Here is a 64516-nt window from a genome sequence, read left to right as displayed (position 1 = left end):
TTGCTTATGCTTTATACGAACCTCAATTATACTAAATTACTTACTGCCAAATTTTGTATATTCTTAAATATATGCACTTTGATTGTTTCATCTCCAATACTTTAATTGTCATCTCCAATACTTTGATTGTATTCATTTTGTTACTATTAAAAACTTACTATTAAATTTAATCTTGTTGCTTGATAAATTGAGAAAAATAGAAAATCATTCATAACAATTTGGTGCCGAAACCCGGGAACTCCAGTCCAAGTGAAGAATGGCTAGTTTTGGGAAGGAGCTCCCCACCAATTGTTAAGGTGGTCCCAAGGCTAGACCAGGCTCTCTTGGAAAAGGAGTTCCAAATTAAAATAAAGCATAAGCAAAAGAAGCTCGCTACAAGGAGGCGCGCCAGAAGAAGAAGGCTCCCGTGGGAACGCCGGCAGAAAGGGAAAGGTGCCCGTAAAACGTCCTGTGCACAAGAACCCTGTGCGAAAATGGGCTGTGTGAGTACCATGGGGTTGGGTAAAGGGGGCGGCTGTGTGCTTGTGTGTGAGTGAGGAATGTCTGAAAGGGGAGAGCGAGTGAATACCCTGGGAGGGACTGGGAGGGAAAGTCCCAGCCCGAGAACTCACGAGAAAAGTCTTTGAGAAGGGAGCTGATGCTCGGAAGAAGTGATTTAAGAAGGGAGTGAATGAGTCAGGTTCAACTATCTGTTGGGAGGATAATAGATGGAAGTTTCAGTACGTGATTAAGAAAGGATTGTGGAAAATAGTCAGAAAGTGAGGTTGGGGAGAGAATAAAAGGAAAAGAAGGAATTAGGTAGGAAACAAGTGGTTGGCAAAAGAAGTGAGATTGGTATATTAAGCGAAGGAGTTGAACCGCAGAACGAATGAGAGAGAGCAAGGGAAATGTTGCCGCCAGAGATGGGTCAGAGGAAAAGTAAAATCTCTGACCCAGGGGTTGTGAATTATGAGAATAGTTCACGAGAACCCGGTGTGCCTGGGAACCGAGAGGGGGTTTCCCAGAAGGGGAGCGAGATTCCTCAGGACAGCCCTCTGAGGATAGTGTTACAATACTAAAGTACAAGGGAATCCCAAAGAGAAAAAGTAAGCAGAAAATTATACAGTACTGTATGTTTGAGTGGAGAAAAGAAAAGATTTGTGCAAATAATTTGTACTGGCCAGAGTTTAAATCATTTGAAGATTAGATTTGTCAGGTTTTAAATCTATATATGAGTTCAAAACAACGTTTTAATTAGGAAAAAAAGTGAATATGCTGCTTTGTGGCTTCCAAAAAGTGTGTGGGGGGTAAATTTATAGTTCAAAGGCAAGAAAAAGAAGGTTATTCGTTATACCCTTTGCAAACTAAAGGACGGGCAGCAAGAAGGGACTGGCTAAAGCCATGGGACTCGTTAAATCACCTCCCACCCCCATACAGACAGCCTGTCCAGCCTGTTCAGCCCTTGGTCCCCAATGCACCCCTTATTCAAGTCGAGCCAGTAGCACACAGAACTAGAGGCAAAAGGGAACAAGAGGAAGAAAGTGACAAAGAGAGTGAGGAAGCAGGAAGGGAAGATAGATTATACCCTCTTAGAGAGGTTCCAATGGCAAATCTGGCCCCAGGACAGGGACCTATTGGTTACATGAGTGTTCCCCTGAATACTAGGAACTTTAAGAAATTTAAGAAAGAGATGGGCAGGATGCCAGAAGATCATATTGAGGTAGCAAAGAAACTAGATCAGTTATTAGGACTGAATATTTACACCTGAGTGGAATTGCAGTCTATTTTAGAAATCTTGTTTACAGTGGAAGAGAGAAATGATTAGATAGTCAGGAATACAGGCTTAGAATAGAGATCATTAGAAGCCAAACCAAAGAGATCAGAAATGGCCTATGGCAGATCCAAATTGTAATAATCAGGAGGTAGAACATAGGCAAAATATGAGAGATTTCAGGTAAATGATTATCCAAGGTATTCAGGAAGCAATGCCCAGAGGACAAAATATAGGGAAATCTCTGAGTGAGCACCAAGAGAAAGATGAATGCCTGGCAGAATGGTTAAAGAGACTAAAAAGAAAAGGATTTGCAGTTATACTCAAGCATAGACCCCGATACACCAGCAGGGCAGGTCCTTTTGAAAACACAATTTGTAGCTAAGTCTTAGTGGGGGGACATCAGGAAAAAGTTAGAAAAATTGAAAAATTAGCAGGATAGGAGCTTCAGGAGTTGTTAAAGAAAGCACAATAAGCGTATGTTCGGAGAGATGAGGAAAAGAAAAATAAAGCCAGGATTCTAATAAAGCCAGCAATCCAAGAAATACAAACAGCCACAAACACGAAGAATTTATCAGGAAAAAAATATTAATTCAAGAAAACTAAGGGGGGGTCAGGAGCTCATTTATTTAATATGAACCAAAATACCAGAAGACCCCTTGATAAAGCTGAAAGTAGATTCTCAAAATGAAGAAATCATATTTTTAGTAGACACAAGGACTTTGTTTTAGTTTAAGGTAAATTTAGAAAGAAACTTTTGAATAGAATTTTTCTGACAAACAAATTTAAGCAATCTTTTTTTAATTAGTTAAAGAAAAAATATTTCCTCAGAGAGAAGTGGAAAAAATAACTATTTATTTAACAGGCAAAACACTTTTCAGTATAAAAATGAACAATATTAAACAACAAAACTTCTTATTGTTTCAAAAAGATGACAGATTCAAAAGAAGGTTTTTTTGTAAGTTGCAGCTTAACTTACTTAGTCTGGTATCAGTTCCTTCAGTACTGGGAAATGCCTTGGCCCAGGCCAGGCTTGGTGGGCTACGGTGTGAGCTTCTAGTGCTTTCTTGGGTTTTCAGTCCAGAGCAAATTTAAATAATTCAAGAAAAAAAAAGAAGAAAAACACACTCCAGGGAATTTTTTACTTTAATTGGTTAAGAAAAAAAAAAAAAAAAAACACCTAACCAAAAAGCAAAAGAGAGTTCTCTCCCGCTGTCCACTGCAGACAACTAGGTCTGTGAGCAGGAATGCGGGGGAGTCAGTGTAGTTTCTGATAACTAATTCTGCACTTTTTCTCTCCTCTTTCACTCCTGGAATCAGTCTTAAAGCTGCAGAATTCAATATTCAACACCAACTGAACAGACTATTTAAAGATACAAGCATCATAAAATAAAAAGAAACAATTTGGCTGATAATAAAGCAGGGGGGAGCCCTAGGAAAAAACAGCAGTGTGAGTGTGGCTTTTCGGGAAGCAAAAGCACAGGGTGGGGCAACATGCTTTTCCTTGGCAGAAGTGGAGGCTGTGAAAAAGCTGGGGGTAACCCTGAAAAAAGGATGAATTTTTCTGCCCAATAGTAAAAGAGCGGTGCCAGGACTTTTGGCCCAACAGATCCCAGACAGCTCACATGGGGGGATTCACTGGGGCACGAGAGCACTTTGTGACCATTTTTGTAAAATTTTATTAAAAAAAAAAAAACAAAACAAATTACTCAAAAAAAAAAAAAAATTGTAATAAATCAAATGAAACTAAGGAGAGTACTGGGTGCCAAAAGCTACAGTCCATATAGAGTTAGCATAGAACCACTGTACTTTGGGACCAAGGGAGAATGTGATTTTTGTATGTGCAGTGAAAAAAAATATTATTTTACTGCTGTTTGAAATACCAGTTTAAAGTTGTTTTAAAAGGTGCATTATCAAAGTCTGGACATCCTGAATTAACTGCCTGCTGCAACCTCATTGAACCTGAAGGCAGAACAGCGCTGATGAGAAAGAATCAGACACCTAGTTGATCAATGAAAACAGCCCAGGAGGATTGAAAAATTTCTCCAAAAGCCTCCAACAGTCAACATTAACTGATTTATTTGAAGAACTACCACTCAAGAGAAAGAGACTGGTAACACCTATTATTGAGGAGGCCCAAAAACAATTAGAACATTGGCAATGTCGTACTCATGGCTTAGAATGCCGCCCATGGATTTGTATTCTTTGCACTTGCTGTTTTTAATTCATGGTGGAGAGTAACTAGGGCAAAAGAAAAAGAGAGACAATTGCTTTGTTTCAGTTGTTCAGGGCGTATGCATGATCAGCTAACAACAGAAAGATTTTTTAGTGACTTCTATGGGAAACCATTAAGACATGAAAACGGGACCTTTTATGCCGCAATTCAACTAATAGAGAATCAGGACCAACTACTCCTTGCCATATTAACTTTTGTGCAGGCTAAAGAACAAGCAATCCAAAATATTATAAATCAGAGTATCATAACTGGCAATTGCTGTGGAGAAGAAGTCTATGTGCCACGTAGTAAATACGTCTCACCAGCAAATTGGCATCGCGAGTATATCTATTGGTGGAAAATAAGGTTTAGAAAACCAAAAAGAAGAATTATTTAATTGAAATAGTGTAATTTTGTTGTGGTTGGCATATCTCTGGAGCTTTACTAAATTGGAAAAAAAAAAAAATTATTAGCTAATCAATCTAGGGAAAGAGATAAGGCAGTGCTGCAGAACTATAAATATTTTGTGCCATCTTTGGAACAGAAAAAGTTAAAATAGATCGTGCGAACCTTATGAGGCCAAGGGTACCAAAGAAAAAGAAATCCCAGGATAAAAACTTTGCTACCGAGAAGATGGACATCTCGGCCCTTGGCTGCAACCCAAGGGGCCTTGAGACAGGTAGAAAGTTAAAATTCCTGAGGATTCTTTTCATGGTGCTTACAATAATACCCCTAGCAGCTGGCCAGAACCGTAAGACTGCATGGAATGGAAAAGAACAGGCCATGCAGGAACAAATTACAAGACGACAAACCACTCAAGAAGCAGAAATAAAGACACGAACCCTTCCTGATCCCTGTGACAAATGCAATCAATCCATGTGGGTCAAGAATAAGATGGAATCAGTATTTGTGGCACACCCATATATTAGTGCAGCTTGTTATGATCATAACAGCTTCTTAGAAATTTGTGTAAAAAGTTCAAAATTGTATTGGGTAAGAAAAAATTTGGGATTCAGGGGACGAGCTCCTTACCCTAATGATAATCAACTCGGTCCTAGATACGAACATTTTTTGTGTTTTGAAAAGGATGAAAAAGAAAAAGGGTCAAAGAAAAAACTAATTGGAAAACAAAAAGAAACAATGAAGGATAGGGAAATAATCAAAAAGAAAGAGTTAGAAGAACTGGATGAGCTGTATAAACAATTAAAACAGCACTATAGCGACTGGGATTTGCCAACTTCAAACAAAAATTTGTTTGTAGATCTGATGCAAGAAATTGCCACCGAATTAGGGTTATCTAAATGTTTTGTTTGTGGAGGACTTAGGATGGCTGAAAGATGGCCATGGAGAGGTAAGGGTTTGGCTCCAGAACAATTTTTAAAATGGAATCATACACAAATTTCTAAGACCCTAAGACGGCCTGAAGGCTGGGTCCTGAGTCATCAAGTCATTGGAACAGTTTGTATAACTCGGGAAGGGAGAAAATACACTGAAGTGGTAGGATATACTCCTTGCCTATCTACTTTAGTAGTAAATTCAGACAATAACACAAAGACCTGGCAACCCAAGAGTCCTACTGGATATTGGGGAATAGCAAAAGAAATGAATTGCGAGTGGAATAATCAAACTAATTTGTGCTGGCATAACAGTTCTGGAGCTAACCCCTACCAATCCATAAAAGACTTGAAATCTTATTGGGAACAACCAGAAAATACAAAAGAAAGATGGAAAGCCCCTGATGGAATATATTGGATTTGTGGGCAACGAGCATACAGTGAACTACCCCGAAAATGGGAGGGAACTTGTACCTTAGGATTATACGACCCTCCTTCTTTGTCAGACCAAGGTCTAAGGGCGATGTACTAGGAACACCACTTTATGAAACCTTAGAAAGAAAAAAAAAAAAGAGAATTAAATCTCGACTTTCCAATGGCGGGAGGAAACCAAAAATGGAAAGATGAAGAATGGCCTGCAGAAAGAATTATAGCATACTATGAACCTGCTACTTGGGCTCAGGATGGGTCTTGGGGGTATAGAACTCCAATTTACCTATTAAACCGGTTGATAAGGCTCCAGGCCGTAGTAGAAGTCGTCTCAAACCACACAGCAGACGCTTTAAAGTTGTTGGCCAAACAGCATTCACAAATGCGAGCATTTGTATATCAAAACAGAATTGCCCTAGACTATCTGTTGGCAGAAGAAAGAGAAGTTTGTAGGAGGTTTAATGAATCTGAGTGCTGTGTGGAAATGGATGACCACGGGGAAACCATCACCAAACTTGCTGGCGAAAAAGTGGCACATGTACCAATTCAAAAATGGAATTCTATCCTGAAAGCTGACTGGTGGAATAATCTTTTTGAGGGTGTGTGGTGGAAAAAATTAGGATTCATGCTATTGTGTTTTGTTTTAGGTCTATTGTTTCTGCCTTGCATGATACCATGTCTAATCAGACTAATACACTCAGTAATTCAAGGAATGCAACTTACAGCCATACCTATAGATCCAGAATTAACAACAAAAGGAAAAATAAACTCCTTGATGGTACTGAAAGCACAATCCACTTGCACTCGAAGAAGAAAAATCGAGAAAATAGTGACTGAATGCAAAGAGAATACCCTGGCATGAGAAATGTTAACCAAATTTGAGAAAAAGTGTGAAAAGCTGAATGCCACATGAAAAATGTTAGAAAAATTAGAAGCTAGTATAAAGAAACATAGACGATACCAAGTAGCAACTTTTTAGAGCACGAATCAATATAATCAAAAAGAGAAATGGGGGAATTGTGATAAATGTGATTCGTGCTAATTAAGTTGTAACTATATTAACAAAATTGTATTTAGATCAATAGAAGACAATTGTTACAGAGTGAGAAGGGGGAGATGGGTGAGACAGGATAAAAGACATCTTACAGATGTTGGGAGTCGAAGAAGGAGGTTGGAAGAAAGTCAGATAAGAATAGTCGAAGGACGAAGGTCTGATAAGCGGCATCTAGAAATACAGCTTCAACCTTGAAGCTGTCAAAAATGGAATGATCACAAGCATGGGACTCAATTAAAGTCTTGTTATGGAAAACATCTGCTCAGTCACACAGGGCGCCTGCGCTACCTGCAGGTCACACCTCGGTCACTGATGATGATGATGAGCCTTCACCGGAAATAAGACCCTTAAAAGGATAAGAGACCCCCAACCCATTAGTAGAGCATGCGCCGTGCAGTATAGTTACGTAGATCTTAGGAATAGAAACTAGGAGGAGCTTTCTAGAAACTTCTGTAGCCTACAGTATATAAGTGGGATTGTTAGCCTGGATGCTTTGATACGTGAGGAATGGCGAACCACTCCCCGTATCCCCGGTCGGAGGGGGGCCCCTCCCCGGTCGGTTTTGCTTATGCTTTATACGAACCTCAATTATACTAAATTACTTACTGCCAAATTTTGTATATTCTTAAATATATGCACTTTGATTGTTTCATCTCCAATACTTTAATTGTCATCTCCAATACTTTGATTGTATTCATTTTGTTACTATTAAAAACTTACTATTAAATTTAATCTTGTTGCTTGATAAATTGAGAAAAATAGAAAATCATTCATAACACAGGCAAGCAGGGGCCCCGGGAGCAAAGAGACAGGAGGGTGACAACCCCCACCAGGAAGGCAGGAGCCCACAGAGCACTTCCAGAGGCAGATGGAAACTTGCTGGTTTGTGTGGGCTCAGCAGCGCCGCTGCCGCCACTTGCTCCTGCTGTTCGTGGGCTCTGCTGCTGCCCTGCTCTGCCCAGCACCTCGCTCGGCACAGATTGCAAAGTTCACTTTGAAACAGTTTCTAATTGCAAATGGCTACAAGTGCAAAAGTTTCTACAAATGGCTACCAGTCAAAACCAAAGGTGCTGCGAACAGGAGAGGCCCTGCTCCCCTGCTTTCCTGTCCTGGAGCTGGCAGACGATTTTTACCAGCTTGCTGGGATCATCCAGAAAGTGCCTCCGAGCTGGCTTTTAGAAATGCCTGCAATCATACCCCCACACACAAGGTGTGCAGGATCTCAAAGATTCAGTAAAACTTTTGGGCACAGATAGATACAAAATACTGTAACAGTATGAATCACCCCAGAACAAACAGTTTGCAGGAAAACACCAAGTCCCGTTAGCCTGGGCTGGAAAATGCTGCATTACCATTATAAGCATGTTTCTCTTTGCAATAATGACATCAGAAGGGCAGCTTATCAAACGCTGTTTCTGATCCACATTAAGAGTTGGAAACGAAGACAGTGTCCAAGCTATTACCACCTCAGATTGCTCATTGGGAGCAAGCTGATGTGATAATTGATAAAAGATTCGTGTTAATCACAAAAGCATTGGGTTTTGCATAAACCAGAATACTGAGTTCTGAAGTGAAGCATGGACACTAGATAAAGGAAATTATATGATAAAATAATTCTTTTTGAAATCACCTTGTTATGTTATATTGTGTTGTATTATGTTACATTATATTATGTTATATTATGTTTTCCAAATAAGTTATATCGGCTACCAGGTTGCAAAATCAGACTTCCCAATAGCCCTTCCTGCCTTTGTCTGATCAATACAGCCTATCTCAAAAACCAGACTTCCAGAACTTCTCTGGTGCTTATCTCAAGGATGGCTATCTGTGACTGATTATCATCCAAAAGCTTTGTGAATTTGTGTATGGATATTTATTCAACAACCACTGCTTATGACAACAAAAACCCAAAAATTATTGATTACAACGAGAAACCACAGTATAAGAAGAGGCTGCAAACCAAGGTTCGGTGGAGCGTGGAGTGGGCAGTGACCCCTCACATTACCCAGCGCTGCTTGCTCTTTCTATATCAAATAAAACAATCTAAATTTTGCTGAATATTAAGACTTTTGTCTCTCATTTATAACACTGATGACCAGGGAAATAGCTACTCCCATACTATTCTCCATCGTCTATTCTAGGCTCCTTCCCTGTATTCGTTGGTTCAAAGTAACAAACAGGGGCCACCATTTCCAACGGCTCTCCTGGAATGTGGAACGTCACAGCCCATCTGAGGAGGAGGGACAGAGAGTCTCTGCCCTCAGTAGCCCCAAGGCCGAAGATGATTGCCAGAGCCCCAAAAGTACCAACACCGTGTTTGGGCTGGAGCCACCGTCGATGGAGCTGCAGCCAGGCGAGTCTGTGGACATGGTGCTGCGAGGCTTCTCCCGCATCACACAGGTGAGGTTCCCACCAAGGGCTGAGCCTGGGGAACCATCAGATCCCCTCCCCTGCGCTTGTTCCACAGTGCCTTGACATTTGCCTGGGAAAATGACATGGGGCCTTCCAGAAACTGGTTTAAGGTCACACGTTTCTGTGGCAGCACCAATTGCTTTCCTCGCTGGCCACCATCAGACCAGCTAAGGCTTTATTGTGATTCCACAGCTACCAAAACCCAGTGCAGTTCCCAAAGTAGGGGTGGAAGAAAATACTGCTCTTTTGGGGCAAACAGTGTTCCATGCTTAGGCAGCAAAGAAGGGCAGAGAAATGAGTTACACTCAGACTAGGAGCCCAAAAAGAAAATGAATTAAACAAGTGCCAAGTGATTTATCTGGGGTAAGCACGGAGTAAAACACAAGCCATGTGAAGGGAGGGAGTTTCTCACAAGTGCCTTTTGTGGTTATTGGGGTGCTGTGTTACAGACAACTGAGTGTAGAATAAATAAGCTGCATCACAGGAAGAAAAGGGGGCAGTGACTGTAACTCTGAGGCAAGAATAGGGCTTGTGGTGGGAGGTGGGTGCTGAGCCAATGCAGGGCATTTGCTGGATGCCCTGCCACCACCCACCGGTGACAAGTGGCTCTTGCATGCAGGAGATGCAGGATTATGTGATGTGTGAAGCTGCCATTGGATCAGCCAGCAGGAGAGAGAAGATAATAGAAACAACCATTGCCTGCAAGTTTGTTGATCCTTCTATAGAATTATCAGCCAGACAATTCTGTTTCCGGGTGGAGAAGGTAAGTCTCTGGATTGCATCCTGACATTTCACAGCATGGCTGAGGGTGGTGTGTGCTTGTGTTAAAGCCCCTCTTTAGCCTTCCTGAGGCACTTTGTGAAGTGAGTGAAGGTGCTTGTAGAGATGAGACTGGTATTTAACATTCCCAACATAAAATTGCAGTTACAGCTGCACTGCCAAGGGAGAGAGAGAAAGGCCAGTTTCTCTGCTCACTATAAAGGGAGGTTTATGAGGGTCCTCCAGGGCACGATGATGTCTGTACACCGATGCTGTAGGGAAGCTGGAAAAAATGGAGATTCCTGTGAATTCCTCAGGCTGACAAGGAAAAAAACCCATCATCTCCTGTGTCTCTTTGCCTTTCTTTGCTGTCGGCATAGGTGCTTTATGGTATAGCTATATGGTATAGATCTGTGCATTTCCTGAAGCCTCACCTGTTTCAAAGGACCCCCAGACATCCTGCAGCTGCAGTGATGATAACACTGAGGCAGAGCAGGTGCCCTTTGGCTGCCTCCTCTCAGGGGCCTGTTCCCTCATGTGTACATGGGAGTGTTTCTCTGTCCCCCTGAGCATCCTGTGGGTTTCTAAACATGAAAAGCATCTGGTATAAAGAAAAATATCCTGTAAGTGTAGAAACAAATAGAAAGGGTAAATAGTGATGTATGCACTTCTGGGGCTGAAAAATGTGAGATTCAGCAGAAGCAGAAGGAGGTCTGTGGCTAGTTGAGGTTGTTTTTCCTTGTCTCCTGTTCCCATAGAAACCCAGGGATGTCCTGGCTCTGCAGTACAAGCCTTTGGCTTTAAAAAACACCTGCTCCCTGCCACTCAACCTTGCACTGGACTTGAAGCAACCCTTTCTGGTCTGTGATGTGGACCAGCAGCCCCTCCCAGATGGCCAGGTGAGCAGCCCTGGACTCCTCCAGTGGGGTCTGAAGAGGAGCAATGTGGTGGAGCCTTTCTGTGGGAAGGTTCTTGAGTCAAGAAATTTATTCTGTAGCATCAGTAGTGGCCTGGCCTGAGCTGCAGCAGCAAAGCTGCTGAAGGAATCAAAATCTTATCTGAATTGAGAAGATCCATCCTGGCTTTAAGGCACAAGGAAAAGGAGCAGGCAACTAGGTCTGGGCCAGCCGTGCAGTAAAGGTGTCTCCCGGAAAGCATCCCAGCTCTCCAGCAGCCACCCCCTTTTATTGCTGCTGAGCACAGGAACAAGGGCCTGAGGGAATCCTGGACTAGACTGTGGTGCCTGCAGTCAGACCCTTGCTGTGGAGAAATGATTGATGAACCGAGGAGCCCATGCTGGGGTCACACTTCAAGCATTTACTGTTTCAAGCTGTCAGACCTTGGGACATCATCCCACAGGTGATTAATTACTGTTCATCTCCTTGCAGCCTGTGACACAGGATGTAGGGCAGACCTGTCATCTCTACATCACATTTGACCCAGCTAATGAACTGGATTTTAATAGCTGGAGGGACAAGAAGGTTCTGAAGATAAACATGGCCAACGGCCATCCTTATGTGGAGCATATCAGCCTTCAGGGAGAAGTCCACTTCCCCAATCTCCAAATCCATCCCAGCAGCCTGGAGTTTGGCTGCATCCTGGCTGGCACTGAAGAAGTGCGTTCTCTGCAGATGACCAACTGCAGCTCACTGCCTGTCCAGTACCACTGGTCATTCCCTTTGCACAGCCAGGTGAACAGGTTGAGGTATGTGCACCTTTGCCCTCTCCTTGAAACTCTCCTTCCTGTTGTCCTGTTTGTACTTTGCAAAGAACAAAGCTGATTGTGCACTGTACTGTAACAGTGGATAACAACTGGACATAGCCAGTAGGATAACTGGCTTTTCAAACTTATTCTTAGTATTCATTGAATTCTCATCCTTCTCTACAATGCAGCTCTGCTATAAACTTCTGATACATGTTTTCACAAGCTTCTAACAAGTTAGTCTGAATCTATAATTACTGAGACCAGATTGAGTCAAAATGCCAAGCGGGATGAGTCTTTCTCAAAGCCTGCAGTCACACAGAGTGAAGCAGTACATAAATCATCATGTGCATCCCCATACACATAACAGTCCAGTTACTGACAATACTACTTACAAAGGGAGATTCAACATGTGCAATAATTTTTTTACTTTTGCTACAATTTGCCTAAAAATAAGCTTCAAATAACATCTTGAACGTGTTTAAATTTAGGGATGGCATTACAACATCCTAAAAACTTCTAAGGGTACCCGGTTGTTTTAGTTTGAAAGACAGGTGTCTGCCAAGAAAGGTAGGAGCCTCTTTCTAAAATGGAGAATGTAAATCCCCTCCCTCCAAATCATTATAATTTTGAAATTGAGGGGCTATCAGGCAAAGATATGGGAATAACAGTTCTGTACTAGGAAACTTAAAATAGAAATACAGTATTACAAAGAACAAACCCAAAACCACTGACACAGGCAGAATACAACCTGACACCCCATCAGTCAGGTGTTGGTAGCAGTGCCATTAAATGGTGGCTGCAGTCCTCCTGCAGTGACAGATGTGGTTCAGTTGAAGCAGTGCTCCTGTAGAAGGGTGCAGTTTTCCTCCAAAGGTCCAGTGATGATGTGGAAAGGTCCGATTTTCCTCTGGAATCCAGTGGAAAAAGGCTGCCTTGATGTTTCAGATCTCAGTTTTTATCTAGGTAGGAAAGGCTTGGTTCCTCCCCCTGGCTGGAGCATCTTCCAATGAGATGATGTAATTTTATCAGTCATTAAGTGGGAGTCAATAGGATGATGTAATTTTATCAGTCATTCAGTGGGACTCAATGGCCCATTAACAGACGATATCGTCCTGGAGGAAGGATGGGTTGTGGAGAAGATAAGGATGACTGCCCCACCTGGTTTTAACAGATGGCCCATTAGCAGAGAATATCTCCCACAGAGCTAAGAATCACTGCCCCACCTGCTTTCAACAGATGGTGATAGAATACATACTTTTGGTCACTTCCTGTATTGCAACCCTAGACACTGGTGCTGGTGCAGTAGTACAAGAGAGCTGTAAGTGTGTATTACTAGTTGGTATTCATATTAGGTAAAAATGGCTCAACTCAGCTCTACAAAGCAGGAAACAAGTCCTGGAGAGTTGAAATGAAGGAGTTGGGACATTGTAACCAGTCTGCTTTTTTGTGAGAGATGCTCTTAAGTAGTAGTGGTAGTAATGTACTCATATCATGTAAACTTTGCTCCTTGTGATCTATTATCCACTTCTGCAATTTTTCCTGACCTTTTTTTCTTCTTCATTTCTTCAGTTGAGTGCCAAAAGGATACACGGAAGTTCAATGCTACTACCAAGGTAATATGTATTTTTTTCAAAGTCAAAAATACTCAGAGCTTTTATAAAACACAACAGAAGTGTTGGAATGGTGAAACAATAGAAGATATTGACCAATATTTTTACATTATACTACATCAGCCAAACAAATGGATAGTAGGGCTTGAGGAAAAAGGTGTAAATGACCTTTTGTTAAAAAGGCTTGTTTTGGTCTCTAAGTGATAACTGTCGTCATCATGATGTAAATACTTCACAATCTATTTCAATTTTCCTAAGTTGTAGTATTTCATGACCAGCTACGATTTATTTCATTTCTGTTGTACCCATCACTGAATTATCTGAGCACAATCTCCGGACAAGACAAGTGGTAAAGTAGCAAAGGGCTGTATAACTGAGCAGCCAACAGGATAAGTCATATTGGCATATATTGGCTTTGCAAAATCCTCTGTGAGCGCTTTCGTTTCTTCTCCTCTTTGGTGTAAAATGCAACACATTTTCATTTCTTCTGATGACTCACCTCTGGAAGAAAAAGGCAGTAGCTGTTTTCGGCAGGGTAAGTTGCATTTACAAATTGGCTGACGTCGTTGGCAGCAGAACTGCATTTTTTCTTATAAAAGCTGCTCATCAGCTTGAGTGGGGAGAAGGTGCAAAAAGGTGAGAGAGGCTGATGGAGCTCTGATGGTCTGAGGATCCAATGGTGCAAAGAGCTGGAAGGTGAAATACCATCTCTTGAGTTCAGGGTCATTAGGGAAAAGGAATGTGTGCCTGAGAGCTGGGGTCTGTCAGCCACATTCACCTAGTAAAAGGGTTTTCTCCTGCACCCGTGTGTGTGGCCAATGCCACGGGATGGCAGCTCTTCCTGCTGTGGGGACATTGCAGCCTCCAGCTGCAGAGTATGCAATCTGAGCTGTGTTGAAATGTGTTCCCCAGGGCTCCGTTTTGGGGCTGCTCCTGGTTAACGCCTTAATCGATGATGTGGATGTGGAGTTTGAGAGCAGCCTCAGTAAATTTGCAGACTCTCCAGTTGGGGGGGAGTGTGGATCTGCTGGAGGACGGGAAGGTTCTGCAGTGGGACTTGGACAGACTCGATCCATGGGCCAAGGACAGCGGTGTGAGGTTCCACAAGGCCAAGTGCCACAGCCTGCAGGTGAGCAGTCACCTCAGCGTGAGCCCAGGTGTGCCCAGGTGGGCAAGAGGCCAATGGCACCTGGGCTGTATCAGCAGCAGTGTGGGCAGCAGGAGCAGGGCAGTGCCTGCCCCTCTGTGCTGGGCACTGCTGAGGCCACACCTCGAGTGCTGTGTCCAGCTCTGGGCCCCTCATTTGAAAAAGGACATGGAGGGGCTGGAGTGTGTCCAGAGAAGGGCAACAAGGCTCATGAGGGTTGGGAAAATGTCCCGTAAGGAGTAGCTGAGGGAGCTGGGTTTGTTCATTCTGGAGCAGAGGCTCAGGAGGGGCCTCAGGGCTCTCTCCAGCTCCCTGACAGGAGTGTGCAGTGAGGTGGGGTCGGTCTCTTCTGCTGGGCCTGCCGTGAGAACCAGAGGAACTGGCCTCACGCTGAGAGAGGAAAGTCAGGTTAGATTTTAGAAAAAAATTGTCCCAGTTCAGGCCTAGGAACAGGTTGGCCAGGGAGGTGGTGGAGTTGCCATCCCTGGAGGTGTTAAAGAGGCCTCTGGATCTGACACTGGGAAATGGTTTCTTGGTTTAGGGTTTGCAGTGGCAGTGCTGGGCTGACGTTGAACTGGATGGTGTTAAAGATCGTTTCCAGCCCTGATGGTTCTACAGTTGCAAGCGCTTCCCGTCGGGCTGAGGGGAAGGCTCAGCGCTGTCCCGAGTCCGAGGGCGGCCGCGCCCTGAGGGGCCGGGCCGGGCGCCGCCCTCAGCTCCGCGGGGCCGCCGCTGCCCCTCATCGCGGCGTTCCCGTCCCTGTCAGCCCGGCCATCCCATCGCTGTCAACCCGGAGATCCCGTCCCCCTCAGCCCGGCCATCAGCAGTGCGGACCCGCCTCGCTTCGGGGTCTGCCCGGAGCCACCTGCACCTCCGGGTCAGCGGTACCTGAGCCGTGACCCATTTTCTCCCTCGGGAGTCGCCAGCCCTCCCACCGAAGAACGCAGCTGCTGTTTCATCTTTAGACTGTTGCCTTCCTCACACCCCTCCACCCCGCCTTTGCATTTTAAAATTTTGATATGTTCTTTCCTTTTTATATTTGGACTGATGTGGAGTGCTTGCTAAGACTTCAAAGCCGAGCTCTGATAATGAGCTGTAAATCACACACGGCTGATCTGGGGGAGGAGCTGAAATAGGCCAGGACACCCCCAAGTCCTCACGGCCTCAGCTGCTGCTGTGGGCTTTGGTTTCCACAGGACACCAACAATCCGCACTTGTCCCCTGTGGCCTTTGGTCCCTGCGTTCCAAAGGATAAGTGCCGCCGAGGCTGCCTGGTCTACTGACCGTGCCAGCCATGTGCTCCGGTGCTGCTGAACACACACATTGACAGTCTGCACTTCTCCGGGAGTGGCTTTTGAGGTTTGAGGGCATGTGACTGGGTTCTTTTCCATAGCTGATGGAGAAGAGGTAATCTGTTTTATGCGCAACCTTTGCCAGGTGCTTGTTGAAGCAAATCTAGTTGCTTGTCTTTCCACCTTACCTTGTGATGCAACAACAGAGGTGAGCTATTTGCATCTAAGGAATGTAGGCTGGCTTATAAATACTATTTCATGTGCCTTCTGTAGGTTGCAAAAGTAAAAGACCCAGGTAAGGTCAAGATGTATCCTTGTATACATACAGTTTTAAACCCCTTGTGCTTCCTATATTGTATAATTGTCTAAAGATGTATTAAATGAAACTCTTCTGAAATGCAATTAGGTCCAGAGTGAAGCCATTTTTACAGCCTTCCTTTTTTGGGGGTGGTTTTTGTTGTTCCTTAGGCTGGTGGGGTGGTAGCAGTAGGACAAAGGGCTGAGGAAGGCTCGCAAGCTTCTGCCTGTTGTGGCAGGGTTGGATTGCAGGAAAATGAAATGCATGTCTGTTATCACTTCTGAAAGGCTAAAGGGAGATGAACTCTCTAAATTCTCCCTGTCTGATGGAAGCAGCAAAGGAAAGGGGACGATCAGTAACACTAAACAGAAAGTAGGGCTGGCTGTCTTTATTAAGATGACAATGATACTGCTTTGAGCCTTTGCTCCACTTTGAGAAGGAAAACGAATCCATTATTAAGCTGGATTCACCACCGACTCAAAGTTTCTACCTGGAGCCAAGTAATTTTTTGAGAAAATGTAATAGGTTGCTGTGATGCAGGACTCAGCACTTGGACTTGTTAAACTTTGTTGTTGGACTCAGTCTCTCCATCCAGCCTGTCCAGGTCCTCTGCAGAGCCCTCCTACCCTGCAACAGATTGATACATGCTCCCAGTTTGATGTCATCTGCAAATTTACAGTCCCCTCCCCTCTCATCCCACTTCTTTTTTAGTTACTTCTTCAACCCCACCCCTCTCCCAGCTCACGGCAACACTCAACAAACCAACCAGAACAAATCCAACCCATCTCAACAACACCACATAGAATCCACAATTTTCATTCTTTAACCTAATAGCCTTTTGGCTTCAGCAAAATACCACCTCATCTCTCACAATCCTTTCCAGTCACAGCCGGGCAGGGAAGGGAGGCAAATAATGAATAAAGGCAAATAATGAGTTGGAGGAGGACTATGGACAGCAACGTGAGCTGACAAATCAGGAACTTTTAAATAGAATGAATTTAACACTGACCAGACAGGATAATTAAATCAAGGGCTTCAGCAAAAAAGGAGAATAAAAGGAACTACACCCAAGGGAAAGTGCCTGCAGCCGAGAGAAGGCTGTGGTTAGGTAGCCGGTTCTGTTTGTTGTTGCTGCTGTTGTTGTATGTTTGCCTTGTTATACATACTAGTAAAGAACTGTTCCTCCTTTTCCCCTCTCTTTGCCTGAAAGCCCCTTAATTTCAAAGTTATAATAATTTGGAGGGAAGGGGGTCATATTCTCCATTCCAGAGAGGTCCCGCAGGCACCTGTCTTTCCAAACAAGACAAGCTGACAATTAACGATTTCTTGCCAATGGTTTAATTAACAATTAGTTAATTAACGTAGGTAATTAAGAGCAAGGTGTTCAGCGGAGCTTGCAAGGGTAGCTGCAGGGGTCATCAAAATCCAGTGAGTAAAGCTCAGCAGGGAAATTGCGTGGGTTCTTCATCGCCACTGTGGCGTCCACCCCATCTTCAGTGCTGGGGGGCTGAACTCCAACCGTGCCTCCAGACCTTGCCCTGAGAGGTGCAGCGACAGTTCCAACACAGTGGCACGGAGGCGGATGTTATACGTGGGGCCTTTTGCCACCTGCAGAAGGACAGAGAAGTCAGTGGAGGGTGCAGGTGACATCTGCTGCTGTGCCCAGCCTGCTGCCTGCCCCAAGAGCTGTGGTACCTCTATGGGCAGCAGCACATCCACGTCACCCCGTGACCGGTGGGCACTTTCAAAGCACACTTCAAACATTATGGTGTGTCTGTGAGGCAGGCTCTGTATCTGGTCCAGATTCACTCTGAAACCTTGAACAGATGAAAACAAAGCAGCTGAGATACACAAGAAACATGAAATGCATCATAAGCACGTTAAGGCCTTACAGGTGTACTGGCTGAAAGGAAAAACCCTATGCCATGCTGTGACCTGGACAAAAACTTAAAGAGTGCACCTGAACACGCCTCAAACACAGTGAGCCACTGTGTGATGGAAGCACAGCCTTACCTCAAGGCCTCTTTTGGAAACCTCTTTTGATCCACCAGAGGATGTCACAGGCTGTTTCCTCAATAAGGGCTGACTGCAAGTGCTGTGACAGTGTCAACTCCAACCAAAGCACTTCCAAAACACAGCAGACCCCGCTGCTTTGCAAAACAAGCCCACAGAGCGCCCAGAGAGACTTGATGCTCGTGGGAGCCAAGGGCAGAAGATGCTGAGAGGTGACATAGGTGATGAGCCCATCTGGCCCCTGCACTGAAGCGTTAGGGCAGTCACAGACAGCCCAGGTGCCCTGGGCATGGCTGCCCAGGAGAATTCTGCCTCGAAAGCTCCCAGCAGGGGCGCTGAGAAGAAAAAGCTCAAAAACCTCCCCAAGTTCAGTGGCTTAAGCTAATCTGTCTGAGACACTTCTCTCAAGCCCACAGCAAGTGTCTCCAGCACTGCTTACCTGTGCCCCGCAGGGCAGATACATCGACCTGGAAGGACACCGGCATCCGCCCAGGGTTGGTGATCATCAGAGTGCGCCTCTCAGTGTAACCCTTTCTTACAGTGCCCATGTCCAGGACATACTCGGGCAGCTCAACTCTGCAAGGAGGAGTAAGGACAGTCCTTAAACCACAGCCTGGCTACATGTCCAGGTGGATGGAGGATACAAATCAAGTGGCTAGTTCTTGATTCGCTGCTGTAAAAACTCAGCTCAAGCCCATGAAACCCATGGCCTGACCACCTGGCAATGACTTTGGGAAGTCAGGAGTATAGGTCCTAGGTTTTATCAGCTACTAATGGTACCTGAAAATGAAATTAGTTTTAAATGGACACTGGCCACAGCTCCTCTGCCGTGAAAAGCCAGTATAGGTGAGGACACTGGACCTCCACTGGTCTCAATGAAACTGCTTAGCCTGGTGTATGGCCTGAGCCTGAAATTGCTTTGGGGCCTAGGAATAAGATTTGCCTGCACAGGAAATCTTCATTGCTCTGCAACCCAGATCACACGATCTGTTCTGCAGAGCATCTTCTTCCTGAATTGAAGCACCCTGTACTTGTGTTGCATCACGATGGTGTAAAGGGACAGACCAAATGACCTAGATAAGCCCTGCCAACCCACCAGGATTCACGCCATCTGATTTTGGGTTTTAAAGGGTTTGCTGGCATGTGCAGTTCCCTTCTCCTTTTATTTAGCGTGCTCTGTTAGTTGGAACCAGGACATCAGCTGGGAATTGTCTCTTTCAGAGCTAGCCAGCAGGGACAGAATTTATGCTGTCTGGAAGGACTTGAAGGTCTGCACTGTCCTCAGCTCTAGGAACAGAACCCCACACCTCTGGGGAGCTGAGCAGCCCAAAGCTCAGCGTGGTGCTGGGGAAGGGAGGACACTCCACTGCTCACATGAGTGTCACAGCCGCCAGGACCACACCCTTTCTGAAGTCCAGGTTATTCCCAGCTCAGCAGACACAAGGAGCTCTCAGGACAGGGAGACATTGCTGGGTGTACCCCACGGGGCACCTGGAGATGGGGATGGCAGTTCCTACTCACTTGACAAGACTCTGGCACAGCTCTTTGTCAGGGAAACTGTTTGGGAGATGGGATATGAGCATTTCCTGCAGCTCCAGAGCAGCCTCCTCTATTAGCATTGTCACCATCTTTATCTGCAGCTGAGTGTCTGGCTGAAGAAAGGGAAGAGAGTGCCTGGTTAGCAAAGGTCTTTCCCAAGGTTTGCATGTGAGAAAGGATCCCACTCTGCTCTTGTTGAGAGGGGATGTGGGGTCCTCCTGTCTGCCTGCTCAGTGTCTGTGACACCTCCTGCTTTCTCAGCCAGGACCTCATCTCCATGCAAGTAACTCCAGCATCTTTGCCTGCCCAGCCACTGTTAGCCAAGTCTGCCTGATCTGGCCAGGCAGACAGACAAGCCAGGAACCTTCCAGAGCTCCTGATACTTGCCTGCCCCCAGCCACTACCAAGGCACCTTGGACAAAAGCTGTCTTGAAAGGGAACTGGGACCAAGCTGGTGCCTCTTGGAGATGAGCACCACCAGCACAGTCCCAGGGCACAATCAAGCAGCTGCTGCTCAGCTCTGCAAATCTAGCAGGGCTTGGACTGGGACCAACCAACTCCCCAGCAATGACCTGAATCTCCTTCAACGCACCATCAGCTCCATCCCTTGAGCATGGCCTTCAGGATCTCTCCCTGGGGTAGCCAGGAAGCTGGTGCAACCCCAGAGGAGAGCATGACCAGAGTGGAAGTCCTAGGAGCAATGCTGAGGTGACACATGGTTGCAAGTGGGCAGGGAGATCCCCGGTGCCATCAGGGCACCAGGACGCTGCTGTGGGCTGCAAGGGGCTCAGGTGCCATAGAGAGGGTGGCATGTGCCAAACGGGGCTGCAGCTGCTCTTACTACAATGCCAGAGTCAGGCACGCGGGGCTTCACGTTCTCCATCTTCAAGATCTGCTTCCTTGGGGTCTGAGTCTTCTTTTGCTCAACTGATTTATTCCCCTGACTGTACTGTTGCAGGTGTTTTATGAGCTGCTCATATTTTTCATTTCCTGAAGGAAGAAAACGTCCACAAAGAGAAGTGTGAGGAAAGTGCCAATCTCATTGAAGCTGGGAAGTCCCTGCCTCCCAACACTGGATTCTTCCAGAAAGAAATCCCTCAAGACATCGATGCAAAGTGGATGCTGCTGCTCCTCTCTGAATCCTCACTGCTTTTGCTCCCACCCATCACGTTTGTCCCTCCCCACAGAGGAGCATCTCATTGCCTGCAATGTCACACAAATCCAACCCTGTCAGAAGCCCTGCCAGCCTCTCTTACAGCTTTCCCAAGCCTTTCAGTCTAGCCATCATCCTTCAGGACCCTGCCAAATGTGCTGGCAAGCTCTGCAGGACAGTTCCTGGGGCAAAGCCCACATGGGATCCTCTGCTCAAGACCCATGAAGCAACCAGAGGGCTTGAGTTGGTCTGGGAGTCCTGCAAACCTCAGGCTTGGTGGAGGTGGGCATAAGCTACCCTATGGCATATGGCAGGGAACAAAACCAGAGGGGCCCTTCCTAGGGGCAGACAGGCAGTGCCCACCTTCGATGTTCCAGGGCAGACTGACACTGATCATGGGAAAGAATGTTTCTCCTTTCAGGCAGATATTTTCCGGGTCCAGGTCACCCACTTTAAGCTGGAAAGTCCTGCTGAAGGCTCCTGGTACTCCTGGCATGTAAAAGAATTTCAGCACTTGCTTCCCACCAGGTGCAATGGAACCCTGCAGGGATGGGAGAAGAGGGAGGGAATGCGTCAGAGAGTCTGATGGGGGATGGCTCAGGGGACAGACAGGCTGAAAGGACAGGTTCTCATCTAGAAGAAACCATCAGACCACATCACTTTGTGATAAATCTATTACAGTGTTGGCTTTGGCAATTATTAGAGTAAATACTATGTGTTTTATAAATGTTGGCTTTCGTAAAAGAAGCTTTGCTAAAGTTTAGAGTTCTTCTAATGCAAAGGTTGCGTTGGGATAGCAATGTTGGTGTGGAGTTAATGCAATATTAACATTTAACCAATGAAGGAATGGAAATGTGTTGAATGTGCTGAAAAGTGACAAATGACCAGGACTAGGACAACTGCACATGCTCCAAAAAGGCGGGATGGAGGAAGAACTCCGTTAAAATATTTCAATACTAATAACCATTTGTAAATACCTATGAGGCTGATGCAATACCCAGGGTTTATCAGGGGTGTTGATGTGTTGACTGGTGTGCCTCTGGCTGCAGCTAAGCACCCAAGCCAAGCACCCAGTGCTGTTAATTTTGCTTTATTGACTCTGTCCTCTGCTGTCTCTTACTAAATTTTCTTTAAATTTTAACTGAGGAGTGGGCTTTGCTTCTCACATCTTCTACATTCCTTGTGCCCAAAAGGTCGAGACTCTGACCCCAGGGTGCAGTGCTGAGCCCCTCCAAGGGCTCCTAAGGCTGCAGCCCCAGCACAGCCTGATGTGAGCACAGCTGTGCTGCTAACGGGGTTTGTCCTCTGCCAGCAAGAGCCTCAACAAAAAATTTTCTTTTGCTACTGGCGTGGAAGAGAAGTCCCTGCACTCAGCAGGGCCAGCAGCTCCTCGCATCCCTTATAGGAGACAGGCATGAAGAAATGGGAAAGCCAATCGGCTTCCTCTTCCCACTGCAAGGAGGGACAAAGGCAGGATTGCTGCTTTGGCTCAAAGACATCCAGGCAGGACTGAGCAGCTTGGTCAGTGGTGGGATGCTGTTAATTTTTCTCCTTGCTCTCCCAGGCCTGCTGCTCCCTGGCCCCCTCACTGCCCCACAAAGCCGCAGTACAGCATGAAAGCTGGAGGAGGCAGGGAGCAGCAAGCCTAGTAAGGGATATGGAAGTGGTGCTTAGCACTGGCAGGGAGGAGGCAGGGCCAAGGACTATGTCCTGTGTGATCACACAGCCTGGCTAAGGTGACCCTCAGAAACACTCCGGTGCCAGCACAACCTGAGATCCAAGCTGTCAGGGTCCCCAGAGGAACTGTGAGGAACCAAGTAAATTTTTATTTATGCCACAACATATGTTATAGATCCACTTCCTGATATGGGGTGAAAAATTACTACAGGGGCTGTACACATGCTGGGACCCTTAACACACCCCACGCGTAAAGGAGGTTGTGAGGAGAAAATGCAGGCAGGCTCCGTCTCTGGGGGGCTGCAAGAGACTTCCCCCTTGGAGGTGGGCAGATCTCAAAGCCCAGGAAAATGTTACCCATCTGACCAATAGTCTTCCTAAAAGGGCTGGGTTATGGGAGGAATCTTAGCATACAAAAGCAGTCAAGCACTGCCAATTTTTCCCTGCCGTTTTTGGTTTGATTGGGACCACCCCCTATCTTTCTTTCTTAAGAAAGACTTTTCAGATACAATACTTGCTCTGTTTGCAATTTACTTTCATCTGAGAAATCTAGCAATTAGAATTCTCCTCTGTTCCCCTTACAGCAGCACAAGACACTAACTGTGAAGGACAACCACTCTGCTACTGGGACTGTAACACTTCAGACCAGGAGAAGCAGAAGCAGGCAAGGAGAAACGCCCCTCAAGGTTGGGCTGGAAAGTGCCTCCCTCCCATTGGCCTTTGCAGGCACATGTTAATGTCTTCAGTTCTATTGGTTGGTACAGTTGTTCCATCCCTGTTCTGCCCTTGTTCACCTTGTATGTACCCTTTCTGGAATGTTCTTCATTTCCTTGATGCCCATTGGCTATGTTTTGCCATATTGCTCCACCCCTCTTATCCTATTGTTTCCCCTGGTTGGCTGCCCCTCCTCTGCACCACTTCTGCCTGTTCTTATTGGACCTTGACCCTCAGACCCGCCTCTTTCATCCCATATTTAACCCTGTGCCCTCAACCCAGTTTTGTCTTTGTCCTTGGACTGCCTTCAAGACCCAAGAAACCTTCCCTCAGATTTCCATGCCAAGACCCATCCTTTGCCTGTTTTCTCAGCTACTTTTTGTTTTTAGCAAGCATGCTCTGGGCTCCAAAAGCACAGGCCGTTCTCAGAGGAACCCAGTGAAGCGCACTGCTTCAAGTGACCAGCACACTTGTGCCTCCCACTGGTGTCTGCCCTGTGACAGCAGAGCCACCCACCCACCAGCCAAGGCCACGAGGGAGTCTATCAGGAGAACACTTGCTTCTCTGCCCCCAGCAGAAATTACTTACAGCCCTCTCTCTCTAATGGCTGGGTTTGGGGTTTTCCCCTCTGACTTTTCCCCCCGCTTCCCTCCCTCCTTTTTTTTTTTCCCTTTAAAATTCTCCTGGGCCACCTGACACAGGGCTGGGGTCAGTCGCTTGTGCTACTTACAATGGTGGGGTTGACCACAAACACGCCAGGCAGATGTTGCTCTGCAATGCTAAGGTTTAGCACCCAGTTGAATTCAATCTTGCCAGTGTTCGCCAGGGTGACTGTGCTGTGATGAAGGTTATTAAACATCTGGAGAGAAGGCATAGGAGCGGGAAGTTACAGACCCAGGCCTGCTGCTGGGAGTCTCCTTCCTCTCTCCCGGGGTTGAAAGCACACCCATCATGGGAGCAGAGACCAGGGAGCAGATACGGGCACCTGGGAACCTAAGGAACCCCCAGGCACAGGGCACCTGCACAGGACCAAGGAGCTCTGGCAGCACACAGAGGTGTGCTAACAACCATGTGAGGGCCAGTAATAAATGAACCAGGGGACACAGGCCCTCTGCACTCTGAGGGGTCACCAACAGCCAGGAGAAGCAGAGACAACACTGAGGCGTCTCAGAAGAAAAGGCACCTGCATTTAAGTATTGGCAAGCAACATACACACAACAAGGGCGTCACAGGGCAACACAGACAGAGCCAGCAGCTGGAAATATCTGGGGGTTTTCAACTGAAAAAGAGTGAAGTGAGGATTATTCTGAGACAGTCTCTCCAACTATAGTGACTGAAAGCATAACTTCTTCCCTTAATTAATGTGTGGATCAAGCAAGAGCTTTAGACAAGAGCATTTCCTTGGAGGTCAGGCTTTAGGAGTGGATCAGTAAAGGGATGTCGCAGGGACATGCCCCTCAGAGGATCCCCACTGGGACCCTGCTTGCTGCAAGAGGCAGTGTTAGGTACCCTGAAAAAGAGGCATTCCCAACATCTTAGAGAGGCTTGGAGATGGCCATATTAAACCAGCTTGGGTGCCGGATGTGTCCCTCAAAGGTTGTACTTCCAAGCCCCAGAGCCAACAAAGGGGCTGGAAGGGAAGAAAGCCCTGGACTGAGGTGGGCAGGAACCCACTGGCCGTGGTTCCAAGGCAGGGAGCTGTGCCAGGGCACATGTGTGGTACCTGAAAGCCGCAGTTGATCTCCCGCTGGCTCAGGGAGTAGCTGAGGTATGAGGTCTCCCCAGTCAGCCCCACCTCGTAGGTGGGGCCTCCCTCCACGTGGCACAGTGCTGTGACACTAGCAGTGGTGTTGGGGTGGCCAGAGAAGGTGAAGGAGACTTGCTGTCTCTCTCCTGGCTGCAGCACGCCCGACTGTGGCAGGATACTGAAAGCCTGGAGGACAGGAGAGATTGAGATGTTGAGTGTGGAAATGGATGCAGAAGAGCATCTTGGAGCAAACTGCAGCTATAGCCAGAGGGGCCTATTCCTCAAACACAGCCAGAATCACCCTGATGTCATCCTGCATCCATGCCACTGACCAATGGAGGGACCATGGGGAAAATCTTCTTCCACACTCACAGATCAATGCATTCATTAATCCAGTACATTCAAGTGAACTTGGATGTCTCCTGGCAGTAGAAACTCTCTCGGATGCCCAGCTTGCCTTTAGAAAGCATTTCTTACTGCTTTTAGAAAAGGAAGAGACTCAAAGTGAGAGCTCTTGGAGCTCAGGGATGTCAGCGAAGGACTCCAGCCCAGATCATCTGACTCCTGAGGCTTTTCCCCTCGCTCTCTGACATATATGCTGCATTCTCAAGGTGCTACAGCAAAAGCTCCTGCAAAAATTTCCTATGGACCACCTGATGAGGTCCAGGGGGAGCAATGCCCTCCATAGGTGCTGCACAGCATCCTTGGGCAGCCCTACATGTCCTGCACAGCCTTTCCAACAACCAGTTGTTTCAGCAGCGCTTTGTGATGGGTCTGGAGGGATGTGAGGCCCCTCTGTGTGCAATGCTGAGGGCCACCAATGGGACTGGGAGCTACAGCCCTGCTTGCCACACTGAAAATGTGGAAGAGAGAGATTCCCTCTTACTCTCTCCACTTCGAGGGCACTCTGTGGTACATCCGCGGATAACCTGAATCCCCCCAAACCTAGTGGGACGTAATACTTTTCACAAGTATGTGGCGGCACCTGAAAAACAAGCCATTTTCTATGCTAGGAGGAAGAGACAGCCACTTTGCAAAGTCTCCGTTTGTAAGACAGCTTCAGGGCCACCACTGCAATACCAGCTGTCAGGTGAAAGCAGACACCTGGAAACAGGTGGTCTGGCTGGGTTGGGAAGAGGCTACATGGAGATCAGGACTCATCACAGCTTGCTCTGGGAAGGAAGCTGGAGGTCTTGTCATCATGATGCAGATAAAAGCCTCATCTTACATTGTGAAGAAAACATGGCAAAAAAATCTCACACTCAACACAGGTCTGCAGGATCTCAGCAGTCTTCTCCAAGGAAAACTCTCCTATTTCTCCCTCCCACACACCTCATGTCCAACCACTGGCTCTGCTGCCCAGCCCATTCTCAAGGCACAGGACAGCAGGGCAGCAAAAAGGGAGGTCAGCAAGAGCATTACTTGTTGGTGGTAAGGTGGGGAGGCAACACAAGCAGTAGTGTACAAGAAAATCTACCTCTGCTCCTAAAGACTGGGCAGGATCCCACGATTCTCTCAGGGCTGTGGCTGGGTCCTCCCCATTTCTAATCTTGAAGCGTCTCATTTGAAACGCCGAGTAATCCAAACTCGTTCTCTTCTCCTTTGGTGGCTGGGGTTTGAACTTAGGTGGGTAATGCTCATACCTGGAAAATAACATAGCTATGAACAGGGACCTGCTGTGGGAGGAAGGGACACCTGCACGAGTAGCTCCTGGTCAGGATGCAGCTGCTGGGTGGGTGCTGGTGCCTTGAACTGAGAAATGGTTTGATCCAGCCCTTCTTAATCCAGGCTGGAGCAGGTCTGTTCTAAAGGCAGCCCAGCGATGATGGCACTGAAGTAGCACTGGTGCAGGCAGCTGCAACTGCTTGCATCGAGGGACTACAGAGGACAGGGATTAAAACCTTGTGGGGATGCAAAAAGCACAGTGGGAGAGGAAAAGACAGAGAAGGCAAGCAAAAAGGTGAGATTTGAGTCACCAAGGGGCACACCCGGCCAGTGATGAGCCAGCACAGCCCTCCCAGTGCCCAACGCTAGAAACTCTGCAGCTCTACCAGGTATTTATCAGGAATGTTTCCTTGAGAGCAGTGGAACTGCTCCTTGTTGAGACAGGAGGAGAGGTGGGAGTGGAGAGATCTCCTACCTGAATTGGCATCCCAAGCTGAGCTCTGGGACGAATGGTTTGTCTGTGACAATTTTGGTGCCAGTGCCCACAGCCACCAACATAAATGTGGTCCAAAGGCTGTTCCCAATGAACAGCTGGACAGTGTCAGCAACAAGCCCAGCGTCATCCAGGGTTGCTGTGATAGTCACAGGAATCTTGCCCCTAGTGGGGATCACTCCTTGTCTGGGTTCAATAATGTAGCAGTGGGGTTTGCAAACCTGTAAGACAAGCATAATATGCATGTAGGATGGAAACCATACAGCCTGCTGTCTTGTGCTATATAAGAAAAGGAAAGACTAAAGAGGGGAGGATAAAAATCGTAAAGGCTCAATTTCCCTAAATTTAAGCAGCAGTATCAGGCAACAGCAGAGCTTATACAACCTGTATTTTCCTCTCCTTTAATGGACTCACCTAATTAAGCCAGTTTTACCCGACCCAAAGGACACCTATCCTCAGGAGAGTGTTCCTTTCCCAGTCTTTCTCTGGAGTATGTGTCAAGGAAAGCTGCTTTCTCTCTCCTGGCTTCTTACAAAGGCTTAAGGCCCGAGGAAGCCAGGACTGCTCAAATGCCATTCCAGAAACCACACAGCTGGAGGACACTGCTGAGAGCCTGAAGAATAAGCCTGCAAAGCCAGCTGAGCAATACCCCAACACCAGACTATTCTTTCCCGAGGGGCCATCAGTGCTTCTCAACATCCCCTAAAGGACTGAAGCCCTCACTTCCCACTGATCATCAGAGAGGTGCCCCAGTGCCCTCTGCTTTGGAAAAGTCACCTCTGAATGGTTACAGCCGAGCAGGAAAGCAGGAAGCAGAAGAAAACTGAATGACATGTCATGGGTGGGCATGGCCCACTCTTCCCAAGAACTCTTGTCATCTGCTTTCTCATGGACTTCATGGATTGGGCAAGAGAGCCCCGGGGAGGGGGAAAGGCCTTGCAGCAGCACAGCTGCACAAACACAGCTCTGCAGGTCCAGCCCTGGTACGAGCATGTGAAACCCATCCTTTACATGCCAGGCCCAGCCAGCCAAGGTGCATTGCTCCCTGCAGAGGCTGAAAGCAGAATTTCATTGTGGAGTTAGAGAAAGCTGTCCTGGAAAAATCCCTCACTTTAAGGTTGCATTTATCCCCCAAACAGCTGGAAAAGCAGCAAGAGGAAAAGTTCACGCCCCTCTTCCTTGGCTCAGGAGGCTGAGCCTGGACTCTCCCACACACTCTGATGCTTTATCCACGGACTGAAGTCCACAGTATCAGGTTGTATCCAGCTCCACAAGTTCAACGCACCCAGCATGAAGAAGAACAAACCTCCAGCTCCTCAAAGGTCTCCCCCTCCAAGCAGACATCCCAACCCAGCCCCAGCCCCCATCTACAAGCCCTTCCTGGCTGCACCAGCCCTGCTCCCCATGCCAGGGGAGCAACACCAGCTCCTTCTGCCCTATGCAGCCTCCACATATTAAGCAGCCTTTCTCAGCAGCTGCTCCCCAAAGGTGTGATTTTTCTTAAATGGTTTGCTCCTGTTCCCCCTAGGTTGTAGGTTTAGCCTAAGTTGTACCCTCCTACCCAGGTGTCAATCTTCCCTAAGACCTACCCTTTCTTATAGAATGTTCTCTGTGCCTCCTGCTCCTGAATTGTCAATCCCACATTGTACCTGCCTCTTGTGGAATATTCTTTGCCCCTTTCCCCTGCCAAGCTGTCAATCTCTGCTTGTGCCAACCCCCTGCTTGGAAATCCCCTGCAGAAATCCCCTAATCTTGGAAGCCCCATTTGTTTAAATTGCTCCCTCCCGCTATGTTTCCTCACTGCTTAAAGTACTGGAAACCCTGCCTCGTGCTCCTCCCCAGTCTTCCCCCTCTTGGTTGAGAGTTTGTACCCTCCCCTAGAACCTCCCCTGTAGAAAAGTCCCCCGCACAGGCAGTGTGTGTCTTTTGTCCCTGAGCCCTGCTTGGAATGGATCGCCTGGGATTCCACGCAAAAGTTCCCTCTCTGGTCTTTGCCTCTGTCCTCGGTGCTTCAATGTATCTGTGTGCTGTAGAGAGCAAGCCCAGCTCTACTGCTGTGCAGACCATTGTTGGTCACGGAGCAGCCACTCTCGGCGTGGGCTCAGGAGCTAGCTGGGGAACTCGGGCACCACGTCAGGCACAGAGGTCACAGGCTGTGGGGTGTCTACCCCCACACGGGGCTTTGTGTGGACAGCCCAACTGGCATGACCCACAGGAGATGTGAAAATTGCCTCCTCACGAGCAGCCTGAGGACACACCTCGCACTCGGCTCTCTAGTATTAACAGCAGTTTGGCACAAAGCAAACGTAGATGGAACAGGGAAACCACAGGGAAATCCATGCTCTCTGGGGAGCACAGGACCACAGCTTTCTCCTGATCTCAGAGCTCCAAAAATGTGACACGCACAGCTAAAGACCTTCCCTAAAATTAAGGGAGAACTTGTCAACACAATCCAGACTAATTTCTGCTCCAACATCTCTGCACCTGATTTCACTGGGGGGTGCCCCAGATAAAACCTCCAGAGCCAGGCTCTTCTTGCCTCGCTCAGATGGAATATTGGAGTATCTTGCCTCCTCTCACACAGGGTGATACGGAAATGTTGCATATAAAAACCAAGTCATGGCTGCTTCTGACCAGTCCATTTCCCTGGAAAACAGCCCCCCAGATACTTACTGTCTCTATCCTGAAGTCTCTAGGGACAAGACCTTCATTGAAGAGGCTAAAAGTTTGTGATTTAGGCTGTAGCACTGGGATCCTGCCAAACTCTATCAGCCTTGGAACTGGGTAGATGTCTGCCAGCCGTCCAGTGCTCTGTAATACTACACTCTGTTCCAGGAAGCAGGTGAGAAAGATGTTTTTAACAACCAAAACAAACCACAACACGGAAACCTAAAAAAAGCTTAAACAGCTCAACCCCTCTCAAGTTATTTCTTTAGGGACAGCTACCACTCTCCAGCTGAAATGCTGGGCTTTTGGGGAAAAAAAATGACATACTCATCTCTAAATTAAAAAGGATTAAGGTAAGAGAAACTTTCAAGCTACAAATTATTGATCCCAAGGTAAAAGCTTTGCAAGAAATCTCTGGTTAAGAGCAGGCTACAGTTAAACAACTGGTTATTCTGATGGGGAGAAACCCTCCTCTTTAAGGTAAGCAGCCTGAAAGCAACTGTTTTGTCAAACTTCAGATTCCCTGGCACAGCCGGCACTGCCTGTCCTTCCTGTTGACTGATTTACATGCAGTGCCACAATGGCCCAGGTTCAGATGTTTGGTGTCATCCAGGGAATTTGGCATCATCATTTCCATATGTTGTAATACACGTTTAAATCCTTGCAACTACTCTTCAACTGCCAGCTTTCCCTTCTTTTACAGGAAGCTCAAGGTTCCCAGAAGTCTTTCACATCCTCTTTTGTGCTCAGAGAGAGGAGAAGACATTTTAAAACAGATGTTTCCAAAGTTAATAGCATTTTAAAGGTTAGTCAATTAAAATGACCCTCAATTCCAGCTTAGATGAACTACATTCTGTGTCAGACACTGAGATTACCAGCTGTAATGTAAGGCATGAGCTATTTACACCACCAATCCCTTCTGGCCTCCACAGCAGCCTGTGCCTGTTTTCCCCAGAAGAATCCCTGTACACTTTGCACCCTGGCAGGACGAGTTGCACAAAGGCACACATCTCCCCTCGCACTCACCCGTGGGTTTCTCTCATCCCCGAACACGCCGATAACAACACTGGTGCGATGCTCGCCCAATGTTTGGACTTCGAGTACAACTGGAATCTCTGCAATGCTGTGAGGCTGGACAATCCCACAGGGCTGGGGGCTGGAGTAGAACACAGGAGTGTCCTCCATGCGTTTCTAGAAGGGACAGAATCAAATGCAATTTCAGAGAGACCTCTGAAGAAACTTTATAAACTCCTTAACATCCACCATAACAGCAACTGACACACATTTTTAAAAATCCCCAGGACAAAGGTAAAAGGCACAAAGAAGATGCAAGAATTGTAGGCTTAGCATTCTCAGGGCTCCTGCAAGGAGGCTGCCAGCACAGGCATTGGTGTCTGGGCTGGCAGCAGCTTTTCACAACCCTCTAAGATCTCCCACAAGAAAACTCCCTGCAGACTAGAACATAAACTGTTTCTTCAGGAGGTTAAACTTCATCCTAAAGTTTGCATTCATGTAGGATCCTGTTCTCAGCAGATCTTTAAGACTGAATAGAAACCAGCAAGGTCTTATCCAAACCCTTTTTCCCCCTAATAATCTCCTCAGTCATCTTTGCGACGAGGAGGTGGATGCGATGCCAAACCTGGGGAACAAGCCCGTAGCAGCCAGGAAGGTCGGTGTCATTCACAACGAGGAACTTCCTCTCATATGGCACCTTCGGGCGGCACTCATCGTACAGCAGCATGTGGGGGTACACTCGCAGCTCAGGAACGAGACATCTGGGCAGAGATGACCCCAAGAGAATCAGAGATACTGAGGGAACGGAGAACGTTTACCCCCGAAGATTGTGAAATGGAGCATAATACATTTGTCACTGTCAAACAGACATTTAACAGCCCTACAGTGATCAATTGCCTTCAAAGTCTTCCCACTCAAACATGTCTTGTCAAGGAGGGGCAAACCCTGAGAGGCAGCAGCCAGAGGCTGCCAAGTGCCCTAGGCAGAGCACTTTGTCCCACAGCTGCCTCAGCCCCTCCTTTACCCAAGAAGGCTTGCAAGGACTCCTGTAACAGTCCCAGTGATCCATGAGCTCTGAGGGAGCCTTCCCAAAAAGGATCAGTGCTCACTAAGGCTCAAGGAACACACAACTAGTGTGTCAGTAGAAATGACTCCCTTCTCTCCCATGGCACTGTTGCCCTGCCTGAGAACTCAGCTGTTTGCCCCAGCCTTGGAGGGCTCGGCACACCACCTGCCCTACAGAGTGGGTGATCACCCCCTCCCAGTTCCTACAGCTCTCTCAGTCCCTCACAGGTCCATGCACTGCCTGTCCCCAATTTTACACCTGCTTAACGAAACTGCAGCCCAGGCACTGACTGGATGGCTCTGCCTGGGAGAGGGAAGAGCACCAGGGAACTGCATCCCTCTTGTCATAAACTGATGCTCACAGTGGCATAGCAAGATAGAATTTGGCTGCAGCAAGAACAAGTTTTGGTTTAAGTCTGAGAACATTAAAGCTTCAACATGGGAAGCAGAGGGAAGGAGAAAAACGAGAGCTGGCCTGCCACATCAAGGGCTGTTTATCCCTCGTAAGATCTTGCCCTCACCACTCTTGCTGTGAGCCACTTCCCCGCTGTCACGTGCCCTCATGAACAGAAGCAGACCCTGACTCTCAGCAGCTGCTTGGTGTGTCCCAAAGCAATGCAGGGTGGTTGCAAGCCAGCACAACTCCACCTCTTGCAGGAAGAAGGAGAGGAGGCCCTCGGGAAATTTGTTGCACCTCAAGCACCAAAAACCAGGCCAAGAAATTATATCATTCCTGGTCCCTTTAGAAAAAGGCCCAGGACCGTGCTGGGCTGTGAGCAGCGGTGCTTTTCACCACAGGCTGCTTTCCAAGCACTGCTGTTCTCACATGCAGCTGGGCAGAACATGAGGCCATTAAACATGGGAGCTGAGCCAGCAAACCCTGGTCAAGGCAGTGTGCTGGGGGAGGCCAGGGAAGTGCTGGTACCTGGCCGTGATGCTCAGTGATGCCACTCCACTGCCAAAACCCTCCAGGTCCACCAGCATTCTCCGGTAGAATTCCATCACGGTGTTGGAACACAGGGTCACCTGGTGGAAGAGAAGAGCAGTGAATTCTTCCTTTAAAAAGCTCATTACCCACATGTGATATTCTCCAGTTCTTGTTGCATGATAAGGAAAGGGAGGATTTGGCCTTAATTCTTCTGCTGGTCCATGTGTAGAGCACAGTCTGTGAGAGTAACAAAAGCTTTCTGGCAATACCAGATTTGATCAACACACCTTGCTATCAGGGTCAGCTAAATGAAAACATTAGACTAAAGCTTTCCACACCACTGTATTCAAATTAAGGCGCCAATTTTTCATCTGACTACAATGACGTAAATGCAGAGGAAATCTGCTGACTTGCACAGAATGAGCTTTACAGCAGGAAGCTGAGGGCAAAGGGTGGCCCAGCAAGTGCTGGGCAGTTCGTAGCTGCAGAATGTTTTGTCTCTTCTGGAGATCCCTGCAGGGAACACAAATCATTCTGCTCCCCAGGACAGCAGAAGCCAAACCAAGAACAAAAGGAAACTGCTTTATACAATGGCATCTCTCTAGCTGCCACCCTCTGTCCTCATCCTTCCTCTGCCCATTTGCAATCAAAGAAATTACTCTCAAAACCCCAAGAATGGCTTCAGTACTTGACTATATGGTATGTGATCTCGGCATATGGTTTTGGAAACCAAACAGTGCTCCTTGAGGAATATCCCGAGTAAGGCAGCTAACAGAGGCCTCAGGCCAGTGCAGATCTCTTCCTCACACAATGCTCAAAGCTGGCAGCAGAGCTAAAGCCCTCCCACACTGCAGTGAAGCTTCAGCCCTGGTGCTGAAGCACGTATTGCTGGACTCTTCCCATACCTCGATATCCTGGTGTCCCTGGGGAGGGATGGTCCCTTGTTTGGGATTCATTGTAAACTCCCTTGGCTCCACATAAAAATGAATTCCTTCTGTCCAGGATGGGTCGCTGTCGTTGCGTATTTGGTCAAAGCTACTAACAGCAGGCTGCGTGCCGTCGTCAGACATGCGGAGCTTGAAGCTCAGGGGCACTGGGGAGGGGTTAGTGAGGCGGCAGGTCTTGGTGGAGGGAAAGCCTAGGAAAAGGACACAAATATCCATTTAGGCACCAGTTATGTCACGACTCTTGGTGGGAATATCCTGCTAGGATAAAAGTGTGATTGGGGTTTAGCTCCTTATTATCTGAACCACAGCTCACCAAAGAAGCTGCATGAGAAATTAATTGTCACTTAGCTCTCTTTGACACTGATTGCAGACTGCAGTCTTGAAAATGCCCAGTCTTAGCCCTGCTGAACACTGCAAGCTTCTCTCTTTCTGATGGAGAGAAGCTCCCTCACCTGCCCCAAACCAGCATGAGTTATTTGTCACTGATGAGTATGCACCCAGACCGAGCATTTACTCTGAAAATTCAAGCTGTAAAATTCCCTGTTAAGTCTGCCAACACTCCCACCATTTTCAAGAGATATAAACAGCGAGTTGTCATTGAGAGAAGCTACAGCAAAAGAACGAGGATGGAATCAGGAACTAGAACGTGATGCAAAGCACCCTACTGCAGTTTCTCTCTGCAGGATCCTTAAGGTATCTCTTGGTTTGGGCCAAACAGACAAAGCACGTGACGGCTCAGAGCCCACTCAGCTGGAGGCAAACGTGAGCCTTGCTTCGAGATTAGCAATCAGGAGCCATGTCCCATCTCACCCAACAAACAGGGACATCATACCCATGCTGTTCACTGTGATTGCTGCCTGCAAGGTTTTATTCTGCTTTAGCTCTGAGATTTGCTTTCCATACTGGAAAGCCAGAGATAGAGCCACGTATGGTGCGGTGTGGAGGCCCAGGGGCCTGCCAGGGAGATACCAATCTCCATGCCCTGGAAGGACAGGCATGCCTAAAGGGCATTTAACTCAGGACGACAAAAAGGGTTTCTCCCCACAGTTCTTTGCTCCTCTATGTTAATGTACATATACATATATACATATGTACATATGTACACATGTACATATACAGTTATGTCATCCCTAACGCCCTCCCCAGTTCTGGGAAATTCTCCTTTCCCTGTTTAGCCATTGCCTCAAATTTTCCACAGTGTTCCACCCCCGTTTCCTTATTGGTTGTTGCCCTTTGCCCCAGCTTTGTACCGTCCCTGTGTTCTCAGCCCATTGGACCCTCGTGTTCTAGTCTGTCCCTTCTTGCCTTAAGCGTTGAATCTCCTTTGTTCTGGCTCTACTGCTCCTGGACCCCTTTAGTGTGTGGCCACAATAAACCTCCATCAGAACTCCATGCAGAAGACCCCTCTTGTCTTTTCTCCATCAGCTCCTTTCTGCTAGTTGTGGCTGTGTGGACTTAGTGCATGTTCGTGTGCCTGCCTGATTGCGTTCTACTAAAGGCACTTTTCAGGAAGGTAGCGGCACTTTAGCATCCAGTGCACGCCCCGACAGTGGGGATGTCCTGCAGAGCCTGGACACCAGCCACAACCTGCTCTGCAGTGGACATCTGTCTTGGCTGGCCAACTCTGTGTGGAGGAGACTTCTCCCTGGGCCTGCTCACCAAGTGTCATTTGAACACAGATGGGGGGAAAAAACAACTGCAGGCACAGTCTAGGCCTTCTCCATGCCTATCAAAAATGATCACTGCCAGCTCCAGCAGGGAGGCAAGAAAGGCACAAGAAGGACAAACACAGATGTCAAAACCTCAAATGAGACTGAGGTCACCACATGCAGACAACAATCTACAGTTAAAAAAAAAAGCAAAAACACAACAGTTGCCTTCAGCTGAAGAGACCTTAGGAATGAAATGGGATTAAGCCAAATGAATCTCCTAATATAGAATCATATGTCTAACTGTTGCCTTTCTTGTTTCATTTATTTAAAAGGCAACTTAACAAGTGCCTCATTGGTGATGCAGGGTGGGGATGAAGCAGCTCAGGAAAGGCAATTACTTTTCTTAAAAAGTTCATGAACATCATTGTTACGGGTTTAGGCTTTGTAGTGAATTCTCCTCTTAGTCTGGGAAGGGTGATACGGGTTTGGGGGGGTTTGGGCTGTGGGGGTGGGCTTTTCCATTCGGGGTTTTTTAGGAGTTGTGGCGTGATGTCGTGAGTGGTTGTGAAGTCCGGACCTGAGGTTTTGCAGGGAGCGGACCCTTCCTTCCTTCTGCTCGGGAATGGGGAAGCTTAGCTGTGTGGTGCTGCGGGAGGTTGTGTGCTTGGCCCTGGCACTTCACTAGGCTGCAGCTCAGCACCATGATCAAACCAACCTTCCTTCCTTCCTTCCTTCCTTCCTTCCTTCCTTCCTTCCTTCCTTCCTTCCTTCCTTCCTTCCTTCCTTCCTTCCTTCCTTCCTTCCTTCCTTCCTTCCTTCCTTCCTTCCTTCCTTCCTTCCTTCCTTCCTTCCTTCCTTCCTTCCTTCCTTCCTTCCTTCCTTCCTTCCTGCCTTCCTTCCTGCCTTCCTGCCTGCCTTCCTGCCTGCCTTCTTGCCTGCCTTCCTTCCTGCCTTCCTGCCTGCCTTCCTTCCTTCCTTCCTTCCTTCCTTCCTTCCTTCCTTCCTTCCTTCCTTCCTTCCTGCCTTCCTTCCTTCCTGCCTTCCTTCCTGCCGTCCTGCCTTCCTTCCTGCCTTCCTTCCTGCCTTCCTTCCTGCCTTCCTGCCTTCCTTCCTTCCTTCCTTCCTTCCTTCCTTCCTTCCTTCCTTCCTTCCTTCCTTCCTTCCTTCCTTCCTTCCTTCCTGCCTTCCTTCCTTCCTGCCTTCCTTCCTTCCTTCCTTCCTGCCTTCCTTCCTGCCTTCCTGCCTGCCTTCTTGCCTGCCTTCCTTCCTGCCTTCCTGCCTGCCTTCCTTCCTTCCTTCCTTCCTTCCTTCCTTCCTTCCTTCCTTCCTTCCTTCCTGCCTTCCTTCCTTCCTGCCTTCCTTCCTGCCTTCCTGCCTTCCTTCCTGCCTTCCTTCCTGCCTTCCTTCCTGCCTTCCTGCCTTCCTTCCTGCCTTCCTTCCTGCCTTCCTGCCTTCCTTCCTGCCTTCCTGCCTGCCTTCCTGCCTTCCTGCCTGCCTGCCTGCCTTCCTTCCTGCCTTCCTTCCTGCCTTCCTGCCTTCCTTCCTGCCTTCCTTCCTGCCTTCCTTCCTTCCTTCCTGCCTTCCTTCCTGCCTTCCTTCCTTCCTTCCTGCCTTCCTTCCTGCCTGCCTTCCTTCCTGCCTTCCTTCCTGCCTTCCTTCCTGCCTTCCTTCCTTCCTTCCTGCCTTCCTTCCTTCCTGCCTTCCTTCCTTCCTGCCTTCCTTCCTTCCTGCCTTCCTTCCTGCCTTCCTTCCTGCCTTCCTTCCTGCCTTCCTGCCTTCCTTCCTTCCTTCCTGCCTTCCTTCCTGCCTTCCTGCCCGCCTTCCTTCCTGCCTTCCTTCCTTCCTTCCTGCCTTCCTTCCTGCCTGCCTTCCTTCCTGCCTTCCTTCCCGCCTTCCTTCCTGCCTTCCTTCCTTCCTTCCTGCCTGCCTTCCTGCCTGCCTGCCTTCCTTCCTGCCTTCCTTCCTGCCTTCCTTCCTGCCTTCCTTCCTTCCTTCCTGCCTTCCTTCCTGCCTGCCTTCCTTCCTGCCTTCCTTCCTGCCTTCCTTCCTGCCTTCCTTCCTTCCTTCCTGCCTGCCTTCCTGCCTGCCTGCCTTCCTTCCTGCCTTCCTTCCTGCCTTCCTTCCTGCCTGCCTGCCTTCCTTCCTGCCTGCCTGCCTTCCTTCTTTATCCCTCCCCTCTTTCCCTCCCTCCCTCTCAGTGCCAGCTGGGAGGAGATCACTGCCCTGCCAGAGCCCACGGATCCTCCTGCCTGTGATCATAACTACTCCAAAGGGCAAAAACAGTACTTGGGTTGGAAACTTCTCTTATTGCCTTGTTGTCTGTGCTGTCCTGATATATTCTAGTAAAGAACTGTTATTCATTTTCCAATATTTTTGCCTGGAAGTCCTGTAATTTCAAAGGTATGTGATAAATGTGATTCGTGCTAATTAAATTGTAACTATATTAGCAAAATTGTATTTAGATCAATAGAAGACTATTGTTACCGAGTGAAAGGGGGGGGAGATGGGTGAGACAGGATAAAAGACATCTTCCAAATGTTGGGAGTCAAAGAAGAAGGTTAGAAGAAAGTCAGATAAGAATAGTAGAAGGACGGAGGTCTGATAAGCAGCATCTAGAAATACAGCTTCAACCTTGAAGCTGGCAAAAATGGAATGATTCCAAGCATGGGACTTAATTAGAGTCATGTTATGGAAAACATCTGCTCAGTCACACAGGGTGCCTGCGCTACCTGCAGGTCACACCTAGGTCACCGATGAAGATGATGAGCCTTCATCGGAAATAAGACCCTCAAAAGGATAAGAGACCCCCTAACCCATTAGTAGAGCATGCGCCATGCAGTATAGTTACGTAGATTTTAGGAATAGAAACTAGGAGGAGCTTCCTAGAAACTTTTGTAGCCTATAGTATATAAGTGGGATTGTTAGCCCAAATGCTTTGGTACGACAGGAAGGGCAGGCCCCTCCCCGTACCCCCGGTGGGTTTTGCTTATGCTTTATACGAACCTCAATTATACTAAAACACTTACTCTCAAATTTTATCCATCCCAAATTATACAACTATAATACTTTACTTGGATAGTATTTAGTTTCAATAATTTTTGTAATCATCTTTAATACTTCTGATTGTATTCATTTATAATTGTTACTATTAAACATTTGTTGTTACTTTTAATCTTTGTTGTTTGTTTAATTGGAAAAATAGAAAACCATTCATAACAGGTACAATAATTGGGAGGGAGGGGGTCATCTTTCTATTCCAGGAAGATTCCCGCCTTCCTTGGCAGACAGCTGTCTTTTAAACCAGGACAGAGACACCAGAAAATACTCCCTTTCTATTCCTTGGTACTCTTTGATCTCACAATGGCACCAGCAGCCCTGGAGTTCACACCCTGAAGAGGCTGCTGTGGCAGAACATGAGTGATGGATGCTTTCATGTTCAAATGGTCCATTTTGGAATGCACAGATCCCTCACGTTGTGTCCAAGCCCAGGGAACACTCACCAAAGGAAATGTCACCGAAGTCGAGCTCATTGACATTGAAGTGTACAGTTGGTTCAGGTTCAGAGACACATCCCCTGCGATGAGTAGGACAGAGGAGGAAATGAATTGGTTAAAGGGAATTGCAAAGTGTCTGGCTATCGTGGCTTGGGGCATAAAACCTGGTCAGGGGCACTGTGGGTTTCAAATCAACACAACGCCACGTGCTCAGCACAGTGTCCACGTGGACAGGAGGCAGATAAAGCCCAGTGGCATGCAACCAACAGCCACTGATGGGGCTTTGGCCACAGGGCAGGCAGGAAAAGTCCCCGAGTTGTTGGTAGTCCCATGAAGGACCCTGAAAACACACTCAGACATGGCTCCATGCCTTAGTTTCCCCATCTGTAATGTGATGCACATAAAGGTGTGTAAGAGTTGGTCTGGAATTTTTCCCTCATACGCCTCACGACTGTCGCAAGGGCAGAGGCTAAGGCCCCGAGGACTCCCACCCGCTTCTGGACAGGAGTTCTGGCCTGGTCGAGGTGGATGCTTGCCAAGTGATTGTTTGTGTGTGTGCTGTCCACGGTACAATGCTTTTGAGCAGGCTCTAACTGAAAACTGCATGTTCTGTATGCCTGCACCTGCTTCTCAGAGCACCTCACAATGGCCCACAAATCTCCCCACCTCTTGGCCGGACACCACTCCCTTTGGAAAAGGACTATAAAAAGTGACTGTCTGAAGAAGATTTTTGAGAAGCCCCTGCAGAAGACACGTCTATTGGCCGGACCACGAGGATGCGTCTCATCTGTTGGTAGCTGTTCCCCCATTCCCCTCTTTCTCTCTCTCTCCCTTTACTTTGTTTCCTTTTATATTTCTCCCCTCTATTGCAAACACTGAGTAGCTGGCACTCAATAAAAGTGCACTGTTTTGAGTAAACTGATTGTTGTCCCCTGTTGTGTCTTCTGCACCCCTGAGATCACATGAAGCAGCAGGACTCCCGCCTGTATTAACAGTGGATTGTGACAAAGTGTCCCTACAAACTTCTGTAACCAGCCTTTCCTGCTTTGCTACTTCTTAGCTGCAACTGCTGTTCCATGGAGGAGCTTTCTCAGGAGATTTTGACCCACACAATCATTACAGAGTTTTGAGACATGAAAACCCAAGCATTCTCTGAAAACAGCAGCAACAGTTCTACACAGTCAACAGGTGAATTCTAGAGGAAAGTATGGAGGCTCAAGAGTCTGCCCCTGGGGCTGGAACACCAGCTCTGGAGGGGCAGAAGAAGGCAAGGAGAAACAGCACTCTAAGCTTATGGTGAGAAGTTCCTCCCTCCCATAGGCCTTTGCAGGCACATGTTAATGTCTTAAGTTCTATCGGTTTGTACAGTTGTTCCACCCCTATTCAGCCCCTGTTCACCTTATTTGTATTCCTCCTAGAATGTTCTCCCCTTTCCTGATCTCTGTTGGTTCTGATTTGCTGCAGTGCTCCACCCCTGTTATTCTGTTGGTTCCCCTGCTTGGCTGTCGCTCCTCTGCACCACTTTTCCCTGTCCCCATTGGACCTTGACCCTCAGACCTGCCTCTTTCATCCCATATTTAACCCTGTGCCCTCAACCCAGTTTTGTCTTTGTCCTTGGACTGCCTTCAAGACCCAAGAAACCTTCCCTCAGATTTCCATGCCGAGACCCATCCTTTGCCTGTTTTCTCAGCCAGTTTTTGTTTTTAGCAAGCGTGCTCTGGGCTCCAAAAGCACAGGCCGTTCTCAGAGGAACCCAGTGAGGTGCACCAGTTCAGGACAGGACCAGTGTGGAGGGAGCAGAAAACATTCATTGAGCAGGAAACCTCTCTGTGTCCCTAGAACAGGCCCCATGGAAAACCATAGCTTAAAGATAAGAAACTGCTTGTTAAATGACAAATTAAAAAAGGAATTCAAACCCCCATTAGTGGACCCCCTGTTATCTTTCTGGTTCGTTTAGTGGTTCGTTTTCCTTTAGTATCTATAGGCTAGATTTGAATGTCAAATCCTTCGTGGATTGGTCAGAATGCAGAATTCCCTTGGTAACTGGTGCAAAATGTAAAACCCTCAAAAGATACCAAACCACCTTAGAAAGCCCAGCCGTTGAATATGCTAGACTGGATACCTTCATCGAATAAACTATGGAATTGCCCCTCTCTTCATGTTCCGATCTCTTCACTCTACTGGTTTGAGGGGGAGCTCCGAGCCAGATTCTATCCAGGCAAGGCTTGGAAGCGTGCCCTGTCTCTGAGGATGGCTTTGGCAGTCTTGGGGATCACAAGGGGACCCCAAAACCCACCGGCAACTGACCAGCTTGTCACCAGTGCACCAGCTGGCACAGCCAAGAGCAATAGGACATGCATGTCCTGAATCTACCACACCACCTCACTGTCCTTGATCTCAGCAGACTCCAAAAGTCACCAACATCCGCTGAAATGAGCACTTGAAGCTGCACAACACTCACGAGTTTATTTCATGCTTGATGCCAGTCAATGCCTACTCTGCCTTTTGGTTAAAAATCAGGGACCAGTGAACTGTGCCTTCTGTTGTGTTTACAGGACTGCCACTGGCTCTGCTCTACACATCTCAACAAGAGACACCTCCCCTTGCTCAAGGACAAAGCTGCTTATGCAATAACATCCCATGACCAGTTTGGGGGAGGGACAGAGGAGAATCAATTATTTGATGGTGAAAGGTTCCCTCTCGATTCCCAAAATAGAAAAGCAGTACTTCTCCTCCAAAAACAAAGCCAGCATAATTGTTTCTCTACTATGGACAGACCTACTCACTGCTTTTCTCTTGCTAAGCAATAACTTTCTTGTTCTTTTTTATCCATCTCCCTTATATTATTGGTATAATCGACTGAAGATTGCTTTCATTTCTTTACTGCCTTGAGTCAGGGCCTCCCAACTGCAGCAGGTAGCTCCAAAGCTCCAGAGCAGCCAGCATCAGCTTTCCTGCTTACACTACATCATGCTACCAGCACATGGCTCAGGCTAGCAGGGACAAGCCCCTCATGCTGCTGTGGTCCTGAGACTGAGCTCTGCCTCCCCTGTTATCACCCCTTCTCCCTTTTGCTGGGCCAGGATTATCTCTTGCAATGGTACCAGCCTACAGGATAATGCCCATGGGATCAGCCCTTTCCCGGCTGTAGAAAGGAGGCACCAGAGCACTCTCTGCACAGGAGTGGGGAGCACAGCCTGTCCCCCACAGCATGGCCATGACAGGTGAGGTGAGGCTGCTGCTGCCCGTTTGGGATGGATTCTTAAGGGAAGTTTTAAAAATCACTGCTGCTGGTGCCGAATCACCCAGGCTGGCCCATCTCCAACGCCCTCGGGGCCTTGCTGGGTGTTCAGGTGGGACATCCCAGAGCAGCTACTGCCCAAAGCTGATCCATCCCACTGCCTGCCACGGCCCAAGGCAGAGGGAGATTCCTGCAGGGAGGAGTCATTCCAGCTCCCAGGTACGACACATGGCAGCAGGCACCCCCACATGAAGGCAATGCCAGGATCAGAGCAGAGATTAAGGCCTCAGGCAAGACCCTTTTTTTTTCTGCTCAACCCCAAAATGAGGCAGGTGGGGGATGTCGCAGAGACAGCTGCAGATGTGCCCACCAAGTTCCCAGAGCCCTTACTTGATTGTCAGGATTGCAGACGTAGGAGATCCAGCCACGGAGAACTGGAATTCTTCCTCAAACCTCCCTGCTACGGTGGCATTGAAGGAGATCTGGATGGTCTGGATCCCACCTGGTGCAATGATGCCCTCCTCAGGTGCAAATTTGAAGCAGTAGCCCACGTTTGCGGTTGTCTGGATATAGGTGAAGGGAGCATCAATAGCTCCATGGTTCATCAGTGTCACCTGCAGCAGCAAGAAAATAAAATGGAAATACATGTGGAATCTTCCCTTGGTGTGAGTTACTGTCTAATGATGCAACTAACACCCAGGAAAGGCAGAAGATGCTTTGTGCTGCTGAATGGCAGAAGTCAAAAAAATACAACAGGACAAGTTCTGCCTTTGGGTTTTCATGCAAAGCAGTGGTAACTCCACATAACTGGAATCACCCTGGGGTTATCCCATGGACACAGAGCAGTCCACCTCTGGTCAGCATCACCAAGCTCATTCAGACCTGGCCCTGAGAGCAATGTGGGGTGATTGCAGCTGCACAGTGAATCACCACAGAGCTGCTGCTGCCCCAGCTAGCACAGCTCCAGCAGTACCATCAATTTATTCACCTTTTCCCATATCATGAAAACAATACATTGATAATGAGGCATGAGCATCCATATGCATAGACAGCACCATCTTTTGGTAAGAAAACTCAGCATGTCTTTCCACATCCAAGCTCTTGAAAGTGTCTGGCATGATGTAGTGCCTCATTTTTAAGCTCTTTCAGTTGCTGTTTTTTTTTCTTTTGTAAACTTGACACTATTGAGGGGGAGGCAAATAGGTAGAAAAATCCTTTGCTTTATTCCCAGGGACAGTCTTCTCTTTCTACAGTCAGAGATGCACCAAGGCTGAAGTGAGGGACTGGTCAGCAAGGGGAAGAACTCCCAAGGCCTTTGTAAGGGCCAGCACTGAGCCAGGAGGCTGGATGGCTTTCCTGTGACTTCCAGGAATAAGCAGGAGACACTTGACTGAAAATTGTTTGCCATGGACTGAAGGTCAAACGTGGCCAGTTTGTTCCAGCTGCTTCTGAAGAGCTCAGTACAAAGGTGCCTTGTGTCTGGAGCTGCCACAAAAGCCTCTGAACAAGCAGCTTTTTGACCCAGTGTTGCTTTCATGTGTCAAGCGCTTTTGCAGGAAGCCTCCCAGCTGATCCCCGAGGAAGGCTGCCCAAAAGCAGGGATTGGCGTTTCATGAACAACAGACACACCTTTGTGACCCCCCAGATTTGACCAGAACGTCAAATATCCCCTGCTCACAACTGCCCAGGTTGGCAGGAATTCCACAGGTCCACCAGGCTTGCTGCTGCTGCCTCAGGAGCCATCAGGATCCATCCCAAGCCCTGCTGCTCACCTCACAGACGTAGGTGGTGTTGACAAAAATGTTCCCAAGGTTCAGTGCACGACAGCTGAATTCAACCAAGGGTCCTTGGCCTTGCCCTCTGAGGCGCAGGGGCAGCCTGCTCTCACGGCCTGCGGAGAGATGTCCATTTCAGTACAAAAATTCCCTCTGTTATACTGTATTTTCAAGGCTGCCTCAATGCCAGTCCCTGACTCTGAGACGGATGCAACCAACTCCTGATGCTGCAGGAGAAGATATGGACCCTTCTCGTCTCTCAGGAGATTTCCCTTGGGGCTGACTTCCAATTTCTAACCCATTCCTTGGGCTGCTTTCCAATTTTAGCCACCAGTTTGCTGAGTTTGAAACATCTCTGATGTCTTGTAGTGACAGGCCAAGAAGTCATGAGTAAAATGGAAAGAAAGAAAATTTAGGTTAGATAATAGGAATACATTTTTTTACTGTGTGGTTGGTGAGACACTGGAGCAGGTTCCCAGGGGAGTTGTGGAGGTTCCAGCCCTGAAGTGTTCAAAGCCAGGCTGGATGGGGCTTGGAGCTACCTGGTCTAGTGGGAGGTGTCCCTGCCCATGGCAGGCCTTGGCACTAGACGATCTTTAAGGTCCATTCCACCTTTAACATACTATGATTCTATGGTTTCCTTCCCATGCACTTAGAGGAGATTTGAAATCCATTCGCCGAAGGCACAAAGCTCATAAAGAGTTTGGCAATTGCCAAACTACCTGGCCCAGTAGCACAGGATTTTGTTGCCAAAGTCCTCAACTTCTGACACTCAGCACTGTGTTCTATTTCCACAGCCAGAGCTGCCAGGGGACAATTCCCACACAGGGACAGAAGGAGCTGCTGGCCAAGGGTGGTCCTTCTACAAACACCCTGGGCTCAGTGGGGCTCAGCCACCTCTGGTCTGGTGGTGTCTGGGCAGTGGGATGTGATCCAGGGTCAGGGAGCACATTTCTAACTCAGCTCCTTCCCTCTGATGATGGATCCATGTCACCTGGAGCCATCCTGGAGGTCAGTGGTCTAGAGGGACTTAGTGCTGGTTCACTAAAGCTGTTCTGCTCTCTAGCTCTTTGGCCTTTGTGGAAATGCTGGCAAAGTCACAGCATGAAAACTTTTCCCTGCACTGCCTGCGTTGTTGTGGGATCAGTAACCCAGACACAGGTGTTCTGAGCCCTGGCCTTGCACGAGAGACTCCATGGAAGCTGCAGGGACAGTGGGGATGTGCCAGCACTGCCCTGCTGACCAGGGACTCTTCCCAGCAGCTACAGGGGAGCCCAGCGGGCTCGGCCTTGCACCATGGCTTCACTGTGGGTGAGAGAAGCAGGGGAAAGGAGCTGTACCTGAGATGCTGCAGTAAGCCACACTTAGATACCCTAGTGCTTCTAGGGGTTTAAAGGTCACCTTGATTTCGGCCGAACAATTCGGCTTGATCTCTCCCTCCTAAATCAGAAAGAGACAGCAAAGCATTAATCTTCAAACTTCGCATTTCTTGTTTTCAACCACAGTCCCGTAAGCCTTTATTTAAAGCATCAATGATGAGTGAACAACACAAGGAGCCCAAGGAAACACTTCAAACCCCAGCTCAACACACTGCTGGAAGCTCTTAATGCTCAGCTGATCAGCTCCCACTCTCCACAACATTCCTACTGCTCTGACACAGGCTCTTGGTCACATCATGCTGCTGTCAGCTACAGTGGTATGCAACTGCCATTGTGCACTGGTGGCTCTTCTCAAGAAGAGAACCCTTCCTTGGAAATAAAAATATTAGTTTAACCTGTTTTGAAAGAAAGCAGACGTTAGGATTATTCTAGGTTTTACTCCAAGATGAGAAGGGATTTTGCACTGTGCAGCCACCAGGCATTCCTCATCTCTCACAATACCAATACTCAGAATCAAGGCTCTGGTTGATGGGAGGACTTGGGGGGTTTGCTTGCATAAACAGAAAAGAAAAAGTTTTCTGTCCCTGTGTGCAAGAGAATTCAAGAGGCCCATTTCAACCTTCCACCTTTGTGTCCAGGCTTACAGATGACACTGGAAGGGAGACTCAGAAATAGTGCAAGTCATGGTTACAGGAAGGGATTGGCATTTCTGTGATGAACCTTGGGCTGAATTTGGCCTCCTTTTCCCAGTGACCCAACGCATGCTTCAGGTCAATATGTGAACTGGCAGTGCTCCAACAGCCTGTGCTAAACCCCACGCACCACGTGCCGGGGGAGCCCCTGCCTACAATAACTGCTCCCTGTGGACACTGCAAGGACACGCACCGAGTGCCCTTGAGCTCGAGCCCTGGCAGCAGAGCTCGGCTTTGTCAGGCTCCCAGTCTTGCCTTGAGCCTGCAGGGCAGAAATGCTTTTAGCAGCGAGCTCTGCAGCCACACCAGAAACTCCATGACTTCCCTCTCAGCACATGGAGCCAGCTGAGGATCTGCCGAGTGACCGCAGCCGGCAGGATGGGGCCGGGGGAGGATGGGTGGGAGGAGGAAGAGGAGGAGAAGGAGGAAGAGGAGGAAGATTCGGTTCTCAGCGATCACTTACCATTGGCTCAATGGAAAAAATGTCATCAGAGAAGAGCATGGGGTCTTCTTGCACCTTTTCCATCTCCTCCTGGACCATGTAGCTCAGGAGGGCAGTGTGATCTTCACTAGAGCCTTCCTCCTGCTCTGTATCTTCCTGCTCGATGAAGTTGTCCGGTGGCACCTCTTTCAGTGGCTGCAGCAAATAGCACTGCCTGCAGCCACAGGGAGAGACAAAGCCAGCAGGTTGTTTAATAAGCCACATACTTGCAGAGAGAAGTGTGAGTGCAGGAGAGCAAAGCACCTGGGGAGGAGGAGCAGCAGCAGCTCCCCAGCAAGGGCTGACCCCAAGCCATGGGGATCCCAAATGGATCAGAGGATAACTTGTCCACTGGCACAGCAGGTAGATTTACTCCACACCTGCTAGCTCAGGAGAGTTTTGGAAAGCCAGCATCCCTCAGGAGAACCTCCTGGCTCAAAGCCTCTGCCAAAACTGAGGGAGAATCCACCAGTCACCTCAACTGGCTTTTCCCACCACTGAGCTGCTCGGGGGAGGCAGATAAAGATCACGGAGCACCCACTGCAGGACTTTCCTGGGAAGGGGAGACGATGCTGGGTTGCAGCTATGTGTTACCAGCATCATCACTCTTTGTTTCTTCCATTTTGGACCTGCCCCGTTCCCTGCTCTGTCTTTCACAAGAGCACTTCCAAAGGAAATGGATGGATTCAGGCACTGCATCCCTTCAGTGACATTCAGGGTTTTATATGCATGAAAAGAGAGGCTCTGAGAGGGGGTGAGACTGGGTTGTGCAGGAGGGAGACAGCAAACTCCTGGAGAGACCTTTTCATGATCCAGAGCTTTTTGAGTCCCATCCCAGTACATGGTAGTAGAATGTCCTGAGAGGGAAAGGATCCTGCACTATCTCCTCTCATAAACAAGTCCTCTCTGCTCTGCGATCCCAAAAGCTTCTGTGACAGCAGGACAGTGGCTTTGGAGCTAAAACCATCCCTAAGACTGGAAGTCAGGAAGAACAACATGTCCTTGTGACAGTCTAACTGGCATGAAGACAGATGTAATTGGGAAAAAACCCACAAAACCAAAACCAGTTGGAAGTTGACCTTGAGGAAACCTAGTTGCTTCTGAGGGGAAAATAGATCACCTGGGGTCCAGGCAAGTGGGAAAAATGGAAATAAGCAGCCCAGGGAAGTAGCCAGAGAAGGTAATGGGATTTTCTTTTAACACAGAGAGCTTGTATGGAAGTCAGACACTGTGTAAGTAGATAGAGAACAGTGCAGAACCAAGAAACCCAGGGCACTAAAGGACCCTCTTGCCAGCCATTCGATCTCCCGGTCCTTTGCAGGCAATTTAAAATGGCTCTGGGGAGTGCAAGAGACCTGGCCCGAAGGAAACAGAGGCTTGCCACGGCAATTTGGGCACGGTAGTTTTGCACAGAAGTTTTCACACGGGAATTTTGGCACAGCAGTTTTGGCACAGCAGTTTTGGCACAGCAGTTTGGCACAGCAGTTTTGTTGGCACAGCAGTTTGCTCGGTGTTGTTTCAGTTTCTGCACAGCAGCTCACACAAACAGGCTGAGCAGAAAGGGAGCAGCCACCCACCCTCCTTGTGTAGTGAGTTGTGTCTTTTGGCTTGTTGTGAGGTGATTGCATGGTTTTTTTTCTTTCTTTCTTTCCTCTTTCTGCTTTTTTTTTTCCCCAGCAATGGTTTACAAATGATTAAAAGCCATTGCTGCTGCCAGCAAGAGTGTACTAACTCAAACAGAACCCCCCAGGAAGGACACAGCTGTCCAGGGCCCTGGCTGCAGGGAGGGTCTGAGCCTGGTGTTAGTATCAGAGGATAGTGCAAGAGACACCTGAGTGCAGTGTGAGCAGGTGAATGATCTGCTCTGTCTGGTGGCAGAGCTCAAGGAAGAAGTGCAAAGGCTGAGGAGCATTAGGGAGAGTGAAACAGAAATTAACTGGTGGAGTTACACCCTTCCAACCCTGAGAGAAGCTCACTGGAGTCTGAGGAGCTCTGCCCTTCTTGCGATCAGGCAGAAAGAGGACACCTAGGAGACGGTGGGGAATGGAAATGTGTCTCTGCTAGGGAGATAAGAAAATTCCATCCTGACCCCCATCACCTCCCCAGGTGCCCTGACAGGATTGGTATGAGGTCCTGGATCCAGAGGGTCAGGCAGATGGCACTAAGGAAAAAATTCTGTCTGGAAAGTCTCCCAGTTGCTCTTCATCTGCCAGACAGATCACAGCCTCAAGTATTAAGAAGAAAAGAAGGGTAGTGGTAGTAGGTGACTCCCCTGTAAGGGGAACCCTGTGTATCAACTGGATTCATTCCACAGGGGAGTCTGCTGCCTCCCTGGGGTCTAGGAACTAGATAGCACCAGGAAATTCCCTAATAACTAATGAACTTCATCTGCTCACCACTGTCTCTGGGGTGCAGTGACCATGAAATAATAGAGTTCTCAATATTTGGTGAAACAAGGAAGGGGCATCAACAAAACTTCCACTCTGGACTTCTGGAGGGCAGACTTCAGCCTGTTCAAGAGACTGGTTTGGAGAGTATCTTGGGAAACAGCACTTAAAACCAAAGGGGTCCAGGAAGGATGGACATACTTCAAGAAAGAAGTCTTGAAGGCACAGGAGCAGACTGTCCCTGTGTGCTGAAAGACGAGCTGACAGGCAAGACAGCCAGCCTGGATGAGCAAGCAGCTTTTGAAGGAACTAAGGGGGAAAAAAACAAAAAAAAAGAAAGAGGAAAGAGGGGCTGGCAAGTCATGAAATGTTTAAGGATGTTGCCAGGTCATGTAGGAAGAAGATTAGAGAGGCAAAAGCCCAATTAGAACTTGCAGAAATCCAGTCATTGCAATCAACCTTTCCTTCCCAAAATGCCATCCTTGGTTGGAATAGACATGGAACTGCAATGCTAAGTGCTGAGCTCCTGAAGCCTAGGACACACACCCTAGTGCCAGAGATGGTTTACTTGGCCTAAACCATTCAAAAGCACCAACACCCCCCTGAGGCCATATGTTAGTTTTAGTCTTGGGCCATGTATCTGACTGAAATGCATTTTTCAAACCAACCTCCTCTTCTCTTCATTCTCATCTTCCTCAGTAGGAAAAGTCTTCCACTGGAAGTGGGCTGTGATGTTACTCCTGTTCTCAATGAACATGGTTGTATAGTTTGACGTGTTGATAAAAGTCTTCCCAATCTTCACGGAATATGTGCTCAACCCAATGTTGGCATCTACAGCTTCTCCGTGAAGGTTTGTCTGGATGCTTTTTTCACCTGGAACAAAGCAATGAGGAGTCTTTGCTCAGCTCACTTGCTGATGGAAGCACAAGGAGCAGAGCAAACAACAGGTTGCACTAGAAAGTGTCACAGCTTTTAGCTGTATTAGCAGTTCCATGGATCAGTACATTTGTCACATCCTGACAGCTCTGTGTGTACGGCGTGAGGATGTCCTGGGCACCTCCCTAAACACCTTATTTCTGAGTGTGTTTGTAGAGATTTGGCCCCAAGCTGACAGTAGGTACAGTGAGATTGGTCAGATGTGCTCAGGTGACCCACTCAGATCACTGGGATTTCTGCATCAAAGTCCTTCAGGTGACGCTGAGGAGCCCTGTTCAGTCCTGCCTTGCCCAGGGTGTCCCTTGGGTACCCCACGAGACTCCTGTCTCTCCAGATCCCTTGGATCCTTTGTTGCTGACAAGCAAATATGCCTGGGGGCATGTGGGCAGAAAAAAGAGGCCCAGAGGAACAAGTGAAGTGACAGCCCACCGAAGGAGGGGACACAGGCAAGGAAACACAACCAGCCCGGCTCTGCAATGTGACAAACCACTACAAAATGAACACCATCATCATCTCCCTGTCCAAACCCACAGCCACATCAGTCTTGAAATACTTTATATTGTTCTGATCTCAAAACCTAAGCTGGAGCATTTAAAATGAAATAAAAAAGAGACAAAGGAAATATTAATAAGAACCGAGCAGCTTCTATATGAAGATTGAATGGGATTCCTCAGTCTAGAAATCAAATGGGAGATAGATCTGAGAGGTCCGCAACAGCATGAATGGCCTGGGAAATGGGGACGAGGAAAGATTTGTCCTGATTTGTCACCAAACAGGAACTTGAGGGCCTGAAAATGTTATTAGACAGAAACTAAATATATGTGTAGAGGGCAACATAGAAAAAGGGTCTGTGACAAGCCAATGGAGAAGCAGCATACGGGACAGAGGTGTGCAAGAAATACATTGCATTGGAGAGGGTCTGCTGGAGACCTCACACCTCACATACAGCACTGCTCAGCAATAAAATCAAACTTCTCCCAGGCATAGCCACACGATAGTAGAGAATCAGGGTTCCTCCTTCCTCCACTCAGCAACTGCCAGCAAAACAGGATTCCAAAAATCTTAGCCCTGTTAGAGGGGATCCACTTTATCAACCCCCTAAACACCAGTGAGTTCTTAGTTTTCTTTAGGGTAAAGCTGGAACAGGGGAGGGGATTGCTGGAAACATTGCTGGAAAGCTGGAACATCTAGAGGGAATTGAGGAAGATGTGACAACAGGGAGTGATGTGGAGAACTGTCCTGTGCCCTGTGCAGGGCCCAGCACTCACCTGTGTTGCAGCACACTGCCAGGGACGCGGAATGGTCACCAATAGTCAGCGGGTGAAATTCCACTGTCACCTGCATGGTGTCACCGGCGCCCAGAGTTCCCCTGGCTGGAACCACGGAGAAAGGACTGCAACACAAAGACAGGGATCAGGACTCAGGGGGACATCTGGGGATGGTACTCCTTCTGCAGTGCAGGTCACTTCAGCTCACTTGGGCAAGCGGGGAGCAAACAGATGACAGTCAACAGAAGACAGACAGAACAGACGGGATCAGAAACAGCTACTGACCCACTTGTGAGGAGATCCAGCCCTCAGAAGATCCTGTGGGATAAAACGACCTCATCTCCCCCATACTCTGCCAGGAGCACATCAAAGAAGCAGAACAGGAGGTTTCTGTGTATTTACCAGCAATGCAGTCTGGGACTCTGGGTTGCCATCCAGGCTGGTAACAGTTCGCTTGGCCCACCAGAGAAACTGTGCAATGTGTTGGAAATAATTATGTAAATGTGTTGGTGCACTTTGGATTTAGCAGGAGCAATTAGGATTGGTCACCAGGTAAAGAGCTCTTGAGCCTGACAAACACAAGACTCTGTGCTTTGATGCTCAGGGACAGCTCAGGTGAAATGTGCTTCTGCCCAGCAGCTGCTGGGCTTGGTGCTCTTCTACAGCCCCACTGAGGAAACAGAAGTTCCTGGCCTTGGTGATTTGCTGGTGATCAATCTGTCACTTAAGAGTGTGTTCTGGGAGTTTGGTGATGAATGCATCACATGCAAAAATAAAGAGAACATCTGGCAAGCTGAACTTTACTCATGCCAATAGTGACAGCTGATGAACTTGCTTCAGGTTCTGCTCATTAAGGACCTATGGCTGCAGTTATGGGCCTGACCTGTTCCCATTACCACTAGTGAGAACATTGCTACTGGCTGATGGAGAGGCCTTGGGCCAGCAATGTTTATGTGCTGGACGAGAGACTTTGGAGAGAGGGCAAGAAAGACAAAGCCCCAGCGGCCCCAGAGCCAGATTGAGCCTGCCCTCAAATGGCAGAATGGGAATAACAATCCTGGAGGTGACTTCAGGGGTTGTCTGAGAAAGAAAGTATCTTCTTACTTTCAAATTATCAGGAGAAGAGGATCCAGCCAAATTCAGGACTCAGTTGTCAGGACTGAAAAACTGAGTGCAAATCAGCCCCTGCAACTTCTACATCCCACCCCGGGCTGTACCCACCAGACTCCTCTATTACTGCTGTAGCAGCCATCTCTCACATAGACCTGGCTCCCCAAGACCCAAGCACACAAGCTCTACAGTTAAACTTCACTCCTCTGATTTTCAGCCAACATCACTAAGCTGTTCCCTGAGCCCACACATAGAAGGGCTGTGAAGGAGACATCCCTGACACTGTAATAACCAAATGAAAACCATTTGGTTGGGGCTGGCAGGCTAAATTTTGGCCTTTTATCTGTTAGTTGTGAGCTGTTCTTTAAGATTGTTCTCATCCTGTTAGATCTACCCTATCAATGAATCACTACTGCACCTGACAGTCAGAAAAGATAAGGTATGGAGATATGGAGGGGGTTTCAATAGGTTGAATGGGTTTTCTTCTCTTTTTAACTAGGACCATTTGCATGCTTGTTTTCTTGTATGGCATCTAAAGACAGGTCCAGATCTCCCAATGGCACCTTGCAATCCCCAGACACTGGTCTTGCTTTGAGCAGTGTGTCTGCTCAGATGATTTCCAGAGGTTCCCCTCCAGACAAAGTTATTCTATACTTCTGTCTTCTAAATCAGCCCAATTGCTTTTCACATATTCACTAAATGTCTCCTATTTCCTATACACCTGTGCATGTACCTATGGGCATGTGGTATATTGACAGGCATTAGAGGAGCTCGCCCTTTATGAAAGTTGCCAATGAAGAATTCAGGATCTCTTGGCAAACATTTAACACAAACCAAAATGAAAAAGCAGCAGAAACACAGGAACTTCGGAGTATTTAAAAAGAAATCTCAAAGAAAGGGGGAAAGACCTTATTCAGAGATTTAAATCATCCCTTTGAAATTTTCAACTGGCTTTCAAAGGTTTGTCATAGAACAGAAGAGGTCACTGATGTCCTCAGCTGACAAGGGAAATCAGATCAGCTTTAAGTCCCAGGACCTGCACCGGCTGCCCAAACATAGCTCATCTTGGGACCACTGGAAAGCCACGTGCCTGTGGCCTCCCAGAGAATGGGTCTATTTGGCTGACAGTGGGGAGTAACCATTTCAGAAGCTGCTTGTGCCCAGGAAGGTGCAAGCCAGCTACTAACATGTTCCAGCAGCCTGCAGGAAATCTGGGACAGAGAAAGCTCAAAGGCTGCATCCTGCATAAAACACGGGAAGCAAGAGCAAATTGCCCCACATGTCCTGCCCATTTCCAGCCAGGGCTGCAGGGCAGCAGCTCCGATGCTCCGGTTCCTTTTGTTGCTCTTGACCAGCTCTGTTGTCTCCCAAAGGGGTTTTGCACAAGGACAGATGAGCTGCCTCACCTCTGGGTGCTCAGCTGGTAATCAGCTGCCAGGTTCCCGATGTTGTGAACCAGCAGAGTCTTCCGGGTGCTGTACTTGACTGGGCACTCCGAGAAGTCCAGCTGGTCAGGGAAGTCCAGGATAGCTCGGGCACCAATGGCCCGAATTGGCACAACTATCCGTTCCCTTGCAGTGAGGCAGACGAGCTCGTGGCAATAATTCTGCAGGAAAAGAAACTAGCTCAGCACAGGGCATTTAGTGCATCCCCATGGCAGAAAAAAACCCATTTCCTATAACCCTTTAAGGGCATCAATTCACCTATTCCACCCCAAAATGAAGACTAAGTTCTACTAATATGTCACATTTGAAAGGCACCAGTGCACTTTGCAAAACCTGTCTCGGTGGCATTAAGCTCTTGTGTCACTTGGGTCATACAAAGAACTGCCCTAGGCCACCACAATTTTTGCTCTAAATTTTAATGATGTTAAATAATTCCTAAGTCCCTTCTAAGGAACATGGAGCTAGGGAACACAGGACGTTCCTCTTTGGGCTTCTATTCCTGCTGTTTGAGAATAGGACAAAGTGTTAAACTGACTCTAAGCAGCAAAAGGAAGATGAGAAAACAGCTGCACCCAAAGCACCTCTGACCTGGTGTAAAAACATCACTTGGCTCAGAACTCCACTCTAACTTTGCCTCTCCAACCAAGTCAGGAGAAGAACAGTGCTAAGAGGTAGTGGGATGCTGTTGGAAAGAGTCTCTCTTTGTTTCCCTGCAAGGCTTCCTGCCTTCCATGATGCCAAGTCCTAAAGCCTTCTGCATGAAAAAGCCTCCAGATCACAGCACTGAGATCTGACTTGCCAGGGCCTCAGCACTGGTATTCAAACCTCCACATAAAAGCTCCTTTGGCACAGAATGGGTGCCAGTTGACAGAGGAACCACAGTGACAGGCATGAACACAGAGCCACAGCAGTGTCACTGCCACAGGCTCTGGGCTCACAGATCTGCCTGCAGGTTGTACCTGCCCTACACGAGCTCTTTCAAGCAGGTGGCCAAGTCCCCTGCAGCTCACCAACCTCCTGCTGGCTAAGGGCCCCTAGAGCCCAGTGTGCCTGTGCCAGGCTGGGCTCACGGGCACAGCACATCCTCTGCCCTGGCCTTGCAGCTGTGTCGTGGTCAGTTGGGCTCTGGGACAGCACAACTGCAAGGCTGGAGAACAGAGGCTGTGCAAAAGCACCATCTTTGCTCCAGCCCAGGGTGAGGCAGGCAAGCAGTTGCCAGTCAGGAAGGAGGAAAGCTCTCTGACCTCTTTGTTCCTCTAGTGTTTTCCATAATAATTAAACCCTTTCCACTGTACCTAGAGATGGCCGAACATCCATCAACACCCCTTGTGGGACACATATTGAGAAAGTAAGAAAATTACAGCCTGAAAAATACTCCAGGCTAGAGCTTTTCAGCTCTGTTCTCAGCCAATGAGCTGGTCCAGCTCAAGGCTAGGGAGAATTTCTCCCAGGGTGATAATTTGGTCAAAATAAAAAGGAATTAAGAACAAGATAGAACACCTGTTGGGGTACGTGACCAGGCCCTAAGCATGGGGTGTCTTCTCTCTGAACCAATCACCTTTTCTCTACTCTTGGGGTTGCGAGTCATGCTATAAAACCAAGTGTGTTTCTGAATAAACTTGTCTCTTTCTTTCTGTCATGACAGACCACCATGTAGCTGTGCATCTTATTTGCGCCGCACTTAAAGGGTTAAAACCCCTTTCCACGGCTACACACCCCTCTGTCATTTTCATACTGTTCCCCGTCCATCTTCCCTCGGGAATGCTGAGCAATGTGCAAGGAGAGGAGGCAGAGCCTGTCAGGCCTGCGTGCAGTGCCTGACACCACATGCCAAGGTGTGAGTGGCTGCAGGCTGCCTGCCCACAGCCTGGAGCCAAGCCCACAGCATGGAATGGGCCGTTGCCAGAGTGCAGGGAAAACAGTGGCTTTGGAGATAATTCTGAGGTTTGGCTCCTCCAGTCTCACCTTCATCTCGTCGGGGGTGAAGCGGATGCGCAAAGGGGAAGATGTGCCTGGTGGCACGATGTGGAACACATCATTGGGGCACATCAGCTCAAAATGAGGTGATCTCTCCATGGAGACCTTCACCGGCCGAGGAAACTGCAGGAAAGACATGAAACAATGATCATGCAACTGGTGGAAACAGGACGAGAGGAGAAATGTCCATGCCCTGGTGACCCCTTTTCCAAAGCTGTGGCGGTAAAGGCACATAATTCACAGGGGTCAACTTGAATCCCTTCTGTCTGCACCCAGCATTTTGGCCAGGGGCAGTAGGGCAATGCCTGGTGGGAAGGAAGGGCCAAGCAGGTCAGCACCAGCAGGATGGAGACAGAGCACCTGAACCAAGTCATCTGCATATTCAACAAGGCCAAAAAAACCTGCTGGCATGTGCCCACACACAGCCATACAGTCGTGTTCCAAAGGGGGAATGTGCTGCCTGAAAGCAAAACAGCACATTATCCTGGGGGAAGGAAGAAATTCCCTGCTAGCAGATCAGGTTTGGGCAGGGCACTTCTGGGGATACAGTCATGTGGGCAGATCAGCAAGAGAGGAGACCAAACACTGTGGCCTTACTGGGAATAAAAGCAAACGTGAAAAGCAAAAGAAGGAACACAGCAAGACAACCCCTAAACCAAGGAGATGACAAAGAGAATTTAAATGGGCAGTAAAGCAGCAAGGAAGAATCACAAAACGATGAGAGCAGTCAGCTTGCCAAAGGTGACAGAAACACAGGCTGTGCCTATCGACTATGGGCTTCCAAGGCATTTTCTGCCTGGAGGAACATGACCAGCACTGACTCACAGTGTGGTTCCAGTATCAAAAGCCAGTCTTGGCTCTCCAGGGGTTCTTGCTGCCTATGCAGGCAAGCTGGGCTGCTGGGCATTCCTGACAGGTTCTGCCCTCTGGAATACACAGACACAGCAAACATGCGTTTTCTAGCACATAGATGTCGAGCCTGAGCACCAAAATGCTCTCAAAAAGTCTAAACCAGATGATTTTGAGATCCTCCTGTCTCTTCCCACAAGCCCACTCTTGGCACAAGCCTCATTTGAGAAAATGTTTCCCTGACTGAAATTCAAATGGTCTCAGTTTTCCTCTTTACAGTGGAACACAACTGCTGACATTGTTCAAGTTTTTTGCTCTCAACTCTCTTGGGAAACTGCAAAACAATCACCATTTCTTCAAGTGAAGCTGAAAACCTCCAGGCGCACATGGCTTTGGATGTGCTGTGGTTCTCCAAAGGGAAAGCAGAGCACCACATTGCATTTGGAAAATCTGAGCAGAGCCGGATGAAGCTTAGCAAGAACCTGAAGTGGCACCTAAAGGCCTCCTGCTGCTTCTGCTGCACAAATCTGATTCCAGGGCTGTTTCAGAACACTTTTCCTGCACTGCCAATGCCATTAATGATAAGTGATTGCAGCATCAAGTGGAGAAGACTCAGCCTCTGAGCCTTGATGGTGAGCTGCACAAAGGGAGCCAAACAGGCTGAGAGAGACAGAGATTCCTACCAGGAGCCAAGATTAGCCAAGGAGACACAGGATGTGGTATACACTCAAGGCAAAGCATGAGAGCAGGTACAAGCTGTACAGCCCTCAACATTCCTATCAGTCCAGCGCTTTCAAGAGAAGGAAACTCCTTTGGGATAGATACCATCAATGCATTCCCAAAATCAGGCAAGAATTCCCTGCACAGGAAGATTTCCACCATCTTGCAGGACAAAGGCGCTGAGACATTTTCTTCTGGATGTGCTGCAGCAGATAACTTGCTTTGCTGTACACTATGGGAATGACACCACTCTCCTCTCTCAGCACAGTCTTAAAGCTCCATGTCCCAGCACTTACCTTGTCCTTATTTACGAGAGACAATACCATTTCAGAGACCTCCTGAGTGACGAAGTTCTCAAATACCAGCTCTGGTGGGGAAACCTGGAACAAGCTCTGTTTCTGGAGAACTGATGGCAACTGGAGAGGCAAGAGAGAGCAGGGAGAGGTTCAGCTGCTGGGAAGAAGGTTGATGAAGGAGACTTTTACACTGAGCCCCAGTGAAGTACAGACTCTGGGTGAGCACGTCTGCCCAGGCCACACTGGGGAAACAGTAGCTTACCCACCTCAGCTCTGAGCTGATCATGAGCTGCTGGGCCACACAGAGCAGGCTCAAGCCAAGCTGCTCTTTTGGCATGTATTTCTGCAGGTTTCCTCTCCAGAATGGCAGGCAGCACTTACCTTAAGCACATCTTTGTGCCCACGGAGTCACAGAGCTCTGGGGCACTGACTGAGCACTCATGGAGTAAGTAAAACCCATGAATTTACATCAGACTCCATGGGAAACAATTTTGGGATGTCCTTACTCTAAGAAACTGAGGCCCACATAACTACAAATATCTTTTTTGATCTAGAACTTAGACATCAGTAAAAAGAGAACAGTACCAGAGGAGGTGTGGGAGATGAGGTGATATTTTGCTGAAGCCAAATTTTACTAAGTGAAGGAGTGAAAGTTGTTGGTTCTATGTGTTTGGGTTTGTTCTGGTTGTTTTGTTGCATGTTGCTGAGCTGGGAGAGGGATGGGGTTGAAGACCTGACTAAAAAGATGCAGGATGAGAGGGGAGGGGGCAGGAAAGTTGGCGGTCGGGAGAGAATTTGAGTTCCCGAGTACCCATCCAATGGCAAAGGGGACAGGGACCACTCTAGCCAGGTATAAAGGGGATAGAAAGATTGGAGGGTGTGTTTGTTTGTCTGGGGTGGGAGCAAGAGATGCCTGGCTCAGCTGAATCGTTACTAATAAACAGTTTTCTTTTGCTTCGATGACTTTGTCCCCTATACTTGTATTTAAACGTTAGTGCGTTTCTAACAGAGGTAAAGGCAAACATAAAGTAACACAGAAGTTGGGAAAAAGACAAATGAGGTGAATGCTGAATGAGGATAAGGTTCAGTTCTTTTAGCAGCAACTTGGGTAAGAGTAGAATTGCTATCTCCTTTTTCCATGAGCTTTAAATGGGTGCTTTCTTGTAACCTAGTATTGCTGTCTTATTTGATACGATTGTAGAGGCACGTGTGGAAGGACACAACAGCAAATGCTTCTGGAGCAGACATTGCTTTGAGAAAACTCCCCTGCTTTGTCTGCTTTCTCCAGCCACACTGCTGTCAGTCCAGAGACACAAGCAGGTCTCCTGTGTGACCTCACAGGAGACTCAGTCTGCTGAAAGGAGTGGCTGCAGCACGCTTGTCCCTTAGTTGTGCCCCTCTCTGAGGTGTTCCTAAGGCCCCTCTCCAGGGCAATCCTTAACCAGTTTGTTACATGTCTCTTACTGCCAATTTCCTGCTCAGCAGCCCACCTCAGTCACCTACCCATTTCGTCTGTGCTTTATACTGAGCCAGTCCTGCAAGAAAAGCAGCTTTAGACACACCTCTAAGGAGGCTCTGATCCAGATAAAGCACATCCATTCCCCTCTGCCCAGGGCAAATCCCCTGTACATCTGGCAGCCTGCAAAATCTAACATCCCATCAGAGTCCCTACACATTGTTCCAACCCAAGGCGTTAATGCAATTAGTTTTGTTAAATCTGAAGGAATTACTGCAGGTCCTCGGCCTTCAAAGGCCAATGCTGCCACTCTGGAGGGAATCCTATGACCCCAAGCTCTTGATGGTGACCACACCAAAGCAAGAGGTGGCTATTTCAGCAGGAGAATGGCAAATGGTAATTTTGTGCCTTTTGTGTCCCCAGCCTTCCCCCTGTTGTTTTAGCAATGGCAGCTACACTCCAACAAATCCCAGCAGCTTCAGCAGAGGTTATTTGTGTTGGCTTAGTGCAGATCAGGACTCCAAGTCCACCACCACCAGCAGTTTGCAATGACAACAGGACCTAGACACTGAGGTATTTTGCTGGAGGCAAGCCTGTCAAAAGCACACGCCCTCTTCAAACTTCACATCAAACAGAAAAGAAAAGAACAGGAAAAGGCTACCTTTTGACTAGTTCCACTCATGGGTAGAAATGGGCCAATTCTGGGCAGAAAACTCGCCCCATTGCTGGCCTTCTTCTTCACATTGAGAAACTTCTCCCTCAGGAATCTGGAGGGAAGCAGCTGAAAGGCAAAAAAACCCAGCTAGAGCCTCAGAGATGCGCTTGTTCAGAAAGGCTTTACTTGAACAAGTGGCACTGGTGAATAATTTGTGATCACATCGTCTAGGACAGTTCCAGAAGCCCTGGAAGTTACCTGCTGAAATACTTAGCATCAGTAAATTAATAATACAGAGTGCAGCACACATACTCCAACCACGTGGCTCTGTGCCATTAGCTTCTGCGTGATTTGATGTGACATATTTGGGGATTTCTGCTCTTTGGGCATTTGTTTCCTCTTTAGTTTCATTGGATTGAGGCAGTGACCTTTTCAGAGAGTGGGGAGGAGCTAGCTCTCAGAACTCCCCTAACTCCATCCCTGCACAACACTCAAAACTCACAGCGAGGAGAGAGCACTGCTGAGAGAGTCCAAGAGATGCATGAAAGCAAAGTTGGCCCAAGAGTGAGGTGCACAGGAAGGTGTCCAAGTTTTAGTTCTCTCTGTTAATTAGCATTTGTGTTCTCCTTCTTGGCTCACAGACCCCTCCACAGAAGAAACCAAAGGGATCTCCTTGACAGAGCCTCAGCAGTGGGGCATCTTCAGTCAAGTGAGCTGCAGCCAGCCAGGGAACCTTTGTGGCCCTGACTCCACTGCTGTCTGCAGGGCTGGATCTGTGCCCCACACAGGAGATGAGAGAGAGCAGCTGGTTTGGAACCTCTTCTAGCTGGGAACAGCCTTGTCTCTCAAGTCTTTGGGCAGAGTTTGAGCTTCCCCCCCACGTCACACGCCCAAGGGCAGGTTGGTCAGAGCAGCACAGGTGAGTGTCCAGCCTGACAGGAGGAGTTACTGTGACAAAGGGAAAGGGAGAGAAGCACATGCTGAGGGCTTCAGCTGTACATTGGTTTAACTTGGCTCCGGTGGCACAGCCAGGCAAGATGCTGGAGTGTCCCTGAAGCAGCACACGGTGTTCCCTACTGCACCAGGACAGCCCCCACCCACAGGAGAACGGCACAAAGAGGTGGGGAGGGGTCTGCAGCTTCACAGTGCTGCTGGACAACAGGCAGGGCAGGGAGAGGAGGGACACGAGGGGAGTTTCCAGCCTTAACACGGCCCCAGTGGGTACTTACAGTAATAGACTTCAGTCTTTCCCTGGACAAAAGACGAGGTGTCGATGACTTCTCTGGGAATGCAGAAGCCATTTTGGTGGGAGGATGTCACAGATGAGTGACAATTCCTCAACAAAACTGGAAGGAGCAACAATGGAACTCTGAAAATCCAGAACCCAATTCATGGCAGACTCAAGGGATATACTGGTGCTAAAAATTTTAAATTCTTTGAAAGTAGCTAAGTGCTTGTTTGGCGTAAGCAGCCAGTGTCCTAAGGCGTCTAGTTGGACTTTCTTTGAACTATATGGCTACGTTTTGCAATTCCAAGATGGATCATACTGAAACCCGGAGCTAAAAATCTGAACATTAATAATAGTTAGAACAGACAAAGCTGTAGTTTAAATATTACTTTAAAATAGCTTGAGTTGACCTCCTCTTCTTTAGGCTAAACAACCTCTACTCTCTTAGCTGCTCCTCACAAGACTTGAGAGACTGGAATGTTACAGCTAATGGTTTAAATATTGTTAGAAAGGACTTTCTGCCCATTGTGAAAAAACTGTATAATGAAGCTGTGACCACCAAAGCCCACCCCTCCCTGAAAATGCCTCCTGACTGGAAGTTTGGACTGTGAGTTAAGCCACCTAAGGGAACTTGAGACAAGATAAAGGGGACTCTGTTGTCCTATTCTCTCAGGTCTGGGGAGAAGTAAACAAGGCTGAGGGAGAAAAATGTATCCACAACAAAGCCAAACCCAGCAGCTGTCCTGAAAATCAGCCCTGTCTGGGTTCAGGCTGAGCAAATCATAGGCACAGACTCATCTGCTGAGGCCAGCTTTGCACACAAACCTCCCATCAACAGAGGGAGAAGGAGGAAATTTTGGGGGTATGGCATAACCTCTGGTAATAGGCAGTGGACACCCATCCTCCCTCCCACAAACTGGCTCAGCTCTAAAACTGCCCAGCCCAGAAGGCCCCATCCAGGGGATTCCCATGAGGGGCAGCTGAGGAGGTGTCATAACCCATCAAAGTGCCCCCAGACCCATGCCTGAGGCCTTGAACCAGATGACTGCATGGGATGCAAAGTAACACAACAGATCTGAAAATACAGAACCCAATTCATGCCAGACTCAAAGGATGTACTGGTGCTAAAGATTTTCTATTATTTGAAAGTAACAAGAGACAGAGTCAATCTTGTCCCACTGCAGGGAGGTAAGGTGATAATTTCTATTTAATCATCTCTGTCACTCTCTTTCTCCCTCCCCTTCCCAACCCCCCTTCCCCCACTCCTCCTTTTTCTATTTATTTTTCTCTCTCTCTTCCTCACATTTACTGTTACATAAAATCCTGGCTTTTGACTTTGGCAAATGGTCTCGTTTGCACCTTAATTCAGAGGCATCTCCCTAATAATTTTGGTAACCAGATCATAATAACCCGCTGAAACTTGAACAGAACTCATTCATCTTTAAGCAGGTAAGTAATCACTAGAGGGAAAAACGTATAGACGAATATATTTAGGAAATGTTGCTTTTCTTCAGTGAAAAAAAAGCCCCATCAGTAGACCATCTATTGTACATCCACTCAGCTGTACATGCCACTGAATTGCTGTACCCGAAGACTGGCATTATTCACATCCTGTATTTCCCTCTGGCATTCTCTTCAGAGCACAGATGTGACAAAACCAAAAAGTACAACGTTAGTCAACCTTTACCTTCAAACCTAATTCGGGATTCGCTTGCAGAGACCAATGCTCTGCGAGATCAGGACCCGCTCGCAGAGCCCAATGCTCTGCGAACTCAGGACTCGCTCGCAGAGCCCAATACTCTGCGAGCTCAGGACAAGCCCGCTGAGACCAATGCTCTGCGAGCTCAGGACAAGCCCGCAGAGCCCAATACTCTGCGAGCTCAGGACAAGCCCGCTGAGACCAATGCTCTGCGAGCTCAGGACTCACAGAGACTAATGCTCTGAGAACAATTCGCTTGGCGACTGGCGCAGTGTAGCCGTCCGCACACGCTCAGGCTGCCAACAGCGGGCCAGGAGCGCGTTCTGCGGGAGCTGAGGCCGCAAAGCCGTCACAGACGGTGGGGCCGCGTTCGCGGTTACCGGGCAACCACGGCACCCGACAGGCGGGCCGGGGCCGGGCCGGGGCCCGAGGGCGGTGGAGCTGGGCGGGCCTTGGTCTCTCCTTCGGTCCCGCCTCCGTCCGCTCCCGATCCCGCCTCGTTCCCCCCTCGCTCTCGCCTTGTTCTCCCTTCGATCCTGCCTCGTTTCCGCCTCCGTCCGCCCTCGATCCCTCCTCCTTCCCCCTTCAGTGCCCCCTCGATCGTGAAAGTGGGAATCAGCGAACTGCAGATCCTGGACTCCCTTCAAGACCCAATAAACTTTCCCTCAGATTTCCGTACAAAGACGGGTCCTTTGTCTCTTTCTTCAGACAGTTTTTGTTTTTAGCAAGCGTGCTCCGGGCTCCGAAAGCACAGGTCGCTCCCAGAGAGACCCATTGAAGTGCACCGCTTCAAGGGGTGCCCAGACAAGTACAGGAAGAGTCTCTGTGAGCGACTCCTGGGACAAATTGGCTGCACCATTGTCCCAGGAAAGAAGACGCCTTTGGCTCAGCCACAACCCTAAAGCGAGACCGGACTTATATCAGGGCTCGCTGAAGGGAGAGTTGGCACCCTCCAAGCGGCATGAGGACCAGTTTTGGCTGACGACGCCCACGGGACATTTTTCGAGACCTGTACCCGGACCCGCCGGAGAGGGAGTTGGTGGGCAGGCGCCTGGGGTTCAGGATTGTTGGGATTGTTTTGTCCTGTGAGTGGGAATCCCTTTTGATCAGGGACAGTCATGGGAGGTGCTCTTACTAGGGCTGACAAGGATGTATACGTTCGGGTTAGGCAAGTTCTGAGGGGAAATACGTTCGTAAGGGGAGCTTAAAATGTTTTGTTCATTGGTTGTTTAAAGAGCAAAGAGGAAGGGGAAATACAGGTTGTATAAGCTCTGCTGTTGCCTGATACTGCTGCTTAAATTTAGGGATATTGAGCCTTTACGATTTTTATCCTCCCCTCTTTAGTCTTTCCTTTTCTTATATACCACAAGACACTAGGCTGTGTTATGAATGATGTTCTATTTTTCCAATTTATCAAGCAACAAGATTAAATTTAATAGTAAGTTTTTAATAGTAACAAAATGAATGCAATCAAAGTATTGGAGATGACAAAGTACTGGAGATTAAACAATCAAAATGCACATATTTAAGATTATACTAAATTTGACAGTAAGTAATTTAGTATAATTGAGGTCCGTATAAAGCATAAGCAAAACCGACCGGGGAGGAGCCCCCCTCCGACCGGGGGTACGGGGAGTGGCTCGCCATTCCTCACGTACCCAAAGCATCCAGGCTAACAATCCCACTTATATACTGTAGGCTACAGAAGTTTCTAGAAAACTCCTCCTAGTTTCTATTCCTAAAATCTACGCCACTATGTTGTATGGTGCATGCTCTACTAATAGGTTAGGGGGTCTCTCATCCTTTTGAGGGTCTTATTTCCGATGAAGGCTCATCATCTTCATCAGTGACCGAGGTGTGACCCGCAGGTAGCGCAGGCGCACTATGTGACTGAGCAGATGTTTTCCATAACAAGACTTTAATTGAGTCCCATGCTTGGAATCATCCCATTTTGGCCCATTTCAAGGTCAAAACTTTCTAGATGCTGCTTGTCAGACCTACGTCCTTCTACTATTCTTGTTTGACTTTCTTCCAACATCCTTCTTCGACTTCCGACATCTGGAAGATGTCCTTTGCCCTGTCTCACCCATCTCCCCCCTCACTCTGTAATAATTGTCTTTCTATTGGTCTAAATACAATTTTGTTAATA

The 64516-nt window shown here is 48.0% G+C and overlaps 2 protein-coding genes across 2 annotated transcripts; both read right to left on the bottom strand.

The window, feature by feature from the left end:
• Positions 1 to 23810: 23810 nt before the first annotated feature.
• On the bottom strand, positions 23811 to 49485 carry LOC148222314 (axonemal central pair apparatus protein HYDIN-like). Its single transcript, XM_088172228.1, has 16 exons — positions 49397 to 49485; positions 46324 to 46516; positions 45130 to 45229; positions 43787 to 43905; positions 42405 to 42628; positions 38780 to 38853; positions 33586 to 33818; positions 32678 to 32778; positions 31313 to 31448; positions 30700 to 30864; positions 29680 to 29832; positions 26989 to 27227; positions 26193 to 26491; positions 25735 to 25793; positions 24825 to 25034; positions 23811 to 23960 (listed from the first exon to the last, which is right to left on the bottom strand). The coding sequence occupies exons 1-16, from the start codon at positions 49483 to 49485 to the stop codon at positions 23811 to 23813; spliced, it is 2544 nt and encodes an 847-aa protein (XP_088028354.1).
• A 398-nt stretch (positions 49486 to 49883) lies between these two features.
• On the bottom strand, positions 49884 to 57666 carry LOC148222313 (axonemal central pair apparatus protein HYDIN-like). Its single transcript, XM_088172227.1, has 6 exons — positions 57592 to 57666; positions 57330 to 57449; positions 55453 to 55587; positions 53449 to 53648; positions 50933 to 51057; positions 49884 to 50035 (listed from the first exon to the last, which is right to left on the bottom strand). Exons 1-6 carry the CDS (start codon positions 57664 to 57666, stop codon positions 49884 to 49886), a joined length of 807 nt encoding a protein of 268 aa, XP_088028353.1.
• Positions 57667 to 64516: the final 6850 nt, after the last annotated feature.

This window comes from Sturnus vulgaris, chromosome 12 (assembly GCF_052056855.1).
Source record: "Sturnus vulgaris isolate bStuVul1 chromosome 12, bStuVul1.hap1, whole genome shotgun sequence".
Lineage (NCBI taxonomy): Eukaryota > Metazoa > Chordata > Aves > Passeriformes > Sturnidae > Sturnus > Sturnus vulgaris.
This window is presented reverse-complemented; position numbering and strand designations above follow the sequence as displayed.

Bases quoted from the DNA above. Each gene is read 5' to 3' on its own strand.
- LOC148222313 (XM_088172227.1), bottom strand. From the start codon at position 57,666: ATGCCAAAAGAGCAGCTTGGCTTGAGCCTGCTCTGTGTGGCCCAGCAG. The intron at 53,649-55,452 runs GTGAGACTGGAG...CTTTTCCTGCAG, and splicing joins TCACCCCCGACGAGATGAAG to AATTATTGCCACGAGCTCGT. The intron at 50,036-50,932 runs GTGAGTGCTGGG...ACATGCCCCCAG, and splicing joins GGCAGTGTGCTGCAACACAG to GCATATTTGCTTGTCAGCAA.
- LOC148222314 (XM_088172228.1), bottom strand. From the start codon at position 49,485: ATGTTCATTGAGAACAGGAGTAACATCACAGCCCACTTCCAGTGGAAG. The intron at 46,517-49,396 runs GTTGGTTTGAAA...CTGTGGCTGCAG, and splicing joins GAGAATGAAGAGAAGAGGAG to GCAGTGCTATTTGCTGCAGC. The intron at 38,854-42,404 runs GTAAGGGCTCTG...TACTCATCGCAG, and splicing joins TCTGCAATCCTGACAATCAA to GGGATGTGTCTCTGAACCTG.